Here is a 72,089-nt window from a genome sequence, read left to right on the forward strand (position 1 = left end):
CAAGGCATGTGGGATCTTAGCTCCCTGACCAGGGATTGAACCCACACCCCCTGCATTGGAAGGTGAAGTCTTAACCACTGGGCCACCAGGGAAGCCTCTTCAAAATCGTAATTTTGAAGAATTTTCATATCAGTGAAGAAGACACTTTAAAGACTGGGGTCTCAAATTATATATACCTGTAGTACTGAATTTTGAAGGAAAATAAACAAAATACACCAAAATGATTATTAAGTAAAGGATGATAAGTGATTTTCCTTATATTCATTTTGCTTCTCTGTATTTTCTGAATTTTGTACAATGAGCATATATTATTTAACTAATCATAAAATGTATATGTTTTTAAATAATAATTCAAAAATATTGACTAGGAATATGAAAAGCATCACAAGAAACCACCAATTGATCTATTAACCTCTATTGAATTAAATGTGAGAATAATTAGACTTTAAGTAATAGAGATGTTGAATAGGAGTAGAAAAAGAATGGGTGGTGGAGAAAGAAGAACATTAAAAGCATAAAAAATGTTAAATGCATAGGAAAGTATCTAATAGAGGCAACACCCTCTTAATCACAGCACATTTTTAAAGAGCATGTTTGGAGACAGAAAATTATAAACCACATCACAATTAGGTCTGTGGGACATAAAAGATCAAACAAAACATTCAGAATTCCCAATCGAGTAGTACTATGTGTTGACTGACAGGTTGTGGTGTAGGCAGGGATTTTACATCAATTATTCCAGAGATGACTAAGCCTTGTTACATTTTTCTCAATCTTGTTTTGCCTAAGAAAAATCTGTGTGTGTGTGTGTGTGTGTGTGTGTGTGTGTGTGTGTGTGTGTGTGTGTGTGTACCAATCTCTCCAGCTCCTCAGGTCTTCTCAACCTCATAGGCCTGCACATAGTGGGATGGGGAAATGACCCTGATTCACTCTCTAGCATACAGAATCAACAATGCTCCATTTTTCTCTTTTCTTTCCCATCTATTTTGTATGTCGTGGTCTTGGAGGAGAGAGAAAACCTAGTTCTTCTCGTGTGCATATTCTTCTCAATCATTTGTTTTTCTCACAACTGAGATGTTGTGTGAACTTTGAGTAGACGTTTTTGTTCCTTGGGGTTGGGGATATGATGAATAAAAGTAGATGGAAAAAGTGGATGAAAACTGTATGAAATCTTCTCTCACAGTGATGCAGATCCTTAATAAAATGATATATATGGTAATTCTCAGAGAAGAGCAAACACGTATAATTGGTTTATTTTGTAAAGTCTTATTAAACTGAAGACAACTTTTATTTATACACTAAACAGATTACCCATAGGAAATCTGGCTTTCAAATTTGACAGTTTTTTCAAAACTTTTCTTTTTTATTCTAACTCACCTGTGTAAGGACTCCAGCTAATCTACCTAGAAGATTGCAAGGTATTCCCTCTTCTTATTTTGCAGGCTGAGGTGTTCACTGAAAACCAGACATATACCACTTCTTTGCCATCTCTGTTGAAACTGTTCATGTTCTATCACAAGAGAGTGATCTATTTCCAGCTCAAATTTAAGTGTCACTGGGCATGATAGTCAACTGTCATGTTTGATGTCTTACTTGTTCTCTTATCACCAAAAAACCAGGACATAATGAATACTCAATAAATGTTTCTTGAGATCATTTTCATGATATTCCATTTTATTGAATTGACACTTCATGGATGGTCTCTTCTGAGGCTATATTATTTTGCTGGGAATGGATTGTCTGATCATCAGTTGCGATTATCATGATACAAAACTTCTACTAGATAAAATACCAAAAAAGTATATACATGTTTGTATTATCCATGTCACTACTCTCATCCTTTAATATGTAATTAAATTTACCTTTAAATTATTTTTTCAGGGATAGGGGAATTTCTATGAACTCAAATTTTAAAAGGAGATGAAAATTTATTTTCGAAAGTTTTCATATGTTAACATATACTGATTCCTCTCTCCCTCTCTCCTTCTCTCTCTCTTTAAAGACTAAGAAAGAAGATTCCCCAGTATTAATCATATGGCTGTCCTCTACTGGCATGGTGGGGATAAATATGACAACAAGCAATTTCTTTAAATGGACAGGACTTTCTTGGTAAAAGACTGATTTGGAATGTTCAAATGAGAAGTTTCAATACTGGATTCACATCTTGTCTGGAATGGCAGACTTCTGTGTAGACCTCTAGTAAGCTAAGATTTACTATGAAGAGGGCATCTTGCTCCTATTCATGTGGCACAATTAGCCACAAGCCAAAGCAGGCAGGTCCCTGACTTTGCTCTTCCAGTGCTGAAAGAGAAGTGTTTCATGGTTGAGCTGGCATAGTTTCCCATCTATTTTACCCAGAGAACATTTCAAAATTTTAATGCAAAACGCAGCTCAGTATTAGCATCAGTTAAAATTGGAGATAAAATTTTCTACCAAAATGACAGCATAAAGGCATGATTTGTTAAGTAATTAATAAATTATACCAGCTGCTTTTTGTCCCATGTAGCAGTCACATGCTATGTACAAAGAGATATATGTTAATGTAAAAATTTTTAAACAATAAAACATCATACAAACTTAAGTGACTATTATCACCATCATCATCATCATTATGACTGTATGGCATGTGAATAATCAAAGCAACTGCACTGCATCTCTGCCTATGTAGCTATTTTGTTCCTGAGGTTTGTGCCACCTGGGACTCTACCAGGTAATCAGGGGCAGGTCTCCTTTGCTCTTGCACCCCACACCCTTCTGAGCTTTGGCCCCTGTTCAGGACCTCACTGGAACAAGACACAAGACCCCTCTATATGGGGCTCACTGACACCTTCGCTCAGTTTTTTATTGTCCACAGAGCAGAGACTAGTTTTCTGGTCCCTAAGTGGGTAGAGTGGTCTTATTCATGATGTTCTCCAAGACTGTTAACTTTAAAATTTTGGAACTCGAAAGGCAGGGACAGATTTCCTTTCTTCCACTGTTTTCTTGTATCACATCCTTTTACTGAAGAATACGCAATGCCTACCTGCCGCCTGTATGGGGATGGAAAAAAATCAAGGGAAGAAAAGAGAAAATTGGGGGAAAACAACCCAAATTAGTATTTCAATAATAGTATCCTGTCACTGCTGTAATAAAAACTCCAGGATGCCATAAAATTGAGAGGATTTTGCCTATTATTCTGAGGTTAAAGGAATCTTCAGGGAGATTAGGGATTGGGTAATATATCCTCATAAATGGTTACTCTAAACCTACATAAATTTTTAATTTCAAGGAGGTCTTGATCTTTGTATTTGTTACTGGGTCTCATCTGGAGGCTCTAATCCATTCCAGGGGTTCCTAGAGGGTTTAGATTCAATTCAAGTTCTCCAGAGTTTCTCCAACATATCAACAATAATAGCCCCTATTAACATAGAAGCCAACTGGACATTGCAGTATAACCAGAACCCCATGACCCAACAGAAGCAACCGTTAAAACTGAGACTGTGGGGCTTCCCTGGTGGCGCAGTGGTTGAGAGTCCGCCTGCCGATGCAGGGGACATGGGTTCGTGCCCCGGTCCGGGAAGATCCGACATGCCGTGGAGCGGCTGGGCCCGTGAGCCATGGCCACTGAGCCTGCGCATCCGGAGCCTGTGCTCTGCAACGGGAGAGGCCACAACAGTGAGAGGCCTGCGTATCGCTGCATATAACTAATTCACCTCTCTCCTTATGCACCAGACCTGCCTTCCATATAAGGATATCCTCAGTTATCTACAGCAGCCCCTGGAACATATTAGATTCTCAAGAAATGCTTATTGGATTATTTTGGAAATAAACTTAATTTTTCATGTCTTCCCTAAATCAAATCTTTACTGTCTGCACAGCTGTACAGTAGTTTCTAGAAGTCTTTCTACAGTAATTTAGATTTGAAAACTTTGTGCTATTGGATTTTACTGGCATGGTCAACCAGTAAAAGTCTGCTGGTTCAGACGCTAGGATGTTTTCTGATTCCTGCAGGGGAGCAAAGTGATTCCCTGAATGTAGAATTGCACTATTATTCCAACTCCTTTTACTTATCCTGAGAGCAGCTCAAATCTAGATGTTAAAGGAAAGCCCCAAATTTCAAACACAAGAGTGACAAGAACTTCCATTTTCTTGACATTCTCCTGGTGGATTAGTGGCTGTTATTAGGTTGGATTTGACAGCATTGATTGATTGTCAATTTGATTTAAGAGCACAATGCCACCCCCCTTTCATTTTATTCTCGCCAAGGACCCTTTAAGATTTGACTCTTTTTTATTTTAATGCAGCCTTTATTTCACCCACCCCCATATCCCTCCTTCCTACTTACAGACTTGGAAAGGGGATAGTTTAATAATATGCCAGTTTGAGCGGAAGCCATTTTTTATTTTCTTTTTCCTGGGCTTTGTTGTTGGCCAGCCTTTAAAAACTCCTTTCTATGTTTCTCTATCAAATAGGAGCTAAGTGAAGCTCCTTCTGACTTAAATTATTCTTTGCAATACCTTTGCCTCATCCCAGTCCCTAGTGATGTTCTGATCCTTAGTCCATATTTGAGTTGAGTCCTGTAGCTTTCCAGTTCAGTGAAAGTGGCCTAGAACCAAGGTGAATCTCCAGAAGCCATTGAATCCAATCCAGGGCATGCAGAAAAGCTCAATTCTAGATGAATGGTGTCTTTTCTATTCTTTAAAATTTCAGAAAGATCTTCCAATGTTCTTCAAAGTTATGCTGTGTCTAAATGGAGTACTATGTTCCTCCTTATCTTTTATTTGAAAAATTTCAAACCTACAGAGGAAAAGAAAGTGTATGATGAATACTGTATACCCTTCACCTGGATTCACTGTCTATTTACATTATGCCGTATTTGCTTTCTCTCTCTCGTGTTCATTCTTTCTCGTGATGCATAAATTCTCTCTTATCTATCTATCTATCAATCTATCTATCTATCTACCTATCTATCATCTACCCATCTGTTTGTCTTTTCTGGTGAGCAATTTGAAAAGTCATTGCAAACATCATAATACTTTATCTCAGGAAGATTCCTACAAAATACTGTAGACATGTAAGCTGTTTCTCCAATGCCTGACAAACTTATGAAAAAGCAAACAAGAAACCACATATCAGTAGGTTTATATAGAAAAAAAAATTTTTCTTTTAGTGAATCACTCGTGTGCGTGTGTGCGTAGAGCAATAGTCTCTCTCTATTGATTTGGGAGCATATGGAAATAAATAACACTTGCATGAGATATACATGCATATAAAAAGAGTTATTTGACTTGTGAATAAAACATGCATGAAAGTTAAAAAAGCAGGGGCATACAAGAAATGCATTCCTGAGTTTTAAAATGCATCCCTTGCCAATTGATTCTGGACCCAAGAGAATTGAGCCAGAGTTGAGCTGGCACTTTGCCATGACGTGAAGAAAACTAGGGCTGTGATGAATTTTGACATGCCAGCACTTGCACTCTCCCAAGGGACTGCCATATACTGCTTTTGCTTCCTGAGGTAATAGGCACAAAACCTGCATTAAGTTATATTCTCTGTCCCAATCTTCCATACTAGAGAAATGGAGTTAAAACACATTGCAGCCCAGAAGGGAGGAGAGATAGCAAACGTGAGTCTGCTGTCTAAGAGATGTGTGTGGAAGGGAAACAGAATCTGGTCATCAGAAAGACAGCCTTTGCCCTTTGTCAGTGAAAGAATATGTTTTCGTTCTGAGAATCTGCTGGCAGCACAGTTCTTTTTTCAATAATTAATGGGTAACTAGAATTGTTTAACCCCCATAGCAGCCTGGGTCTCCAGGGCTTTTCAGGATCTGGAGCAATCACCATAAGAATAACTGAGAAGTCAGTGAAATGAAAAAAAAGCAAGGAAAATGTAGGGCAGATCTGCACCAGGAACATGACTCAGACAGGTCGTGTGTGTCTGACCTGATGAAACTGACAAGCACCATCTCAGTGACAGCCTGAGCTTCCCCTAAACCAGTGGGGCTTCCTAGGCACCTCCTTGGAGAAATCCTCTGGCTCACAAGGTAAACTGGGAAAAGGATGGCTAGGAATGTATTTGATAGAGATAGAGAAAGATGCAGAAGTAGCCTGTTGTACTAGACACCATGTTCTTACAGATGTGTCAAAGGAGCGCTTTAGTCTGCAGTCTGCAAACTGGGGTGTTTAGTTATTATTCTCTCTCTTTCTTCCTCTCACTCTCCTCCAACGCTTGGGCTGCTCAATTAAAAGTAAACTAAAAGGAAGGCCTCCAAAAGAAGTTTCATATAGTATTAGAATCTCAAAAACAAAAGCACACGCACAGACACTATCCTTTTGCTATAGCTCAGTTAAGCCACCTAGCACAGAACTTCATAGGTGGTAAATATTCATTTCCTCGATTCGTTCAAAACATGTCATCATCACCCACCACCACAAATGTTATTATATATAGTTCCTGCCTTGAATGGACTTAAAGTATATTTTGATACACATTTACGTAGACACAAATGTATATATGTATATATATATATATATATACATATATGTGAAAAAAAGACAACACATTAAATTTTAATGACTAGATCATTTGCCTGTTGCGCTCTTACTTGCACTTCAAAAGTGATTTCCGGGGCTTCCCTGGTGGCTCAGTGGTTGAGAGTCCGCCTGCCGATGCAGGGGACACGAGTTCGTGCCCCAGTCCGGGCAGATACCACATGCCACGGAGAGGCTAGGCCCGTGAGCCATGGCCGCTGAGCCTGCGCATCCGGAGCCTGTGCTCCGCAATGGGAGAGGCCACAACAGTGAGAGGCTCACATACCGCGAAAAAAAAAAAAAAAAACACCAAAACGAAACAGTTCATGTGCTATCAAAGATCAATCTTTTGAAACTTCCAAATCATCCACTCCAATCTGTTCAGCCTTTTGTCGGGGAGTAACCCTGTATGGCACGTTTTTCAGGTTTTCTCAGTTTTTCTTGTTTAATGTCTATGATTTCTTCATGAAGTCTTGCCCAAACTTTTGCATTCAAAAATTGTCTTCCATTTCTGAGTTCCAATAGAATGTTTTGTTTGATACTATTCATTCAACAGCTGTACTAGATTTCATTCTTTAAAAAAAATTTTTTATGAAGGACCTAATATAATTGCCCTTGCATAAAGAATAAATGGGAATAAAACACCATAACTGCACTTTCAGAAATCACTTTTGTGTGTGTGTGTGTGTGTGTGTGTGTGTGTGTGTGTGTTATGCAGACCTCTCACTGTTGTGGCCTCTCCCGTTGCGGAGCACAGGCTCCGGACGCGCAGGCTCAGCAGCCATGGCTCACGGGCCCAGCCGCTCCGTGGCATGCGGGATCTTCCCGGACCGGGGCACGAACCTGTGTCCCGGGCATCGGCAGGCGGACTCTCAACCACTGCGCCACCAGGGAAGCCCCATTTTGGTTTTTAATGAAGCTAAGAAAAGTTCTTGAGAGAGAGAGAAAGAAATATTAGAATGTTTTAGGAACTCAAATTGGGTGTCACTATGCAGAACAGATTAAGCAGAGGAGATAACAGAGCCAAGAAGCTTACAGATATAGACTAGGAAATAAGTGCTATAGAGAGAAAAGGAAGGAACACGAAGAAGGATATAGCAGCAGATAAAGTAATACATTTAGTGGACGATTAAGGAGCAAGACAGAAAAAGGAGTCAAAGATAGCTGAGAACCAGAAGGCTCTGAAGTATGGTGATAACATTAAGCCCTACAGGAAAATATAGTTAGAGCAAGATGGCCTTGGGCTAAAGAATATAAATTTGAGTTGCTTTTGTTGAACTGTTCAGTAAAAAATAAAGGATTCAGGGCTATTCAACATGGTAGTCAAGGCTGGAATGTATTTCTTAGAATCATGTATACAGGGTTGGTGATCCAAGCATCTCACATTGCATCCCTTTATCACTGGCTGCTTTCTCCCTTCTCTCCATGGTGTTGTACCTGTAATGGTCTCCGTTAGCAGCATGTTGGCTCATAGACTGTACAAATGATGAGACAAAGTAGTTTCTTCCACAGTTATACCTTCTTGTTCTGAAATGTGCAGTTGAATTTTTAAATGGGCGTTCACAGCTTCTCCTGCCGGCCTCTCAAGATCATATATCTTATTACTTTAATAAACATATCACAGGATAAGCTTTTCCAAACAAGTGCTGCTACTCTTAATAATGTCTGCTTGTGTCCCTTGTCATCATTTATTCAATTTTAAACTTCATAGTTTGGGCCAGCCTCCTTTCCCAGTTTGGCGTTTGGTGTTATGGATATCTTCTTGTTTAATTGAAAATGAAGGAATTTTTCCCCCCATATACAACTTTTTCCTTTTACTGCTGTTTGCCTATTTCAGGAGGGGGAAGTGAGTCAGAATGCTTGTTGAACTATGTTTGAACGGAAGATTTACTTCATTTTAACTTACCTAGAAGATATTAAACGGCATAAAACTGAGGTGTGAGAGGAATTTCTAGACCCTACTTCATAAATTTCTGTATTAAGAAATTGGTCTCCCTTGAGAGCTGAAAAAGAGGATCCAAAGCCCTTTTATATATCCAACCATATGAAACAGTCTGAGTATTCCCTGTTGATATCTAAATGAACAGATGTGTAACAGAAAAGTGTTGCTTTTTACTGGGACTTCGGTCACGTAGAAAACATTGGAAAGCTATCACAGCTATTTTTTGTGGTAGCAGGATTTCTCTTCTGTATCCTATAGCTGTTCCTATGGGATTTTTGAGAAGGAGGGCATATCTATTGCCATAGTCTAGAAAAACACTCTCTCTGTTCCAGTATGCAAATGTTCATAGCATCATATCTGGATTATTAAAGTGGCTCAATTCAGTATCTATTAATGAAAGGCCAGGAGGGTTAAAATATATTTTGGATGAGTTATAAACCCTTTCATGCCTTTTTTGAACAGTTGAATAAAATTTGTAATAATGAATGTGTTTATGAAAACCTGAAACTATTATCCTCTACTTAGATCAAGTTGAAACTTAAGAATTCAAAGGAAGCAGAAAGTTTTATAGTAAAAACTTGATAAATAAGAGAATGAGAGAATCAGCTGTTAGAATAAAAAAAATAACCAGGACTTTAATTAAATTGTTTTCATAAAGTAAGGTTATTATTTTCCCTGAGGACTTGCCTTTTCCACTATTTCATTTTACCTCCATGGTTTCCTTTTCGTGTTAAATGGAGGAACACTATAGCTTATATTTTTCTTTGGCAAAGACTACTTATTCTTTAATAAGGACAGATAGTGGTTTTTTTGTGGAGCTAATTGACTTTCTTGCTGTGCACATAGACTCTTAGATCTAAAGTAATGAGTTTTAGATAAATAATGGAAGTTTCTTAACTTTATAAAAGTTTCTTTCAAAAGATGCTGGTAATTAATCTGTTAGAGATCCAGTAAAGAAATTACTTATTAGAATTTTGTAAAACAAACATTTATTTGTAAGTCTTGTTTTAAACTCAAGTGCACTTCATGCAAGACATATGAGTGGTCCATAGGTGTTGTCCAGCACTTGAATGGACTCCATAATGAAACTGACAAACATATTAATACTCTTCATCTTAGTTTTGGATCCTGGAAAAAAGACCCATGTTCCAGAAAACAAAAACTATATGTGGTAGGTACAAAGAGTAAAATGAAGCTTAGAAATGTCAACTTGTCTACAATCACACAGCTAGTAAGTTTTGAAGTGTGTAGAAATAGAAGGGGAAGTAGCAGTTGGGTTAGCCAAGGAGCATGGGTTACAAAGGAATAATGGATTTTATACAAAGCTGGAAGTTACATTATCTGGAAGTCACTTCGGACAAGAGAAAGATGTTTATACAATATATTGAGACCAAGAATATCTTTTTCATCAACCTTACAAATCAGGCTTAATAGCAAGTTAAATTAAACATGTGTAATAAAGGCAATAAATTCTCCAAAAAAAGTATTGCTACTAGTGAGAATGTCTAACACAAACGCTGTCTAGGCTCTGAGAACAGCATCCACCTACCCCAACAGCAAAAATGAATAATATAAAGTAAAATAAAGTATATGATTGGGAGTAAATATCCACTTGAATGAATTTGCTAGAAAAGTATTTTGCTTAATTGCAACTTTAAAAAAATATGCTGTTTAATTGCAACATCAATAAAGAAAATTGTATAGATATTCTAAATAATTATTTGAAGAAGACTCACTTGAACACCTAAGTCCTAGGATGTTTACAACAAATTCACTACATTATGCATGCAGACCTTATACTTTTTAAGAGTATTGTATAATTTTAATACTAATTAAGAGTTTCTAAGATTGCTGTTAAAATAATTTTGTATTTCCTGTTCATACTACAGTTAAATATAGAAGGAAAAGAGCCTCAGGAACTTTGAGGTATTATAGCCCTTACACAAAGTGGATGATGTATATGTAAAGAAATCATGATGGATAGCACTTAAAATTGATATATAACTAATATAGAGTTAATTTTTTTCCTATCAGGTATCACCCATAAATTCAAGGTATGACTAATTTCATAATTTTACATGTAAAAAATTATTTTAAAGATCTGTTTATATCTGCTGACACTTTTATTGGCTTTTGAAGTTGTTCCAGTTGAAATTAGAGAATTTTACTTTAGCTTACAAAACATGCTTGGATACCATTATTATACATATTTTCTTATTTATAAATCCCAATTGTGTCCACACATTTCTTGATCTTAATAGTTCCATGTTCAAAGCTTTAAAAAGAGAATGTGTTTTCATTATAAACAACCCGCATGTCAAATACCATTTATGGGGGTCCTACAGGCTCAGAGACTCTTACCTCTACTGCGGTTCTAGAACAGAAAGACAATATATAGCCCTGTAGCTTTACACTTGCCAATAAGTCTCTCTACCTCTTATTCCAAGCCCTGACTGCACAGAAGAAAGCATCCAAGTATTCTCAAATATTACACTTATCTCCTACTGAGAAAACACTATATTCTACTACTTGTGATGAGAGTAGTTAATCATGAAATAAAGTGAGGTTTCTCTATAAATAAAATGACAGTTTAGTACAGAGAATAGAAGCAAATCAAGACACTAGTTCTTAGTGTTTCTCCAGGAAAGAACTACATCCACATTCACTTTAAAGTAGTACTCTATAATAATTATTTGGGGTCAAAAACGTTACCTTCTTCATGGACTTTTTAAAATCAGTTTTCTTAAGTACACCTGTGGTAGGCAAAAGTTGACACCCATTTCCTCCCCCCAACCAGACATGTGCCACCTAATCCCTAGAACCTGTTAATACAATGAGATATCACTTCCCATGATTATGTCATATTATTTAGCACATTTGACTTACAATAGGAGAATTCTCTATGGGCCTGACCTAATCATATGTGCCCTTAAAAGCAGAAAACAAAGGCAGCAAGGAAAGGAAGAAAGATTTGAAGCATGAGAAGGACTCAACTTGCTGCTGTTGGCTTTGAAGATGGAGAGAGCCATGTGGAAAGGAATATGGGCAGCCTCCTGGGGAAAAGATGGCCTCCCCTGCAGCCAGAATAGGACTGAGGACTTTGAAAGCAGATGGTCTATTCAAGAGGTGTTGAGACAATCACCTATCCATGTGGTATAAAAAATAAAATTAGATCCCTTGTTCCCACCATGAAGCTAAATGAATTCCAGAAATATTGAAAACCTAAATGACAAACAAAACTTTAAACTCTTAGATGGAAAAGTAGGACAATGCTTTTTTTTTTTTTTTAATAGGATGAATTTCTCGAAGAAAGAATAAAATCACATGAAGAAAAGAATGAATTTTAAAAGTCTGGTGTCATAAAAGACACCACAAACAATGTTTAAAACCAAGGATGTTAAAATATATTTGACACATATATAATGTACAAATATAATTTTCCAAAATACATAAATAACTCCTATAAATAAAAGTGGAAAAGATAGACAATCCAGTAAATAGGAACCTGGTTAGAGTGAAAACAAAAAGAAAAACATGAATAAACAGAAAAAGAAGACCTAATGGCCAAAAAAGCAGGAAAAGATAATTGACCTCACCAGCAATCACAAAAATGCAAGCTAAAACAACTAATTGTGTCATGCTTGCAACCAACAGATTTGCAAACATTAAAAGCTGAAAATAATAAAAATTGATGATTATGTGCATGTGTTACGAAGGGAGAAGGGTAGAATTCGACTTCTCATTCACTGATTATGGAGTTAAAAATTGGTACAAGCATTTTAAGATGAATTTTACAATATTTAGGAAGGTTGAATTACATGAGCCCAACAATTACACTTCTAGATGTTTTTCCCAGTTGACCTACAAAACAGGTCACAAAGTGACATCTACAAAAGATGTTCTATGCAGAATATTTGCATAATGAAAAACTGAAAATTATCTATTTATTTATAGGCTAAGAAATAAATAAAATATCGTATGTCAGTTTCAGAAGTACTATGCCAGAATGGCCTAATTAGATTTCTATGATTAAATGTGAAAAAAATTAAAAAAAAAAAATACAGTGAGATCAATATCTAGTCACAAAATATTCTCTATACTATTTATGAGTAATTTTATATAAAACTTTGGCTTTGAATTGATACAAAACAAGCTCAAGATCATGGCTGCCTCTTGGGATGGAAGAAATGTTTAAGCCTCAGAAAGATAAAAGTAATTTAATTACAGTGTAATGGCTTGCTTCTTTCTTGTATAGAAAGAAACATTTAAAGCAAATATGACAAAAGTTAACTCTTATTTTGGGTATTTGGTAGATGGCTATTTTAAAGAGGATACACTTGCAGGCAACTGGCTGCTGTTTTAATTCAATATATAGGCTGAATGTGAAGTTTCTCACATAATTTATTTCCCTCAGGCTTTTGAAAGATTAATTCCCAGTTCACAATACCTGGGATGATCAAGTAATATATGATGATTATAAAATAGCCCCAGTTTCTAATCAAATGTTCAGAGGATAGAGCCTGACTAAATATGGGGACAGGAAGAAAGTATGGACCCCTTGACAAGAGGACATGGTACATACAATACCCCCCTTACATCTCAAGACAAAATTCTGGAGAAATACCATGATTTTCCGTAAGAAAAAGAATGTATCATTGGAACATTCATCTCTAGTCAATATTCTCTGAAGCAGAAAACACATCAGCCACCTTCATGAAATTGGCAGGAACTCAACTATACTCTGGTAATTAGCTCAGGTTGAGCGAACACAATGGAGAGGATATAGAAAGGGTTTTTATTCCTCTCTAATCAGGGAATAGCCAAGGCCCCCTGTACAGGGAGAATCACGCTTTGTCAGATTTGTAGGTTCCTAAGCACAGGATACAAACCTTATGTCCTTGGGCAACGCTAAGCTCTTTATCTTATCTTTTCTTTCACTGACACTGGAGTGTCTTTGTCCCAATTGCTATTGCAATAATTATGAATGAAATTCGGTACAAAATGGTTGTGGAATTTCTGATTTATTAGATTCTAAAAGCATCCAATACTCTGTCATAATAGTGAATAGAGAAGAAATTAATTCTTTGCTGAATAGAATTGCTATTTAGCTGCTTTGTTTCTCTTTAAAGTATCACCCAAATTGGAGTAATTATCATTGGAAGTCAGGAACCTAAAGTGGCCCAAATTATTTTTCTTGTTCAATTCAGTAATTGTACTTGCATTAATAAGAGTATTTGTCTATAGAGCTCCAGACATTTCAGTTTGTTAGGAATTGTTTAAGCCAAATCAAATATTATTAATGTATGCACCAAAACAAAGGGGTAAAAGAGGCTTCAAACAAGAGAATTAGAGAAAGAAAAAAATAAATTAAAAAAAAGGCTTTTATAGATTATATCTTTGGGTGAAATGTTACAGGCATAATGGTTTTAATATTTTTGTTTTTAACCCTATCTTGACTTCATCTTCACTTTGAAAAATAACCTACATGAATTTTTCACTAGCCCTTAATGTTAGATGATTTCAGATATAATTTCTTTCAAATTGTGAAAGCAGACTATTTCCTTATATTAGCTAATGCATGTGAGTGTGACCCATAATCACGTTTGGCAGCTTGTTGGCTCATCTGCATAATGAAAAAAATTAACGTAATACCTTGAATTCTGAATTGTGTCCTTCCTCTTGTGCTGGGAAATTCTTTGCATCACCCTTTTATTACTTAACTGATCATACAAATTTCAAGGTGTATGTTTACAAATATTTTGTTGTGTTTCTCATGCTATTAGCATTCTGAAGCTTTTTCTTTCCAGGTTTCTATGGCAACAAGGGTATAGCACATTCATTAAAAAGAAGTTCTGTTTAATTGATCTACTAACGTATTGCTTAATAGTAACTGTTAAGCAGTCTTTTGTTTCCAGGTCATATTTAGGGTTCACCTATTTGCATAAAAACATTTCATTAGCTGAAACCAGTTATTAATAGTAATTTTCTTTCTTTAGTTTTAAATAACTAAACGCTCATTGAGGTTTTCTGAATAGCAAATATTTGTAGCTTCCAGAATACACTTGCTGTATGAGTTTGGCTTGCTTTGTTTCTGTGAGCAGCAAGAAAATTATAGAGCTTGAAAATTTTGATCCAAGAAGACAAAAATAAGGTGTCTCTTCTTTACAATTGAAAGTTAAATATTCAGGGATGCTAACTCTAGGCCACATCATATGTTTGATAACAGTGATAGTTATTTGTTACTTCCGGTGTTAAAATACTCTAGGCATGAATACAAAATTCATATTGGAGGCTTTTATGGTACTCAAGGGAAAATCTGACACTGCATATATATTTAAAGATCTATGAACATATTTTAGAATTAATGCTTGTAGGTGTAAAGACTTTTTAGTAAAAGGGAAGTGCTGTTTCATTTAGGTTGAGATAATAAAGTATCTTAATGCAAGCCCAAAGCACTTATAATTGATACTTATCTCCGAGTAAAGTGAGGTTAAATTGTGTCTGTACATAGCGTGTGTACCAGAGTTTGTAAATGTTATGCATTTTTGAGTGTTAGACAGTGACTTGGATATATGTATCCATATGTAGATATGTATTAGATGCTTACTCCAAATGTTAGTTCTAATCACTTTGATAAATAGACTCATTCTCAATTATATATATTAGTTATAATATTAAAGGATGTGATTCAAAAAATAAACTAGAAAACATAATAAAATGCCAAGTATACACCTCACTCACCAGATCTCTTTCTCAATATTATCAGTTCAATTTCTTTATGTGCACTTCCTTATAGTTTCAAAAAGTAATCTAAATCTTTTATATATTATCCTTGGAGTACTCTTGTCCAGCCAGTCTCTTGAATTATTTATATTCAAGGAATTATTTTAAAATCAGATCATGTGCCAATAAATACAGTATTAATATAGTTTACTAAACGCAGTTACATCATCTTTCCAAACTCTCAGAAAATATAAACACACACCTGCTCTTTCTCTATTGCTCTCTCTCCCTGCATCCTTGACCTCTGTGTGTCTTTGCAGATACATTAATAGCATTAACATTATGCTACTATTAAAAAGCTAGATGGTACAACAATGCTGCTTGACAGGATATTTTCACAATTCTTTTTGATGTCATTCAGTTAAGAAGGGATATCCTTTGAACCCTTATAAATTAAGTGGATATTCTCTATGGAGACTCTCAGATATCTGATAGATGTTTCTATTTTATAGGGTGAAGCATTAGTCTCAGCTCATACTCAAGTCAACTCACCAACAATCTTGCTAAGTAATAATCACATACATATCACACAGGTTTCAAAATTAGTTTAAAATTAAAAATATTTCTGAAATTCATGAGAGTTACATTTGCAATTTTTTAGTGTGTGAGGTCAGTAAATAAATTAGTGAAGAATGTAAAAGTTTTTCACTCGCCTTTATTAAAAATATTTTTATACACAGCCATTAAATTATAATTGTGCAAATGACAAAAAACTCAGTTACTGATTGTATTAGATAAACATAAAAATAGGGATTCTCTGTAAAGATGCACCTTGGGGAACATCATGACTGAGAAGAAGTTTAGCTTAAAATGACAACATGGGTGTAACTTAATGGAGCAAAAAAGAACAATATATCAGTATTATCTGGAATTTTCTTATTTATGGAAGATTAATAATACTCTTGGAAACATCCAAAATCTAAATTTGGACAACTATTTTTCCTAAGTTTACCATAAAACTAGAAGCAGGCTTTAACTCTAGAAGTTTCAAAAGTGAAATGACATCCTTTAAGTTTGTGTTAAAACCCTGAATAATTTCTGATCTTGAGATTTGAGTATTTCTTTTCCTTTTTTTAAAGCAAAATTATATTCAGTACATATTTATTTAAAACATGCTTTTGTTATGACAAATTAGTAATGTAAAATTTTACTAAGTAGACTTTAAATTTCAAAATTCTCAGGGAAAATTTAGAAAAAAAATAGATTAATCTGAAGTAATTCTGATCTTCTAATATATTTCCCATTAAAAATTCTTTCTATATTCTTTATTTGTGCTTCAACAAATATTTGTTCAGTCATTTATATGTGCCAGGCATTCATTGTTACAAGCATTTGGGATACAATGAGATATACACATGCACACACACACACACACACAGATGCCTCTTCCTTCATTGCTGTTATATTTTAGCAAGGAGAGATTGAAAGTGAATGATAGATATAATGAATACATATGTTAGAAGATGACAAGTGCTTAAAAAACTAAAAATAGAACTACCATATGACCCAGCAACCCCACTACTGGGCATATACCCTGAGAAAACCATAATTCAAAAGGAGTGATGGACCACAATGTTCATTGCAGCTCTATTTACAATAGCCAGGACATGGAAGCAACCTAAATGTCCATCGACAGATGAATGGATAAAGAAGATGTGACACATATATACAATGGAATATTACTTGGCCATAAAAAGAAATGAAATTGAGTTATATGTAGTGAGGTGGATGGCCCTAAAGTCTGTCATACAGAGTGAAGTAACTCAGAAAGAGAAAAACAAATACCGTATGCTAACACATATATATGGAATCTAAAAAAAAAAGTTCATGAAGAACCTAAGGGTAAGATGGGAATAAAGACACAGACCTACTAGAGAATGGACTTGAGGATATGGGGAGGTGGAAGGGTAAGCTGTGACAAAGTGAGAGAGTGGCATGGACGTATATACATTACCAAACGTAAAATAGATAGCTAGTGGGAAGCAGCCACATAGCACAGGGAGATCAGCTCGGTGCTTTGTGACCATCTAGAGGGGTGGGATAGGGAGGGTGGGAGGGAGATGCAAGAGGGAGGAGATATGGGGATATATGTATATGTATAGCTGATTCCCTTTGTTATAAAGCAGAAACAAACACACCATTGTGGAGCAATTATACTCAATAAAGATGTTAAATAAATAAATAAATACCATAAAAATAAAAGATAAGTGCTATAAAAAGTAAATAAAATGAAGAGAGTGCAGCTGGAGGACCAGGAGTGCCATAGATGAGGGAAGGAGAGGCTCAGAGCAGACTTCAAAGAAAGGTGAGATGTTATAACACAAAGGATGTATAGGAACTAGGCAAGTAGACGTTTGGATGTAGTAAGTTCCAGGCAAAGGGAACAGCTAGAGAAGAGGCCCTTGGGAGGGACTATCGGGGGCAGAATTTGTGAATAGTATGGAAGCTAGTGCAGCTGTAGCTGAGTGAGCTCAGGGAAGAGAGGAGCTAACGAGGTCAGAGAATGGGACTTTTCAGGTACAGTCTTGCAGCCTATTGTAAGAGTCCTGACATTTACTCTGATGAAATGGAGAGCCACTTTATCGCAGGTTCTTCCAGTGTAGATGTAATATGGTCTCACTTAATTTGTAAAAATGATCATTCTGGCTGCTCTCTTGAGAATAAACTCTAGGGAGGCTTTCAGGTTCCTATTGTTTTATAACAAATTGTCCCAAAACTTAGTGGCTTTAAGCCATTTTTTGTTGCCATAATTTTGTGGGTCAGAAATTCAGGACGGTTTCTGTTGGTTAGTTTCCACTTGGGGTTTCTCATGGCATTTGCATGCATAGAATGTCTGGGAAGGCACTCATGTGAAGGCTCAGCTAAGCAGGATATCAAAGAATGCCTCACTCACGTGTCTGGAAGATGATTCTGGCTGTTGGCGGGAGCTCAACTGACAACAAAAGCACTTCCATGTGGTCTTTCCAGAATGATGGTCTAAACTATTTATATGACATCTGGATTGACTCACAATAAGTGTCCCAAGAGAAGGGGACAAAGTAGCATCCTCATGGCTTTTATGACGTAGCTTCAGAAGACATATAGCATCAATTCCTCCATATTTTAGTGCTGAAAGCCCTCCCCAGCCCAAATAAGCTCAAGAGAGGAGCGAAGAGTTTTTAGCCATTACGTTAAACGCTCCAGCTGGCCCTGTGGCTACAAATTATTTACGTCCTCACAATATGTAAAATATGTTCACTCCTTGGAAGACCCTGCACTCCCAAATTCTTGTTGTATCACAGCATCAGGCTCAGGCTTGAAATCCAGGATCTTATCAACTAAATCTGGTCTGGATGCAGATGAGATTTCTCAGGTATAGTTCCTTGGATACAGCTCTTTGGGTATCATTCAAGTTGATCAGAAGACTTGTGAATAAAAAAACGTGTTATTTAACCTCTGCCTATGTACTCACATACAGGTTGGGACAGGTGGAGGATCAATATAACAGGCATTGCCATTGACTGTGGGGAAAGGAGAGGCATACTGCAATCACTGAGCGAAGTTTAATCCCTTTTCTTTCAATCATACCACTGGGCATAAAGTGAAGAATCTTGTGATAGTGTGTGCATGAGGTCCAGATATGACTTCTCTTAGTCCAGAAATCTACGAACAATAATGAAAAAGACAAGTTATCAGCTCCACTTAGTCCCCTCCCCTCCCACCACTACCACACACACGCAGCAAATATACAGCTGTGGAATAGGAACAAAAACACTGTCAGAAATGGGAAGAAAGAGAGCAACACAGTGGTCACTAATCTGAAATAATTTAAAAATCTCCCAGGCAGAAATTGTGAGAATGGCCATTGTTCTTCATGGTCCTTACCTTTAACCTTAAATAAGATCATTCTTTATTATCTTCCCAGACTACATATGGAATGGGTATTAGGAAATATGCTGTCCTTGGGAATTGAACACCTTTATTAGTCTGTTTCCCCATCATTTTCCCTTTGGCAATACCTTCTAAAAACTTATTCAGCTTCCTATGTATTTTATTTCATCCAATCCATGCACTAGTCACTTCCGCAACTTTTTTGAGACCTCTCTTCCTATCTATCTATCTGATCCATCTATGGATCAACTCTTTTTCTTTCTCTTTTTTTCCTCTCTCTCTCTGTCAGCTTCATTTTATTACTTTGACTGAATCAGTTGTCTGAAGAGAGTAAAGTCTTTTTTCCATAAGAAACTTTTTTCCCTGAGAATTTTTTTCCAACTGCAAGGATTCATTGTGAAGCACCTTAAGTTATTCAGCAATTGTAACAAGATGTGTACCATCAATTTTATCATTGCCACAAGACTAAGTTCTAATTGGCCTTTGTTACTCAAAGATGTTCTTAGTCTTATTCATTAAGGTTGAGAATAAATTCTGACTTGCAACTGCACAATTTTGGACTCTTGATATTCCCTTTTATATACACATGGAAAGCAGACAATTTTCTTTGACTTCCTCTCTTCCTTGTAGTACTTTCTCAAATGTAAGTAATAACAATAAACTCAAGCTATCAATATTTTATTTTCTGACATCTTTGACTAAAATGACAAGATATTTATGTCATTATTTGCCTTTCAAGTTATTATAACAATGTAACCAAATATTTCAACTTAGCATAAGATGAATGGTTAACTTAACAAGCCTCATATTTCCCTCCATCTCTTTCCCTACCCTAAAGCCATGCCACATATTTTAATTTTTTAAATGGTAGAACTCCACTTCTGAACAAATTTCTGTATGAGTCAGCAAGGACTAGATTATGCTTCAGTAGCAATCAGTTCAGAAAACTCAAAGGCTTAAAGTAACAAAGATTTATATCTCACTAACTCTACACGTCCCTTGAAGAGTAGCAGAGGCCTCTGTTCCATATTGGGCTTGCTCTCACTCTGAGACATGGTTTGATGGCCTAGAGTAATTGTTGGTCACAGTTTTATTTAGTTTTAAAAATAAAAGCAACATTCTGGGTCTCAAAGCTTCTGTCTTTAAATAATATGCATCACTTCTATTCATATTACTTTGGCCAAATCAAGTCATATAGCCACATTGAGTTCAAGTGAGTGAAATTCCCTAATATGTGCATAGTGATGACTTTTTTGACACAAATAGATGAAAGATATGACCCATGAAAGGAAGAATTGATAAATTGAATTTCATTTAAAAACTTCTGCTCTGCAAAAGACATTGTCAAGTGAATGAGAAGGCATACCATGGACTGGGAGAAAGCATCTGAGAAAGAAATATCTAATAAAGGACTGTTTCTTAAAATAGACAGAGACCTTTTAAAATTTAACCATAAGAAAATGAACAGCCTGATTTAAAATGGGCAAAAGACCTGAACAGACATCTCACTAAAGAAGTATACAGATAGCAAACAAGTATATGAAAAGATGCATGATATCATGTCATTAGGAAAATGCAAATTAAAAAAACAATGAGCTACTAATACAGGTCTATTAGAATGACCAAAATTCAGAACACTGACAGCACCAAATACAGGTAAGCATGTGGAGCCACAGGAACTTTCATTCATTGCTGGCGAGAGTGCAAAATGGTACAGGCATTTTAGAAGACAGTTTGACAGTTTCTTACGAAACTAAACATATTTTCACCATATAATCCCACTACAGATTTAAGACTCAGTTTTCTCCCTTGTGATAATAGGGAGGAACCACTTGCCTCTCTGCTGAAATCTTGACCCTATTCTCTCTGCCTTTGTTATTGTTCATTTATATGTTTGTTTTGTTTTGTTTTGCCTATTAAAAAATATCTTGCCAGTTTAGTGGTGTTCTGGGAAAGAGCAAGAGTAATAGATAGAATCTTATGAAATTGATTATTTTCACCATTTTTTATCTACAAAGAGATTTTTTCAATGTTGCACTTAAAAATTATGATCTCTTCAATCCCAGCTTTACAAAATTTCCAATTTTTTAAAATTATCATCAGTGAAAATATAATATTTTACACATTAGTTAAGAAAAAGCCATCATAATTAGCCATGATATGCAATATAGACTGTGTAATTAAAAACACAAATCATTCATATTCCTCTTTCAAGGCTATATTTTTTTAAATACCTGATTTTTCCCAGAGATATTGTTTATTTGCTTCATTTGTTTGATTTAAGTAATATACCTCCTGAATATTTAAATAAGCATCACTGTTGACAGGTTTTGACTAGCCCAATCACAACCAAAATTGAACCATAGTGGACTAAAACCAGACTTGCTTTGATTCTCCACATCTTTTCTCAGATATGCAGTAGTGAGACAAGTTTGAACATTCATAGTCTAATCCAGATATGGAGCAGCCAGACAAAATTTGAGAAATGTTGAAAATGACCTTCTATTCCTTCAAAATATAATTTGTTAATTTAATGATATTCATTGGGTAGTGTCTATCACTTGCAGGGCAAGGTGCTAGGCATGAAGGACACCACAACAAAGAAAGATTGGGTCCGTATTTTCAGGGAGATAAATAATCTACCCGTTTTACAAGTACTTACTTAATAACACTTGAACTCTGTCCTTTATTAATACAGGGAGAAATAACATATTTCATGACATTAACTTGCTTGACAAACAGAAGTAGAAAATCCTGTGCACTGTCCAAGCTGTTCCTTCCTTCGCATATGAGTCTTATATACATGCTATACATAATCAGAAGTGGGTAGAGGGAGACACAAGAGTGAGGAGATATGGGGATATGTGTATATGTATAGCTGATTCACTTTGTTATAAAGAGAAACTAACACAACATTGTAAAGCAATTATACTCCAATAAAGATATTAAACAAAAAATTTCTTTCTCCTAGCAATATTTTGTAGTTTTTTCTTTTTTACAGATGTTGCACCTATAGTTGGTTAAATCTGCTTGTAATTATTCCATGTTTTTGGCATTTAAAATTTTAATTTTCAACAGTTTTTATTAATATATAGAAATATAATTATTTTGTGTATATTTTATAATTTTGAACCTCTTTAAATTCACATATTAGTTCTAGTAACTCTTTATAAATTCCTTAGAATTGTCTACAAGCACAGTCTTACCATATGCAAATAAAAACATTCTGCTTTCAAAAAAAAAAGAAGTGGGTGGAGATTCAAATACTTGATTCTACTCCCCTGCACTACAATGCCTCAGCTCCTTCAATGGGCAGGCCTTAATTCTTGATTCTGGGGATGCTCCCATGTAACAAACACATCATTGTTGCTAGAAAAAAAAAAATTCTCCGGAGCTCTCTCTATATTCCTTTCCTCCTTATCACTTATTTCTGCTAAACTCCCACTTCTTTTATGCTCAGCTTCTTATATGAGTTATCATTTATTTATCATTTCCACCAACAGATAGGGCCTCAGCATAGAAGACAGGAGAGAAGGAAGACAATTTCTCTGTAATTTAGCCTCAGGGTGAACCTTTCACTGAACCAAGATTAGCTTCCCATTGGCAAATCTCTCTGGTGGTTTTGTGCTAAAGAAATTTATATGTTTTGATTAGCTTGTCTTTCATTACCAAACCTCTTCTCTTACACTGTAAATGTTAGGATGCAGGAAAGTGTACAAGATAGAAGAAAAACAAAATGTATACAACTTACACTTATGAAAAACATTCCAGAGGTAAAAGAGGGTGTTTTGAGGGTCTTTTTATAAGGGAAACTAATCTAATATAGGTGGTCAAGGAAGATCCCTGTGGAAGTGAGTTTTGTTCTTATCTTAAAGAAAGAGTAGGAGATGGGCCTGGTACATAAAAGTCAGGGAAGAGTTTGGCAAGCAGAGGTAACAGCATATTTCTACCCATAATGGGGGAGAGGTAGCAGGGTGGCTGGAATATGGTGATTTAGAAAAACAGCTAGTATAATAGGACAAAAACCAAAAAGGAAAAGTAAATAAGATGAGTTTCAAGGATAACACAAAATGAACAGTGCAAATATATGCGGGGTATGTTAGTGGGTTTGATCTTTATTGTAAGAATGACTAAGAGATCCATGGTGATTTTTATTGTGTTTTCTTTTTATTTTGATTGAGATGCAACTTAAATACTATAAATTTTCCAATTTTAAGTGTACAGTTTAATGAACTTTGATAAATGTATAAAACAATGGAACTATCACTAAAATCATGATGTAGAACATTTCCATCTCCCCCAAATTCCATTTTATAGTAATTTCATTTTTAGAATCTCATATAAATGGAATCCTATAGTATGTTGTCTTTTGTGCCTGGCTTAACTAACTTATCAAAATGTTTTTGAGATTCTTTAATGCTATTAAATGTATCATGACTTATTTATTATATTAATATCTGGATTAATAACAATTTGTTATTAATTATTCTCTAAGATTTATTTCATTTAATTTATTTAATTTTGAGTTCTTGGTCTGGAATTCAACTGAAATTACAAAATTGTTTCTACAGAAAATGCAATCCACTTAATGCAATCCACTTTATTCTGCTCCAATTTTATGATATAGATCCCAGAATGTATAAAATGCAACACATAAGAAGTCAACATCCCAAAACCAAATCTTTTGCTGAAATATTAAATAAAAATCAATGTAGTTCTTCAACAAGGATGTCAAATTTTTTTTTCAACTAAATACAAATTTCTTTTTTATGTGTTCTAATCCATTTTGCTATAACTTTGTCACCTAAATATATTCCAAAAGGTTTTCACAATTTATTCTTTAAAAGATTTTAAACAGCATGATCTATTGAAGGGCAGATCCAAAGAGAAACTTGATTATTTTCCTACCTAGAGGATTTACAGAATATTTTGTAAAAATATCATCTATATTAAATCTATATTTTTTATTCCAGATCATTGAAGCTGGACTTTTCATAATTACATTTTTGTATAGATGTGAATGAAGAAATAAATGGTTGTTGAACTGTGCTTTGAAAACATAATGACAATCATTAGTGATGAAATGATATCTGCTTGCACTCATTGACTGTGATTCTGCTGGTGAGAATGACCCTCTGTGTATGAAGGAGAAATGAAAAGCTAAAATATTTTATTGGTTTACTTAGTTGTTAATCAATATTAAATATAACAGTCAGAAAAATCCAGAAATTAAAAGTGCTTCTTCATTTGGGTTACAAAAGTTTCTTAACAACATATTTATTTATTATTGGGCACTTGTTTTAAAGAACTTTTCTGTTGCATTTCAAAGATGAATCAAAATTTATTTTCTGATGATGCTTATTGAGCACAATTATTTAACCCCTTTCCTCTCTTAAATCCTATTAAGATGACAGGATCAATATAAAAAATGAGAAGAAAACCATGTATTTCTGGAAAGTCAAAAACAGTGCCAAAGGCAAACCTGAATATTAAGGGATTTCTGGAAGATATAATGCAAATGGACTCTGACTAGTGGTGAAACTCCACAGAGCTCAGGGACTTAACAACCCTTACATAGGGAACAAAGAGATCTTCCAAATGAATGGATTTTCATAGGAAACAAAAACATAAAAATATTCCATGAGTGAAAAGCTGATGAGATAGTGATCAGTGATAAGTGATGGATTCACATGGAATTAAAGGACAGTGTAACAATTACACTAGTATCCATTTTCACAGGAGTTGCTATGGCATTTGCCTCAAGATGAAGTACAGTAATAGAGTTTTTAAGTGAATTGGGGCATGTGCTAAAGGCTGCAGATAGCAAAAAGGAAGGCAGAAAGAGCTCACACATTTAGAAGTCAAGCTACTTGTATATCTGACTCATTTGCACTGTCCCTAAAATTAGGGTACCTATAGTCATAATCACTATTTATCGATTGTGCTTAGCTTGTGCTGAGAAAATACTCTCCAGCTACCAATACTGATTAATCTAGACTTTTACTTAAAAATAGAAATAAATAATCAAGAATCAGGAAACATTAGAAGTTTTTTAATATCATTTAACAGTCTGAACAGAAGATATTTACTAGCCTGAACAGATAGAAATATCTTCAAGCAAATGGAGTTAAAAATAGACACCATAATAGTAGGTAAATTCAGAGAGATTCACAAAAATACAACACCTTTATAAGAACAATAATTAAAATCATAATAGCTGAAATCTCAAATAAAGAAAGAATCTGCAAGGAAACAGAGCAAATAAAAGGGACCAAATAATAAGAATTATAATAGAAATCATTAGTAAACTCAGAGTGGTACATTAAGGTATAACATTTAGAACACATGAAAAAGAATTTTGAAAATGATTGCTGAATTTAAAATCTCAATTGATAGGCTGAATAGGAGAATAGACATGACTGAAAATTATATTATTGAGCTGAAAAACATAGCCGAAAAAATTTTCCCAGAATCCAAGAATGAATGAAGATGAAAGAGAGGAAAGAAACGTAGAAAACACAAAAGCGAGAGGCAGGAAACCCAACAATGCCGTTATATTTATTCCAGAAAGAGATGACTAAAAGAAGATATAATCAAAGAAAGAATACAAAATTTCCCTGAAATACTCGATTGTTTAGGTAGCAAGGACCCATCCATTTCTTTATAGAAATATTTTAAATATCTTTAAATATTTTAAAATAAATAATTTACATATTTTAAAATAATTATTGATAAATCTAAAAAATAATACTGATCTTTAAAAATGTAGAAATACAAACAAACAAAACCTTGAGAGAGTGTCAGAGTCAGAGAGAAATAGAGAAATTACCCAGACAGGTTTTATTGTTGTTCTACATTATGTCCTTTTTTTTTTGAGCACTTGCCCTTCTACATGTGTTTGTTAATCAGAGTTCTGCATCCATTGAATTTGAGCACCCAGATAAATCTGTCTGGCCAAACAGCCCCAATCCTTTGAATAAAATTATTAGTCCACAGGTGGGTATTTGACCCAAGTGGGTTTCCACAAAGTCATTTTGAGGGATAGATTAGAGCTCTGGGAGAGAAACTGTCTCTCTTCTTCTTTGATTGAAAGGTACAAAGAACTGGGTGTCAAGTGCCATGATTAGAGTTCAGATGTGTGTTGCTCTTATCTGATTTTGCTGGACCTAATTCTTTGACTTTCCAACTTTCCTTGGCCATTTTTTCTGTATGATGTTTCTATGTTCCTCCAGGAAGATCACCTGGTACCAACCACATTCTGGTAGCCACACAGGAATGGTTTTGTTCTTTACTGAATGGAGGCTTTGGAGGCTCCTTGGTCACCATTGTTGGACAGAGGGGATGGAATGCCACTTGCTTAACAGATCAGGACTAATGTGGTAGCTGCTCCCATTCCCTCACGTCACTTAGGCTAGGGCGCAACATGTCAGAGCCTTATCTCCACCTTCTAGACCTCTTGCCTTTTACCTCAGGCTTCTTTTGATTCTGAAACTTAAAATGCCCTATAACCCACGCAACACCCACTCATGGATATGGGCTCACCAGGCTGTTCCCAGATGCAGGCTGAAGGCCAGAAGGAGAGAGCTACTACTGGCTTACTGGCTCTCCTGTGTCCTGTGACCCATACTGCTGTTGCTACTGCTAATTGGGAGGTTTCCCTATCAGTTGCCCAAAGTGGGGGACAGATGGTGCAACCCAGGAGGGTTGACATAACGTATAGGAAACTTTGACCAAGGCAGTGCACATGGCAGTTGTCTCTTCTTCTCCTAATGTCATGTCTGGAGATGCAGTTCATAAGGTCTCCCTCAAGAGAGAATCATCACAAGAGAACAACTATGTTTTTTGTAAAGTTTTATACAACTCTTTAGTATAGAACCCTTTTATTGCTATATTTTCTTCCCTCCCTTATTTCCTTTTTTCTTTATTCTTATTTTGTTGACTCTCTCCCCCCCCAAATAAAGCACTATCATGTGGAATCTTTTCTCAGACTCTGGATTCTAAAAAACCTGGGTTGAGATACTCTTGGATTTCAGTAATTCAGAACTAACAATAGTGATTTAAAAAACAAAACAAAACAACTGCAACACCAATAAAATAATAACAATAATAGGAATAATTAACATTTATTGAGTACGTCTTATGTATCAGACATTGCTTTAAATACCTTGCATATATTAACTCGTTTATTCTCACCCATGAGTTAGGAACTGTTGCTACCCCTGCTTGGCAGATGAGGAAAATGAGAAAGAAAAGAAGCTGAGACCAGGCAATGCTACAACGGCAGGGTGTATGTAGGAAAATACTACAAATGATTTGCCCAAAAGCATTAGTTCTCAATACCCTCTGGTGAATGATGATGAAACTAACTAGAGCTGGTTGGCAGTGTGCACATGCCCTGAAGAAAAAGGGGTCATGTAAGTGGATTGAAAGAGTTGCTTCCCCAAAAGTACAAGAGCACTCAGATAACCTTGCAGGGGGCATCCGTTCACATTCTAACTACACACAACTGAGAACATTATAGTCCTTAGACTTCACAAGTGAAATGAAGTCTACCACGAATCTCAAGTACAGTGGCAGGTTGCCAACTCAACAGTCCAGCACCACTAGCTCTCCACATGCTGGAGGAAGAGCTTCTGCTCTGGGGTAGTCCCTCTGCAGACCTGGCAATCCTGGAGGCTTTGGTCCAGCCAGAGATGGTGGAGTGTTGAAGTGCTACGTCGTCACTAACACCGGAGGAGCTGGTGCTTTAGAAATTCTTCTGCAGAACCTCCCCACCCCCAACCAAGTGCAAGGCCAAAGCAGCAGTTCTGCCTGTGCAATTCCCCCAAATGCAGATCCAGATCTCTGGCACTGGAAACCAAAGGCAGCATTCTGGTTTTGTGCCCTATTTACTGCCCCATAGACATTTCGGGGCCTGGCATAACAATCCTACTGTTGTGATTGTGAGGGTGATGGGAAAGGAGCAGATTTCCAACTCAGAACTTCACCTTTAAGGGAACAAGAGCTTCAAGCCATGGGTCTTGCCTTAGTTTGTTGATAGGAGTGAGCAGTAACCAGGACTGATTCAGGGGCACACAGGCACCCTTCTTTGTAATTCCTGAAAGCAAAACAAAACAAATTTTGAAAAGAACAAACTGATATTTCTGCATTTTTAAATGTAGGTGTTTATATGTAGGTAATAATGGCTTGAAGATTTAAAAGTCCAGAAATTTTCTGGCTTCAGACAAGTCTGGGCCAGTTGTTTAAACATTTTGCTGGGAATCTCAAAATCTTTCTCTCTCTCTCTCTCTCTCTCTCTCTCTGACTTTCACTCTCCCACTCATTCGCCAGATTTTCTCATTTCTCAAGTTGGTTTTGCTCTATGTTAAGTTCACATTTCAAAATTCAGAAGTCAACCCCAAGGTTCTAGAATAATGTAAGTAATTTAACATAGTTGCTAAAGTAATTTGTCTCTTAAGAATGAAGACTGGGAAAGCAGGAGCAGAAAACCACTCAGGAAAAAATTTATTCCTATACCCCTATCCATACACTCTTTGAGAAAATGAGTTGACTTTAGAGTTATTTGAATTTTAACTTAATTTTATTGTGTCTGCTTGTGTTTGCAAACACTCCTGAGAATCTTTCCATAACTCTTGCTTTCTGTCAAATTTACAGGTGAAATTAGTGTGAAAACTCTGAATTATAGGTTCTGATTGAATCAGCATGTAGCAAGCTAGCACTAATTGATTTGACTGTAGATTAGATTTGGAACGTTTTTCAGAAATGTGTTGCTATCCATGTAAACATAGCCTTAGTGTGAACTGACACTGTATGTCAAGGTCCAGCACACTTATAAAATACAGTCTGATCACGAAATAGGAAAGGAAGTTTTTGATAGATGAAACACCTAAATATATTCATGTTCTTCAAAAAATAAATCTCTAGATAGGTCATTAAAAACCATACTTCAAAATGGAAACTGACAAGCTGAGAAAAGGTAAGCGTGGCTTGATTGTTAAAGCTTGCTCTAGCTCTCAAACCATTAAAAATGGAATTTTGATCTGCTAACGAAAGTGACGTTTTGATTTTACTGTCTCTTCTCACCATCCTTCTTACATTGACAATTTGTAGTCAAAAAAGAACAAATCATGCAGATAATTTGAATATTGGCTTTTGTCTTCCCTTCTGTCTACCTTTTCTAAATAGATGAACTGACAAATGATGCCTTGGTTTATCTAATCTCAACAAATCTCTTTTTGCTCTGCTCAATAATATCACTTGACACCTTTCGCAAGCTCATCTGTGTTAGCATGAAGATTGTTCCTCTACACAGATTTTATATCATATGAATAAGTTATTTAGTGTGGAATTTAAACGTATAATTAAAATGAAACAATGTGTTAGCTTCTGCTAACCTTTAATAACTTCTAATAAAACAAATGGGCATTGTTGCAATATAATCATTTAAATGATATTTTTAAACTGTCCTTCTGTTTAACTTTCCTTTCTGTGACTTTTGCTGTTTTGCATAAAAGTTTGAATACAATCCTATGTAATGTCTTCTACCAGAATGTAAAATCTAAATAAGTATTTCTCTGTGTGCATGTGTGAGAACATATACTATGTTTTATGAAACTGATTTCTTCATAAGGTATTAGCAAAGTAAATTTTAAAATTTAAAAATCATATATCTGTGTATATAACATTTTAAATTATAATATATATATGCCACTTTATAAAGACCCTACTCCCCCTAAAAAGGTCAGCACAGTTAACTTTTATGGATATATGTTAGATAATAAAAAGTATATTCATCATTATATATGTATCTTTTATTTTCCATATTTATCATAATGTTCTGTAACCTGGATTTTTTCCCCTTTAGTAATGTTTCTTGAGAGTTATCTATAGTAACTTGGATATCTAAATTATCTTATTCCAGTAAATGGATGTAATCTAATTAATTTCACCATACACCTACAGTTAGTTGTTTAAATTGCTTCTAGAGTATTCTTTTTCTATTTCACATTAATGCTACAAGACCTACTTCTGAGTGTGTGTGTGTGTGTGCATGTCTCCACGTGTTTAATGATTTTCAGTTACTAATAAGAATATTATGCCACAGGCTGCTGACTCTTCTTCTCTAGTTCAACCTAGAAATCTCACAGAAGTAAAAGTATATTGATTTGAAGAACTAAAGTAAAGCTATGATAAATACTTAAGGAAGTGGACAGGGGAGAGTGGTTGTTAAGTCCCAAAGGAAGAGCGATGGCAGCCAGAGGCAGAGGCAGGCTTGGTGTCATAGTCAGCAGGAAATTGGATGGGGGAACATCTTAGTGACCTTTTCACTGTCGTATTTCCTATGTGGATAAGCCCCTACTACCTCACTACTTAAGAGAACAGTATCAGGCCAATACAGCCTTTACCAAGTAGGTAACATGTGAGTGAAGACCAGCTGCTTACTGAGTGTTCTTTCCTTTTCCCCTCCTTCCAAACTATAGCTTGGCAACCATAGTGAATGAGAAAACTCTTTCAACATAGAGCAGTGTCAGGCAGGGGTAACCAAGTTCCCTGAGGGACAGACTCACTTAGTGAGGAGAGAAGAAGCTTGTCAAACCCAGTTTATGACATTTTGGGAACATTTTCCCAAAATGCTTCACCTCCAAACCCATTAGATACTTCACAAGCTAGGGCTTGGTACTGCTACCATTTATAATCCTAGTCAAAATGACTGACATGTTCAGGGGAAATAATCTTACAGACAAAATAGTCAGACACAGAAGAGCACACCAAAATAAAAGAGAAACACAAAGCACTATATACTGTACTGGATAAACCAGAATTAACACAGCAGGTAAGTCAAGAATTGTTTAAAAACTATATCTGTGGAGCTACTGATATATTGAAGAAGAAATAGTCATTAAGAGGGTACACAGGTATAAAAATTATGATAGTTGAGATAAAGAACCTAATATGAGCTAAGTGGAAACAAGATAAGAGCCAAAGAGTGAGTTTTGGACCTGGAAGATAAAACTGTAGAAGGCAGTCAGGAAAGGCAAGATAGAAAATATAAACAAAATGTTAACAAATGTGGGGTATAGGAGTAGAAGTAGAAAAGTTATAATAGACCCAGAATAATAGAAAAATATAACAAAGAATCAGATAGAATGAAAAAATAATGACAGAATTTCAAAGAATTAAAAGATGAATATCTAATATTGATGAGATACAGTGTCAAGCAGAATAGATAGAAAAGTTCTCATGTAGACAGATTAGAGTGTAATACAAACACAAGAAAAAACAGGAGAAATTCTAAAATTTCTAGTAAGAAAGACATCACCTAGAAAGAAGACATAATTAGATTGATGGCAAACCTCTCAACAGCGATACTACAGACAAGAAGACTTGGGGGCTTATTTATAAAGTTTCTAAAGAAAAGACTTTTGGAGCTAGAATTTTATATATATAGCCAAATTTTCCTTTAAATATAATAAGGGCTCAACAATGTGAAGCCATGAAAGATTTAAAGTTTACTCCAAAAGTCTTCTTTTAAAATACCTTTACAAAAAGAACTGCCATAAGATGAGAAAAGCATCTACAGGAATGTTATGAGACATATGGAAAATTTATAAAGTGCCACCTGCTCCAAATAAGGTGGTCCATCAAATATATTCAGTCTATCCCATATGCAGAACTGCTCTAGCCCAATCTACCTAAAGCTGAAACCAGAGAAGACAGCTGTACTTCCTGTTGACCTGATGTAATCACTTTCAGCTTGGAGACTCCTGGGTCAGGTTTGGATCTCAGAAACGTAAATCATTGTCTCCCCTAAGGAATATTGCTACATCCTGTATTTTGGCTGGGCTGACTTCTTTCCGTGTTCTCTAAAAACCCTACTTGTTTTGTCAAAAAATGTTCGTGTTTAGATTTTACTTCCTTTAATCTGATATTCCTTAATTTTCAATAGCTAATTTTAAGCCATTTATATCTATGGTGAGTGATTACTAAAAATTTGAGCTTATTTCTGCCATATTATTTTGCATTTTATTTATTTATTTATTTTTTGTGGTATGCGGGCCTCTCGCTGTTGTGGCCTCTCCCGTTGTGGAGCACAGGCTCCGGACGCGCAGGCTCAGCGGCCATGGCTCACGGGCCTAGCCGCTCCACGGCATGTGGGATCTTCCCGAACCGGGGTACGAACCCGTGTCCCCTGCATCGGCAGGTGGACTCTCAACCACTGCGCCACCAGGGAAGCCCTGCATTTTATTTTAAGTGTACTTTCTTCTTGACATTTTAAAAAACCATTTTCTGCATTCTGTATGATTGAGGTTAAAATTTTTTTTTATTTTCTGATAATTTTAAATTACATATACTTGTTCTTTTCAAAAATACATGAGTTTATGTTTATAACAAGATTCCAGTGTTAATCACTATCTTCATCTTCATCCCTGGAAAACAGAAGGAAGGCATTCTGGAAGCCCAGCTTTGATCCCATTCCTGTCTGAGGCTCTTTCTAACCTGTTCCCTCTCAGGGTGAAAGCTAGCTCCCACCAAGTGGTCTGGCTTACTCTAGGACTTATTTAGATTTCCTCTCTATTTACAGTTTATAGAGATTTTTTCCTTAGTTTTGGAACATGCCTATACACTTTTTAATATTTTCAATGTTATATTCAATATATTCAATATTTTCTTTCATTTTTTTAATGTTTCCAGTTGAGGTAGGCAATTTCAGTATATGCAAACTATCACTTTCACATGAAATTTGAAGAATTAACATCTCTATATTTTTTCAATTTCCCTACCCCAGGATGGTATGACATCTGTATATTTAAGTATCATTTTTCTATAATACATTTTATACCTTTCTTAAATATATGACTCTAACTACATTTTTATTAAAATATTATAAAAAGTTAAATAAGAGTTTTTGCACAAGACTTAATAACTTTTTAAAAGGAACACATATTAAATAAAACCAAACTACATATATAAAAGATATATATATATTCACACATTATACTAAACACATTAAATTAGTTGCCTATAAATATAAATGGAAAGGATATGAGAGTTGGGATTGTAGATAAAGGAATAAAATACATAAGTAAAACAGGAGAAGGACCTTGAACAATGATGAAAATAAAATGGGAACTATGGAGACTGTTTATCTTAATTCTTCGCAACTGATGCTTAGCATACATTTATATTGAGTGTATGTGTGTAGCTAGCAAACTTATGTTATTCGTGTATTCAACTATGTAATTCACCAGTAGTATAACAAACAACATTGTATTTAAAGGACTCATTAACAAGAAGTGTTCTGAGGTGAGAGTTAGTATTTCTATGTTCATAATGACTTGTGATTATGGTTCTATTTCACATAATAAGATTCAAGGAACCTGAACTTGGTGTGGAATCTTGAGCTATCAATTCATTATTCATTTATTTCACTAAATCATGTTTTAAAAACCAACTTGTCAAAAGCCTAAGCAACTTACCCAGTGTTAATATCAATGGTCATTAAATAGAACTACAAAAGGAAAAATCTTAAATATTTTTGGGGTCCCTAAGTAATTACAAAGCCTCACCATTCTACAACTGAATAATATAAACAATGCACATTCTTTGTCCTGGAAAGAAAATCTCGGACTTTTCAGCAGTGTTCCATACGTCTCTATTTGTCTAGGTAACACATTTTTCCTTTAGTTTGAGTTCAAAAATCACAATGTCAGAAGTATCTTCTAGACATTCTTCTGATTTCCATAAGAAATTTGAAGATCACATTTATTTTTTCTCAGCTTAAGATTTTAAAAACAAACAATTTGTCCTCACTGTGTGAGTCACAGAAGTATGACATTTAAGTGTTTAGCAGTACAAATTACTTTTCCAGTAAGTACATATTGGTGGCATCAGCATACACATCCTAAATTTATTAACAAACAGGAGCAAGACCCAAATCACATTTTGTACTTCTAAAAAGAAGTACCTTGGATAATATGGAAGAAGGACATTTGTGAAAGAGAGACACTTGCTACATTGGGAGCCAAGAGAACTGCATTTTAGTTTAGCTGGGCTAGAAATTAACTTGTTAACCAAAGATAAATTTGTTTCTTTAACACTTCAATACAAGTGAAGGGACTTCAACATCCTTATTTGTAAAATAGAGTGACTGAGCTGGTTGCTTGCTAAGGAATAGTCTCTAGTTCTATTATTTCATGAGATTATACATTCAACTTACAAATCTTTGAGCTGTGAACATTTTACTGGAGATTTTCTTGCCAATGAAATATAGATGATAACTGGATTTCATTCTTAGCTCTAATATCCCTTAGCTCTAATACCTTAGATATTCATCTTCTCCAAGACTCTTTCTTCAAGAGTTAAAGATAATAATATCTAACTAGCAGAGACGATTTGAGCACCAACTGTAATAGTCTACACCATAACTATAAAGAACATATTGCATGTTTCTCGGCCCATAACATGTTCTCAATGTGTTATTAACAAATAATTATAATTTTATCATCCATATTCAACAAATGATAGAAAAGGTACTTTTTACAGTTCATTTTTGAAAAACAAGGTTAATTAATATATATGGCTTTTAGAATTATACAGCTGACCAGAAGTTGCGCATATTACTTAATTACAGCAACTGCTAGCTATCTCATAATTTCACATTGAGGATTATCAAGAGTAGAAATTTCATGGAACTAGAAGGAACAGGGATGGTCACATATGTATGGGTGATTCACAAATAAATTACTGTCAAATAGGAATAACAATAAACAAAACATAAACCAATACATTTTACTTTAGCTGACATTCTAGACTAGAAATCCACATAAGGAAATAAGGCAAATTGTCTTTCTCAAAGGGATCCAATGACATTTAGAAAAGTCTTCTCCAGTAGGATACTTATTTATCAGTAGATTTCTAACCCACTGAATTAGTTTATAGTTAAAGGAATATATTGCTATAAATTTTTCTCAAACGCACATGAATGCTCAATCATAAACTACAAAAAAAGAGAACAAATTCTTTCCAATATTAATATCAAAACTAATCCATTAATAATTTACATTTAGAATATACCTCAGAACGGCTTGTAGTAGCATAGGCTGAAAATGAACAGTTATATTTTTCTACAAATTGAATAAATGACCATAACTTGAAGAAATGTTTGAGTCTAGTTTATTCACTAATTATAAGCTAATGCAAACATCACATTCTTGATAGTCAGTTCAATTACCACTGACCACATCATTTATGGATGAACCAATATGAAAAAAATTAATACTGAAGAAAAGGAGAAAGCCAAGAAAGGCATACTGACAAAAAATATTCATAATTATAACTGCATGAACTAATTTAAAAGCAAAATGAGTTGCTTCAAAGAAAAAGTCTCTGTATAAATGTAATAAGATGTTTTATTAAGTAGCATTAATTATAAAAACAAGAAATATTATTACCTTAAATTATGGGAAAAATTAAGGAAAAATTTCAGGAAATTTTTGCAAATATACTAAAATATTACCCTGATCAAGGCATGACAAAGTCTTCTTAAAACAAGGCTTGATGAGATTCAGGGGTTGAAAAACTTTTTCCATTAAGGACTAGATAGTAAATATTTTTGGCTTTGTGGGTCATATTGTCACTGGGGTAACTACTCAATTCTGTAATAGGAACAGAGCCATGACAATTATAAATGAATGAGGATGGCTGTATTTCAATAAAGCTTTCTTCACAAAAAGAGGTAGGTTGAATATGGCTCAAGAGCTGTAGTTTGCTGACCTAGGATGTAACTGATTCTTCCTGGAGTAAAGTGAATGAATACAAGGATAACTAAAAGAATTTATTTTCCATTTACTATTCTCTCCTAATGTGGAAAAAGAAAAAAACATCGAGTTTTCTTCAACTTTTGTACTTTACATTAGGTGATTATATTATTTAATGGTTGAGGTTATGAAATGAGAACTATTATTAGCCTCTTTCTCAGTTTTTGAAAGGACTCATTCTTTTTAGTCATTCCTTTCTTTTTCTTTTGGAGGAAGCCACAAAAGGAATGGACAATGAGGAAAGAAGCAGTGGATTATGAAGCTCCAGTAGCAATGGAAGAGAATCCTGAATGGAAAGGAGTAAAATGAAAATGTATAGACAATAGTATGTACAGGTTAGTGAGAGAGAGAAAGCTACTAGAGAACAAGCATACAGTTTATTATTTCTTCCTTGGGTAGCTGAAACAGTAATGCAAAACCAAAAGGCTCTCGAGAAAATCATCTTCTCTAGGCCTTTGTCTTCAGACAAATGGATGTCTAGACCATTAACGACAGAGAGTTAAAAATTCCAAATCCCTCTGGAGATTTAACAAGTTTTGAAAGAAAACTGCAGAAGAAATGCATTTAAATATAAACCTTAGTGGTTTGAAAGAGTTAATGATCATCATATGATCTCAACATGTTACTAGGAATGACAGCTATACTTGACAAGTATACTAGGGAGAATTGGGCTCCCTAGTTGTCAGCTCTTCTTATGCTTTTATTTCTTTTTTCACATCTTAATTTTTTTTTCTTAAAAAACAATTCTCTATCCTTCATCATAATAGGTTTAAAATGTAATATAATTACTACAGCATAATGCAGTTTGATTAAAATATTTGCTAAGAAACTGCATTGCCATCTTTTCTCTACTGACATACACTAACATACTTCAAGGGAAATTGAAGTGTCTAAGATGGCTACTTTGAAACTGTAAAACAAAGATAAGCCAAGTCTACAATTAGCACTTCAGTAATTGTTTCAAACTAAGATACAAAAAAAGTAGATATAAAGTATAGGTGACTATGCTTGTCAAACAAATGAAATCATGCTTGTTTAAATTTAGGTGACTATATAATGTAGTGTTCAAACTGGGACAATTAATAATGATATCAAGACAACAGATTTAAACAGCACACATGGCCACTCTCCTTGAACTGAAGAAGATGATGATGCTGTACACGTTGGTGACCAACACATGCAACAGGAGAAAGATTATTCATTAAGGTAAGCAGTTGAAAATACAAACTTTGTTTGCTCCTAAATCATATATACAGATATATGTATAATCACATCTTCTAAAGTAAATACACATGGGTATTCAGTTAACTGCAGCTGTGTAGAAAATACATTATCTATGCAAATAATCAGTAACTTATGTACGTAATAAGGGACTTAAAAAGACTAATCTTATGCAAAGGGGTATAATTAATATTCAACATACCAGAATAAAAGATTTATTTATATTAGTTAATTTGAAGTACTCAATATGATAAGAATGTCATAGGAGAAATTTCTTTACTAGAAAGAGGAATGGACTAGAATAGAAATCTTTTCAATGCTAAGATTTTGTGATAATATGTTGCATCTGTTGCTATAAGAAGATTCACAAGTCTGGTCACAGCACCAGAGACTCTATTCCCCATGGGTTACAAGATGCGTTTCTGTGAGCAGAATTCATGGTAGTACTGTATCTCAGCCATATGTACGCCTTATGGCAGGACCACCTGTTGTGAGTCCTGGAGCAGAAACTTGAGTCTAACATTCTGCTTCATGCTCTACATTTTTTCACACCCACCCAATTCTTCTAGAAAGACATGCTGTCTATTAACAGTTATAAAACTCTTGCAAAAAGTACTAGCTTTAAGGACTGCATTGCAGTCCCTCAATTTCTGGTCACTATATACATCTTACACTTAATCCCTAATAACAGGTTTTTAAAAGTAAAGAAGCAACTAAATGTACAGACTTTATGGGCTCTCCAGTGACCACCTGGACAGGTTTATTGTACTTAGTATATCGACTCTGGATAAAGACCACGTAAGAGGAATATAATACTGGCAAATAGTATTCCCTAACAAGAAACTGGCCAATTCACTGGTGTTTGAATTTTGCCAAAACATCTTGAACTATTTTTTGAACATTTTAAGGCTGACAATTCTGAAAGATAGTTTTCCAAGTATTAGTCCACATGTATATTTCAATGGGGCTTTAATTCATAGGATTTTAATTAATTTACGTTCAAATCATCAAGATATTTCAAAAGAGCTTTTGGATATTCTTTAAAAGTTCAATATTATTTTCATTAGCTCTTTTTTGTATGAATCAGAAAACTGTGTTTCACCTTAGGTACAATTTCTAAAAGGGGTTTCAGTTGAGTTTTAGGTGAACTGAGATTTTAGAGAAGGTTCTTAACCTGCCACAATACCTCTAATATTAAAATATTATCAAATGAAAAAGTATTTATAAATCTAGCACAGTGCTGAGAATTATAGGGGCTGCATGTGCAGTACTTCTGCTCTGGGAACTTATAATGTAAATGGATAGACAAGGCCAAAGTTCATGAAGCATATACTAAAAACTTGTAGAATTCGTTTCTACAGATGTAGTTTTTGAATTCTCTATATCAGCATTACTTGTGTGTTTATTTAAAATGCAGGTTCCTTGGGAACTTACTCTGAGCTTTGGATTCTCATGTATATTGATATTTGATAACACATTTGCTAATTAGTGTAATGAAGATAAAATATTCTAGAAAATAAGAGGTAAGTTAAATGCTTAATGATGAGAATAATTTGGAAGATTTTGTGGAGAAGCCCAACTAGGGCTAACCAGCAGAAGATGGTTCTAAATATGCAGAAAAGAAGATAGATCACATTTTTTAGATTTAACCAAAACTGTGAACTATAACATGGTGTTAGGATTCACTAACTAGTGATAATGGTGAGACCAGCCTAACTAGAGTAGAGGATTCATGTTAGAAACTGCTAGAAATCATATAGAGAAGAGCCAAGTTCTAAAGGGAGGTCTGTGCCAGACAGAGGAGCTTAGAGCATGAACTACATAACAGAGGCCAGAATAATAAAATGGTATCTAGGATAATCAGTCCCATAGCTCTATGTAGGATGGCTTGAGGACAGAAACCCCAGTTTTAGGGACACAGCTGAGGTGATGTTTCAGTAATTCAGTTGGAAGATGATGATGACCTTGATCAGTCAGGACCAGCTACTTAATTTGTAGGTTTTAACTTATTCAAAACTTATAAATAATTTCAAGACGGTGACAGCAGAACTTTCTAAATGTAAGTGTTTTCTAAATGTGGGTCACTGAGTGTCCACACAAGGCACATACCCAGGAAGCAGGTCCTGTAAGTGGGTGCAATACAATGTTTCCACACAACGGAGCCCCTGAGAGCTAAATTCACCTTTCGAATAGGTTTTGTTTGTGGAAAAAAAATTGAAGTTTCAGTTTGAATAAAACATGAATTGCTCTTTTACATGGACTGGATTACTCATTACACTGGCTACTGGGGGCATTTTGCTGTGCAATCTTAGGATGGTGACAATGAATTGGAACCATAAAGGAGGGAAATCAAGAGCTCTTTTAAAGGAAGACATAATACTAGAGATAGGAGTTTGAGAAAAAGAAATTAAGAACACAAATGTACAGTTTTCTAGTCTGAGTGGCTTGATCAAAAAAATTATTTGGCAGAAAAAAATAGCAAGTTTGCTTCTATTCATTTTAGATTCAAAGACAGAGAGCTACATTCATTGAAAATATTATTGTAGTTAATTAGAGCCATGAGACCAAGGCCTGGTAAGAGATAAAGATTTTATATGTAGATATGATGATAACATCTACAAAGATGAGGTTGAGGTAAGAAAAGTAAATAATTTTTTTTCTACCAAAATTGAGAAATTAGATGCTTCAGTTTAAAAGGTGAATTCATACACAATCCATGTAGAGTAGGGCGCTTGGAAACAAGACCCTGATTGAGCTAACTTGTGGAGGATGTGAAAATTGTCTTGGCATCCTTCTTTATTGTATATCTGGGTGCCTGGCCTCTCTCTGGCACCAGGTAACACCCTCTACTCTCTACAGCATCTCCCCACCTAAAATGCACACACACCTCACTCTGACTGCCACCTCATTTCTGCAAATCCTTGCTGAGGCATTAGCTGCTAAAACTAAACATTGAAGTGTTAGCTGAAAAGGGACTGGTGTATGAACTTTCTCACCTTACATTTTGACAGAGGTCTCCTAAAAATCCAACATCCATTATTTGAACCCAAGGAATGGAACTTTAATGCTGCAGGTATTAATAAAGGGCATGGGATTCTCCCCCAAATTACCTCACAGAAGGGTGGGGTTTTTTTGTTCACAAGGCCAGTAAAGCCTGAAAGTGTCAATAACCCACATACCCATCACTGTCATGTTTGTCATCTTAAGCTCATAACTTGAAGACACAAGTTCTGTTGGTTTGAGAAGAAATAATTTGTGTTCATTCAACAAGTATTAGTCAAGTTGTTCTATGCTCCAGACGATGTGGTACTTCCCGGGGTCTCAAACAACAACTAATGGACATGAGCTTATATCCTATTAGAATAGACAAACAAGGAAAGAGGTCAACTTGATAGGCTGACAGAATATGCAGTGGCTACCATGGGACATTAAGGAGGGACAACTCCACACTGAGATGGAGATGAGGGGCAGGGGCCAATCAGAATGGGTTTCTAATAGGAGGCAGGGTTAAAATTGATATAATGTCAAATTTTCTATCCAGAACTCAATCAATGGAGAGATTTACTGCTGGAATTACCAATATATGGTTCCAAGACTACTCACTCAGATCATTAAGGCCAAATGAAACAGCACTAAGAACAAACACTATAGGTCTTCCATCTCCCGATTGCCTTTCCTTCTGCCTTTGACTCCCTCTTACCTAACTCAGACTATGCTATTTGTCTCATCCTTGGTTCATTTCTTTGGGAGTCGATTCCCCTAAATCATTTTACATACCAGTCTCTTCCTTTCAGTCAAATTCCCAGTGCTTGTTCATTCTAACCAATCCAACCATCTCTGATATCCCAGTCTACTAGGAATTTAAGACTTATTTATATTACTTGAATTTAATATAAGTACTATCACTATTTAATTGAATGCATGATTTATTAATTAGCATTTCATGAATCTAAAGGTAAAGATGGAGCATTCTAAATGTTTTAGTCCTACCTGTTTATTGTTATAACATTCTTTCTTTTAAGTAAAATTTAATCTTTATTCTTAAAGTTGGTCCACCTCTACTGATATTTCTTCAATTTTAACTTAATGATACGCGTTACAAAGGGCAAGTTGTTCAATCAGTTTTGCGTCATTATAAGAGGTAATACTTTCTGTGGGGTCACTCTATGCCAGGTACTATCTAAGCACATTATGGGTATTATCTAATTTGATACTTTCAGCAATCCTCTGAGGTTATCTCATTTATGTTCATTTTACAGATGAAGAAAATGAGGCATGACGAAGTTAAATTATTTAATTGCAGATACAGTAAATGTACAAGCTAGCTTTGAGCTCTGACAATCTGATTCCAGAGACCATGCTCTTAATCTCTACATTACAGTGCCTCCATGACACAGAGGATACAAATCATTCATAGGACAGAGAAACTATATCTTAAGGAAGCATACATGAATCAGCCAAAGACCTTGCACTCTTTTTCATTCAGAATGAATTCACTACTAAAATATATTCAATATAACGTTTATAACGTATTCTCAGTCACTTCTAAAATGTGATATCACATATCAATCAAGTATGGGAGTAATTTTTTAAAATATAAATTTTTTATAAAGACAAATTGTCACAAATGTTTTAGTGATACTTTGGAGATAGAATATTATAAATTTTACCTTGATGACATTTTTTTGCCAGAACAAAAGTAACATAAAGCTACAGTTCTATGTGGCAAGTTCTTAGTGACAATCATTTCCTACTGGTAATTAAGGCTTTAAATCAAAGGAAAGATAAAAGGCATCCATATGGCATCAATTTAAAAGTCATGAATGTGGTACAAAAGTAAAAACAACATTTGGAGCATTTGGAGGGGTTTATGTAATATTAAATTTTAAGGCAAGTTAATATGTACCTCTGTAGAAAAATAAACATCAGTAGACCCTCACATTCAGGCCATGGGTAAAAAAATCATTTATAAAAATTATTTTTAAACAATTATTTAAATCTTTACTCTGACACAATATGGCATGAGAAGTATGCTTTTAGAAGAGTCCAGCCATAAAAAACCTCCCATCATCCCAGATAGTCCTTACACTAAAAATAAAGTTATGGCTCTTATATACCTGCTTAGGTATCTCTCTTTAATGTAATTATATCTTTTTACTCAAAGCTATTTTTAGAGTGTAGTTTTAAAATAACCAGACCCACATTCACCCAGGTAGCATCCGAATACAGAAAATTTTATCACAAATTTTGAGTTTAAAATTCATATGCTGAAACTCTAATATGCTGGCATCTGGAAGTGGGACCTTTGGGAGGTAATTGGGTTTAGCTGAGGTCATGAGTGGGATTCCATGATGGGATTAGTGTCCTTATAAGGAGGGACTCAGCCACGTCTCGCCCTTTGTCAGCTATGTGAGAATGACCATCGGCAAACCAGGAAGAGGGCCGTCCCACAGCCTGAACATGCTGGTTCCCTGATCTCAGATTTCTAGCCTCCAGAACTGTGAGAAATAAGTATCTCTTGGTTAAGTCATCCATCCAGTCTATGGTGTTTTGTTAGAGCAGCCTGAGCAAACTAAAACAATTTACGTATTAGGTTTACCCCAGTACTCCTCGAAAGAAGATAATATAGTTTAAAATTTTTATTGAAGCATAGTTGATTTACAATATCTTGTTAGTTTCAGGTGTACAGCATAGTGATTCAGGTATATATATATATATATATATATATATATATATATTTCAGATTATTTTCCCTTATAGATTATTACAAAATATTGAGTATAGTTCCCTGTGCTATACTGTAGGTAAAAGAAGATAATATCACCTTCGTTCTTTCTTTCTCTACGCCTCATTTCCCAAATCTTTAGAATGGAGACCATAAAATCTCCTGATGAAGATTTGGTGAGAAAATTAAACAAATAAGTACATGTAAACTGCTTAGAACTGTGCCTAGCACAAAATAAGTAATAATTGTGTCACTTGGCTGTAATACCAGAAAAATGTAGAAATTTGGAGTAGTTTATGAGTTAGGGCTTTTTTTGTTTGTTTTTATTTTTGTTTTTGCCAAAAGCAACTAAAAAATAGGCAAATGGAGTGTTGCAATTTCCTAGTTTTCATGACCAGGGAATTCCCAGGAATAAAGTCCAGAATGATTCTGTTAAGCTATGCTGTTTTGGAACATTTTCAATTTTATGTTCACACCTTCATTTATAAGTAGTTTTGAATATTTATTATTTATTTTAGATTATGAACTCCTAAAGTTCAGAGTTTTACCTACGCAGCTTTACACAGAGTCCTATTCAGGACTCTGAATAGACTCATGAATATGTAATGTTTAAATACTACTTGAGAGCAAACACATCTATGTTTGTATATATCACAAGAAAGAAAGACACAATCTATAAGACCTACTTTTACAGTATTGATTTATGTTGACCTGGTAAAACAAATAGCAGGAAGAGTGACTAAATGAGAGTGCCTATAAAACCAGAAAGATTCTTTTTATTCAGAACACAAACTTTCCATAAAAAGGCATTCTGGAGCTTCAAGATCCTTTTACATAGGTATGGCAAGTTTTATAATGTATTAAAACATTTGAAGAGCACATCTTAGAAAGCATTTATTTCAACCCTAGTATATAGTCACTATCGATTTGACCAGAGAAAATATAAGCAGAGAAAAGATCCATTGGTATGCTTTACAATTTGATTCTTTAAGCTGTTTATGAGTCTTTTTAAACAAAACCTGGCTGTTCGGAAATGTGGGTAAATAAAGTCAAAGCTTGAAATGCTTTAAACCTTTTTGTTTTGATTTATTTTACCCCAATACTTTTTTTAATATTAGGGTGCAATTTACATGCAGTAAAATGCACAGATTTTAAGTGTACAGTTTGATAAATTGTAAGAAATGTGTACACCCATGTAACCATCCCTCCAGTCACTACAGATTCCTATCAGTCCTACTTCTTCGATGTCAGTAACAATCCCCCTTCTACCTGCCCCTGATAGCTACTTTCTGATACCTATTATGTAAATTAGTTTTACATATTCTAGAATTTCCTAAAAATGAAAATCAACAAATTGCACTATTTTGTGTCTGTATTCTTTCACTCAACACATTATTTTGGGGACTCACTCCTAGTATTGAGAATATGAGTAGCTCATTCTTCTTTATTGCTAAGTAGTATTCCATTTTATAAACATACCATGATTTGCTGATTAATTTTCCTGGATATTTGAGGGTTTTTTTCAGTACTAGGCTCTTATGAATAAAGGAACTATAAGCATTTATAATGTAGCCATATGTTTTAATTTTTATTGATTAAATATCAGTGGAATTGTTATGTCACAAGGTACCCGTACTTTTTACTTTATCAGAAACATGCAATTTTACAAAGTTATTGAATCATAAACTTCTAGTAGGAACATGTGAGAGTTTTTGGCATTCCACATCCACCCAACATTTAGTATTTTCAGTTTTAATTATAGCTACTCTAGTTGGTATGAAGGGGCATCTTATTATATTATTTCAGTCTTTTAACAGAATAAAACATGAAGTCTTTCCTTAAAGGATTGCTCTTTTTTTTTCTTTAATTCCTCTTGATAAGTCCCAGGCTAATGTGATATATTTTAAGTCTATGATTTCACTAATAAACAAATGTCACTATCTTGTATATTCCCATTCATCTTTTGAGTTGAAGTTTTCCATTCAGGCATTGTGTTTCAAGATTTTTTATTGCATTGGGAAATCTATAGAGAAATACTTTTCCACTTTGAAGCTACATTATTAATGCCTTCTAATTGTTTTAATTTAACATCTATTTTAAAATGGAGTTTTTTAATTACAAAATATAATTAGACATAGCAAATCTGATCCTCTAAATGTAGAGGTTGTAATTGAGCATGATATAACAAATAGCAAAGGTAGTACTATGACTGGGTTTGAGACTCATTTGTTGCAGAAAGTCACTGAGAAAAAGAGAGAAATACCTCTATTTGGGACAGGTCATAAATACCAATAAATAAACCCACAAAAAATCAATAAATTCACTATAAAAATGCCTAACCAGTAAATATGGTTGCAGCTTTAGTAAATGAAAATACAAGACCACCAGTTAAATTTGAATTTCAGTTAAATGACAAAAATTATTTTCAGTATAAGCATGTTCCATGAATATTTGGGTCATAGTTATACTAAATATCTGTTTGCTATTTATGCACATTTAACTAGATATCCTGCATTTTAGCTGGCAACCCTATCAGTAATATGTATATTATTGTATGTGTATACACACACACACACACACACACACACACACACACACCACACACGCACATATATAGAGCGAGAGAGAGAGAGAGAGAGAGGAGTGTTAAATTCCAGTTGTGGCTGTTTCTGTAATGTAGAAACTACTAGTAAAGATACTTTTTAAGTGACACTGATTCTTTTTTTAATGCACACAATATGGTAGATGAACTCTGAGGGACTCATGAACATATGTATTCATAAAGAAAAACACAAAAGCATCAGTTGGTGAATTAGCTTGCCACAGACTGGGTTGCTAAAACAACAGAAATTTGTTATCTCACATGTTTTGGAGACTAGAAATCCCAGATCAAAGTATAGGCAGGGCTGGGTCCTTCTGAGAGCTGTGAGGGAAGGCTCTTCCCAGGCCTCTCTCCTTGGCTTGCAGATGGCCATCTTCTCCCTATGCCTTCACATCTTCTTTCCTCTGTACATGCCTGTGTCCACATTTCCTCTTCCTATAAGGATACCAGTACAGGCTCTGGACGCACAGGCTCAGCGGCTATGGCTCACGGGCCCAGTCGCTCCGCGGCATGTGGGATTTTCCCGGACCGGGGTATGAACCCATGTCCCCTGCACTGGCAGGCGGACTCTCAACCACTGCGCCACCAGGGAAGCCTGTCAGTATGAGTTTTAAGAGCTAGTTACTCAGGACATTTAGCAGCTACTCTTAAATTTAAATTTGAAAATTTAAATTTACTTGAGATTTCAGTGGAGCCAAGATTCCCACTCTCTGTGAACTGTATCTCAGTGTAACGAATAGAAGAAAGCATGTGTGTCAGATGGCTACGCGTCTAGAGGTGTTATTTCAGCTTCTTCTCTAATATTCAATGATGACTTCAAATGTAGACCAAATGTGAAAAAAGAAAGAATAAATTTCCAATCATATGTTAAAATGTTTTTCAATCCAGAATGCCTAATGGATGCATTGAAATTCACTTTGAATAATGAAAGTGATTTTTTTTCTAAAATGCTCATTTAAAGTCTTGGTTTATAAAGCAAAGCTCTTCTTCAGGGGGCTAGTCTCTACCCTCTTTGGAACAATCATCCTGGTATTACACAGAATCCTGGTCCTGCTCATTAGGACACATTAAGAATCAAATCATTGTTTATCTCCTTATACTCTGTGAAAAAAATGTTAAAACAATTTGTTGCAGATTTAATAAGATTTCAACATTAATTACCTTGAATGTAAACTCTGTGTGTGTGTGTGTTTACAACTTAAAAGTTCTATCTTATACAATTTTCTGGTGTATCTATGTTTTTTATTCTACATGTAACTCACCTACAGCAATGCTCATCTAAAAATAAGAAAATGCTTCACAAAGCAGAATATAATTTACATCACAACGAAAAGAAAATATTACGAGGGAAAAGCAATTGTTCATATATCTCACAGATTCTCACGTTTTAAGTACAGAGTGGTGTAGATCGATTTTCCTAGAATCTTCAGTAAAATATATCCATCAAATTTGTTCTTGTGATAGCATGAAACATGGATTTTAATTTTTCCCCTTTTTCCATGATTTCTCGAATCAAGAAGTGAACTGAATAAATCTATAATGTTTCCAGCTGGTTTACCCATTATTCAACCTGAGAAAATGTACAGGATGGGAAACCATATAAATATGCCACATACCATATCAATGAAGCCTTCTTTGATGTTATCAGATGTTTGAATTTCTCTGCTATGCCTGAATACATCTATCACACTATCTAATTGCAATTAATTGTTTACATGTCTGTGGCCCCTCACTAAACTATGAGCCCACTCTTATTTACCAAAGCTTAACACAAACAGATAGCATTAACTAAGTAAAAAGTATGCTGAACAAATAAATGAATACATGAATTAAAATAATTATAGTAGTAACAGGTATAATTTACTGAGATCTTACTATGTGCCAGGTGCATGGTAATATGGATTATTTTGCTTTCTTTTCACAACAACCTATAACGGAGATATTATCATTACACATTTGACAGGTAAAAATAGCAAGACTTGAAGTGGTTAGTAAATGGCAGTACAAGGATTTGAACAGAAGTCTTTCTGTTCTCAGAGCCTGAGAGTTGGGATAGTGTGTTGGCTATAGCCTAGCCTGCTGGCCACACAGCCTAGGTTGGACCCCTAGCACTGCCTCCTCTCAGCTGCCTGGACTTGGGCAATTTATGGAATAGCAATAAGATTCAGTATTTTAACATTCTTGTGCCTTAGTCTCCCACCTGTAAATTAAAGACAGTAGCAATTAACTATTCATGAGATGGTGTTGAGTTATAAACAATTTATTACATTCAAAGCACTTAGAACCAAGCCCGGACCATAGTTAAGTACTATGTAAGTGTTAGCATTTTTATCACTATAGATTGCATTCATATTATACTATATAGCTAGCATTTCAACTTCATTGCTTAATTTACCACCTTGCTTTCAGTTCTTGAATACACTGCAAACCTGCTGTATCTGCTTTACTCTGCGGTCACACTGGTACAATGTTTACATGGGCCCTAGGCACTTTTTCTTGAGAAGATCAAATCCCTCTAATACAAAGGTCAGGTTAAAATTGGTCAGGCCCCTGCAGGTGTAACGAAGTACTACCTAAACAGAAGAGCTGAATGGAAGAGGTGGCCGAGTATTTCTAGGCAGAAACAGAATCAAAGAAGTGAATGGGCTAGGGCATCATATGTCATGCTATTACAAGGCCAATTTGTTAGTATAGTATATTTGGTGTAATGTTGGGTTTTGAGCAAAGAAAGGAAATGTAAAGTAACATTAGCTAATTTACTGCAAGCATTCTCTGCATTAGGTTTAAAGCAGATTTAAATAATAATAGGATGCAAAAAAAAAAAAGGAAATAGAGCTGCATTTCAATGACATTGAATAGCAGCTCTGTTTTTGGAAGGTCTTTATCTTTCAGTGGTTCCAGGTGTAAGATACATAGAAGGCGTACCTGAAGGACATTGCAAGAAACAATGGAAATTCTTAAACAGAGGGACTTCATGAACACTAGGATGATTTGTTGCCTTTCGATACACAATATCCATTCGTTAACTATGAAAAAGAATTAGTTCCACAAGTAATTAGTGAAATAACTCCCACTAATCTTGGTCTGTTAGCCCTACAATTTGCTCTTAATATTAAATAAAATATTAAAACGTGTGACTGTTTTTATATCATCGGCCTTAAAAAACCTCACTAAGTTATTTTAATCAATATACTTGTTTTAAGTAAAAGCCACTTAATCTCCTGACTTATACATTAACCTTCCATTAAGTATTAGTGAAGAAGTTAAATGCACCTTAGTCAATAATGGTAATGTGGGGACTGTTGTATTACCTATGGAGAAATGCGTATTCATATTATGTTAAAGTGGCTCTCCTTAACGATTAGCCATTATGTGTCAGGAAAGTGATAATGAATTTGAAATATTCCATGAGAAAATGAATTATAATGTTGAAACTGAGTTCTCTGCACTGTAATAATTTTGAAATGAGGTCATCTGCTTCTTCTGGTCAGTGCCTTTTAAGGCAATGATATTGAAGTGATGAAGCCACCCTGGATGACACTTTGACCTCACCTTGCTGTCTCACTTCTTGGTGGGTAATAAATGAGGCTGCTAATTGAAGCTGAGATGTATGAATCTATTGTATGGTAGTGTTTTAACAAGTGCTCATTTTGTGTAAATAATGTGCCAATATCTGTAAGATGCTTACAGTGAAGCAGAATTTCTTCAGTTTCCAAACCATATTACATATTTTTGTTTATACCTTTAAGAAAAATGTGTACTCTAAATAACATTTTTCCAGATATCTTCTTCCACTGTCGCAATTAAAAATGCAGATGCTTATTCATCATCATTTTCTGTATCCACATATTTTCTTCCATGTTTGTATTATTTGATGTAACAAATATGATCCCATGACTTAAGAAAAATAACTAGACATTGGGAAGTATCACAAATCAGTTCAAATAAATGGTTTATTGTTCTTGTCTTTGCCACCTGTGGATGTCCTTGCAGTACCTTAGGAAAGAGGATAATATTTTGAATATATATATATTCTATATATTTTTAACTTCTTAAGGAAAATCTGTAAACTCTAACTGGCCACTAAAAACGTGTTCAAACTTTCTGGAGGCAAGAATAGCCCTTTGATTTATTGCTGTTAGGGAAAAAAACAGAAATTAATGCCTAACCTGATCATTAATAAAATATTTTAAATCCTATGGTGCTATTTTATGCTTAACAAGCAATCTGTCTAAAACTGTCTGCAGGCTGATATTAACTCAATACTGGCTCTATTTTCCATGCTAATTGTTTCAAATCTCATTTCCTCCCTCTTGTAAAGTATCATTTCCATGCTTCTTGTATTATCAGTTAAATAAAAGTCATTACTTTTGCAGTTACATTATAAATGTTTTAGTCACTTGTTATATATTATAAGAATAACTCCAAAATTATTTTAATTAATTATTTTATTAATCATTTTAATTATTTTATTTTTGTCATATTATTTTATGAACATCTTGCTAACCTATAGAGAATTTATTCTGGACACCCCTAGTTCATAACCATCACTATTATAATTTTTATTCTACTTCAAGGTGAGTTACATTATTTTTTATTTAAATATACTCTTGTCAATAAAATACCCTGGAATACTCTCGAAATTTCACACTTGGAAATATTTTTGTCTATAAAAAGGAAATAAAGACAACAAGGACATGGAAATTGTATACATAGTATTCATAAATATTTTTATTCTATAGAGTTAGTCTGTATTATTCCATTGAACTAGTAAGAGCTATAGTTATTGAGTGCTAACCACGTTGCAGACAAAGTTTTAAGCACTTTCCATGTTTTAATTCTTTTTAGCCTCATAGCGTCCCTATTCATACCTACCCCTTTCTCTCCTGTAAATGGGGAAATGGAGTTACAGGGAAGTTAAGTAGGTTCCCCCCCTCAAAGATGCACAGTGATTTGGCCAGAATTTGGAGCTGGGCAATTGACTCAAGTCCACACTTAAACAAAACCATGTAATCCCTTGATATATTGTAATGAAATACTAAGGAGAAAGGTTTCATAATAATATCAAAGATTCTTCTTTAATATTTAGTTCTTTTTACAGAAGGACACATTTGAAAAGAGACAAAAGTATAGAAATAGAGAATCTTTGTGGGTAAATTCTTAGAGTCATCTTGCCCCACAAAATGGAGTAAGAAAAGCAGATAATTCATTCTGTAACATATAGTCTTTATCATAGAATTTTATTCAACATAATTTACCATTTTAGAATCTTGAGAAAAGTCAAACTGATGGAAAATTTTCTTTACTACATTCGTTCATGAGGATGCTCTGTGAACAACAAGATAACAGAAAATAAGATCAAGGTGGGCAAAAGTCAGGGTACATATTCAGGGGACTAAAATTCAAACTTCATTCTAACTTGATAGGGATCAAGTAATCAGTTATTACCTAGGAAACAATGGAGACAGGCTACCCCCAAAGATGTCAGCCTGTTTAAGTGAAAATGTCAGCTCTCTAACTCCTAGGCAGCACTTGGGGAAGGACGATAGAAACAGAAGCAAAACATTGCTCTCCCATGATGCCTCTGCACCTAGAATAACTGGACACATCCCAAGGAAAAGCAAATAATATGACCAATGAATGGAGAACCGTTCATGAAAGGATAGGTTTATCATACTAGGACTCCAAAGTATGGAGAAGGCAAGGATGCAGACGGGCTACCACCAGAACCTATAACATTATGAAAGGGGATCCAGTGTGACTTACATATCCTTTCCTGGGGAAAAGTAAAGTGAAGAGACATTTATATCAACTCAAAATAGCCAGTTGGAAAATAAAACGAACTAACAGTTTAAAGAGGCAGGTAGATGCAACTCTTCACCTTATGAAATAATGAGAAAAATGTATATGGATAGGATGACAGTTATTAACAGAAAGTAGGAGGACTTTAGTGATATAGTCTTAGTTCTTAAATGATCATGAATATCTATCTGGCTTTCTACAAATCAGCTGTATTACTTCCAGAGACAGAATATCAAGTTGAATGGGCCACATTTATTCAGTATGAAATTAACTATGCCCTTATGCTTCATGTCTTTTTTAGTTTTACCTCCATCCACAGTTCTGTGAGTTCAACCCCAGGAATTCTATTAGATTTTTCACAAACTTACAGTTGCTTTGATGAGGTGGATTACATATATGTAAAACATGATAAAATGATTAAATGATGGTGATAGAAAGATAAACAGATAAGACATAAATAATTATAAATGACAAAAGTGACCAATCAATTGATGAATATCAATCTTTTCTATGAGCAATGAATTTTATCTTTATTACCAATAAGATGAGCAAATTTATATATATTTATATATAATTGATTATCATCACCTGTCAAGTTTTGGAAAATTATGTAGTTTTCCTTTCTTTATTTCTCCTAATGAATATTTTTTTGATAACATATGCTAGCAAATTCTTCTAGCTACTTCCTGGTTGTAAGTTAAGTACTTTTGCAGGCTATATTGATTTTCTTTCAGGTCACTAGGGTACTATTTAACAAATGGAAATTCATTCCATAATATTCTAAATGGATTTAAGTATGATACATTGAATGATGATTTAAAGGTATGAAAACAATAACATCATGTTGACATATATGTGTATATATATATCCATCAGCATTCATACATATAAGAAGTATATCTGTTAATCAAAGGAAGATTCTACATAAAAGTATATCGGGCCGACTCTTTGTACTGTCTGTGTAGACCATTAATCTTGACACGTAATTTTCCTGTTAATAGCAGTTAGTGTGAAGTTACATAGTTTTACAATATTATTGAAATGATAAGACTATTTATGAAACACTAGTTTCACTCTTATCCTCCACAGTTTCTTCCACTGCTGCCCTCTGCTTTTATTATGCTCTCTGAGCCCAAATTTAATTTTAAAAATAATATTTCCTTGATTGTCACTGTCCTGTCAGACTACCCCCACCAGCTCCTTGTTTAACTGAAGCCTAGCTTGTTCTGAGGACCTTTCCCTACCATAGAGTCAGGATCTTCCTCATTTCTCAGTACGGCATCTTATATTTACTCTTCTTCCCTTATTTAAAACCTCCTCTCTTGTTTCACTATTAACTCCTCTGTATTATTCCCAGCCACTTACCCTCATTCACGACAGAGTGGAAACACAGCCACTGGTCTTTCTCTTATTGCAAAGCCTAGCATTGTGTGAGAACGATTGCTAAAAAGGGTACTCAAGCTCTAGGAGGGAAGAGATTTGGGGTTGGTTTCGTGAGACAGAAGCAGCTAAATCAGTAATTTAGGGAACATTTGTTAGAAAGATATAGAACTGTGAGGGACCTGTTAATACCCCCTCTGACTTTATCTCAAATTATTTAGGTAATAAATCATATGGTCTTTTCTCCATTGTTTTGATATGCCCATTTTGGCATTACTAGTTGAAGACAAGCCACAGCACCCAGGAATGCAAGACTGAGATTGAGCAAGTGCCCTTCACCCTGGTGCCGAAAGGCCTGGAGCCATGTACCAGGCTGCCGATTCCACTGCTCTCCCTGCTAGGCCATCACTGGACAGGGCTCCTCCTCTGCCTTCCACTGCCCTTCATCCTGGCTGGACTTATGCTCCAGTTTTTGACTTTCTGGACACCAGGTTCCTTCCTTCCTCTCAATCCCACGTTCACCATTGCATTACTTATTGATTTCCTTCACTTTGTTTCCTTCTGAAATCTTTTGATCCAACACCAGTTTCTAACTACTGTCTCCTATCTTTCCTGGTCTCCAACACTGGTCTCCAACACAACACTCATAGAATGCCCTTTTCTATGTTCATTGCTCCCTCCTTAGTGTTTTTCCTTTCTTATCAACCCTACACCATAGTCCTTCAAAGACAAGAACCAGTATGTTCAATATCCTCATCTTTGTATTCTCCAACTGCCCCATCAGACAAAGCCTCAAAGTTGGATCAATCACTCCTTTAGCCTTGCCATTTTCATACCCCAACTGCCTGCAGGTAGAGAAAATAGAATTTCAATTGAGCAAATATTTGCCAATTACTTACAGCGTGCAGATATTAGCTGACTTGAGCATTATTTTACAGCCCTTTTTTTTTTTTTTTTTTTTTTTTTTTTGCTGTACGTGGGCCTCTCACTGTTGTGGCCTCTCCCGTTGCGGAGCACAGGCTCCAGACGCGCGGGCTCAGCGGCCATGGCTCACGGGCCCAGCCGCTCCGCGGCATGTGGGATCTTCCCGGACCGGGCCATGAACCCGTGCCTCCTGCATCGGCAGATGGACTCTCAACCACTGCGCCACCAGGGAAGCCCACAGCCCTTTTTATTTTTAATCAATCTTTATTAAACTCTCTCTTCCATTCATCACAGAAACATCACCTTTCTTGAAGCCATCAAGATGTCTCAGCAAATGACCTTTCACCTTTCTTCACTGAGAAAAATCCAGGCCAGCAGGTATAAAAATATTTAACTTTTTCCCCATCTTTTTGTTCAAGGTTAATTCCTTTCAGGTATCTTTCAAGTTTCACCTTCTTCCCTCCACCCCCTACATCAACCTTTACTCGATCAGTTATTTCTTAGCTCTCTTCAACTTCTTTCTTGATACTGACTTTTTCTCATCAGAATATAATTATCTTTATAAATTTCACATAAAATGAATCCATTTTGTATCAAATGTTAATTGAGCACTTAATACATGCCAGGCTCTGGAACAAGTCCTTTACATATCTTATTTCATTTCATCCTCACAATAACTCAGAGATGTATAATATTATTGTCACTTTATAGATACTAAAATGGTCTTGTAGAAATAAACCACACTCACAAAGTAGTAAAACTGAAATTTGAGCCCATTTAATATTTATTTGATATTTATACCACTTATTTACTCTTTTCTCTCCTTGATGATTTCATCTGTCACTTACATAGGTGATGATTAGTTTTATGTGTCAACTTGGCTAGACTATAGTACTCAGTTATAGTACTAGTTATAGCTAGGCTCTAGTACTCACTCTAGGTGTTCTGGCGTGGTATTTTGTAGATGTGGTTAACATCTATGATCAGTCAACTTTAATAAAGGAGATTACTCTAGAAGATGTATGTGGGCCACATCCAAACAGTTGAAAGGCCGTAAGAGCAAAAACTGAGGTTTCCTGGAAGAGAGGAAATTTGACCTCAAGACTATAGTATCAACTCTTGTCTGAATTGCCAGCCTGCCAGACTGCCCTAAAGATGTTTGACTTGCCAGCCCCCATAACTGTGTGAGCCAATTCTTTAAAATAAATCGCACACACACACTCACACACTACTCACTGTTTGTTCTGTTTCTGTCTGCAGAACTCTGACTGGTTCGTATAGCAAAGACTTTCATCTATAGTTTCGGCCCTTACCTTTCTCCTGGTTCCATATCTAGATACTTAACTGTCTATTGTGCTTCTCCATACAGATGATCAAGTGGAGACTCAGGCTTATGTCCAAATTGCTTTCCTTTCCACTCCCTTCCCAGCCTGTTTCTCCTCCTGTGCTCCAATGTAGGTGAGTGGCTCCACCAGCTCAGCTGCCAAACCAGACACCCTGCCTTTCCCCAAATCACTCATGCAGAGTTTGGACAAATATTTCTTGTCTATTTTTAATCTGTTGTCAGCCCCTCAGTCAATTTGCCATTAACTTCACTCAAACCATCACCATTTTGGTCTACGTTTTGCCATGACTTGGTTTTTCTTAGAATAGTTTCTGTTTTTCTAATGAATCCGAACTAACACACTTCTCAAATTATTCTCAGTTTGAGACAGCTGCTCCTTCTATGTAATCTCATATCCCTCATGGCTTACATCTATCATAGTAACTATCACACTGGCTTACAATTGCAGCATTAAGAGCTACTTTTTTCCTAATACAGTAGTCCCCTCTTATCCATGGGGGATATGTTCCAAGGCCCCCAGTGGATGCTTGAAACCTCAGATAATACTGAACCTCATATATACTATGCTTTTTCCTATATGTACATACCTATAATAAAGTTTAATTTAATAATTAGGCAAAGTAAGAGATTAACAGAAACAATAATAAAATAGAATAATTATAACTATACACTATAATGAAAGTTATATGAATGTGGTCTCTCTCTCCCTTACAATATCTTATTGTGCAAATTTAACATCTTTTTCTTCCTAACTACGCACTTATCACGCATTGTGGCCGTAACTTTTCCAGTTGGAGGTGTGACAGCAAAACTAGCATGAATTTCTTTACCCTTCTTCACAATTTCACAAATAGAAGATTCATTCTCACCATAGATCTTAGCAACCTCCCCATACGATTTTTTCTTCTTTCCTTATTAAGTCTAGAACTTTCACCTTTTCATTTAAAGGAAGCACTTTATGGCTTCTCTTGGGCATAACAAAATTGCCAGCATCACTACTCTTGTGCTTTAGGGCCATTATTAAGTAAAATAAAAGTAGTTACCAGAACACAAGTACTTACCAGAACAATACTGGGACAGTAGATCTGATAACCCAGATGGCTACTAAGTGGCTAGCATGACTAGCAGGGGATTTCTGAGACAGCTGAACAAAAAGATGATTTACGTATTGGGTGGGATGGAGCAGGAAAGCACAAAATTTCCTCATGCTACTCAGAAGGGCACACAGTTTAAAACTTATGAATTGTTTATTTCTGGAATTTTCTATTTAATATTTTTGGGGCAGGTTGACTGCCGGTAACTGAAAACTTGGAAAGCAAAACTACCAATAAGGGGGGACGACTATATACGGTAAGCTTCGTGTTTTGTTCCTCTTTGTATCGCCAACGCCTGGTAGAGTGCCTGGTATATAGAAGGCACCAAAAAATAAAAGTAAGCAATGAAAGAATATTATTTAATATTTAAATGAAAATTGCAGAACAGATTATACATTTCAGTGAGTTTCTGTGTTAAACACAGCTAGCTGCCCTCCAAATACTCATTCTCCTCTATTATTTAGTCATTGCTGGGAAGTGATTGGCCAGACAAACATTGTATTTTGAAGCTTCCTTCTCTTATAGATGTGGAAATATGACTAATTTTTCCAATGAATTGAGGTATTTTTAGCAATGGGTAAGATTCCTCTACACTCTTTTTCTCCTTTTTTTCATTAAATGTAGGCCCTGGGTCATGGCAGAGCTGCCTGTTAGAGGGAGCCTAGGTCTCTGAGTCACCACATGGACCTCACTACATATTATGTGAGCAACAATCAAACTTAAGTGCTTGTTATGACACTGAAATTTTAAAGGACTATTTATCACAGCAGCTATTTTTTTCTAATTAAGATAGTGTTCAACCTAAATTTTTAAAATCGTAAATTTAGAATATGTGATTCAATGGTATTCAGGATATTGAATCATCTCCAAGTTATGAGCCTTTATAGTATGCATGTTATGATCTCAGTCAACTTTACCTAAATTCAAGTTTAGAAGGTTGAAAAGTCACTGATTTTGGTGAGAGCATTTGGATATATTCTTACTTTTTCTCCACACCATGTGGCAGTGTTAGTTTTTGAGATCTAACACAGAGAGTTCAGCCAATGTCAAAAAACAGTTTAAAATTCAAATTTTGTCATTTTCAAAAGTTAACTTATTTCTAATGCAATAATAGTTATCATGATTGGCTACCCCCAGCAATGTCATTTTTAAAGTTCGATTTGGAAATTTATTCTGAGGGAATTTATTTAAATCTTTTCTTTAGTTTAAGGGACACTCCTTTATTGAGTTGTAATCAAAAGCTAAAAATGAATTTCACAAATTGAAGTAAAAATTACAAACTATTTAGAATGAGTAATTTATTGGAAAGATCATTTAACTTCCTTTAACTGTCATATATTTTTCATATCTGTGGAATATAAAAGGCAGAAGACCAAAAAATGCTATCAACATAGTTCATATGTATAAAAGTTTATAAAAATCTATATGCACATACCATCAGTACTCATAAGTTATGTTAATGATACATGGTTCCAGGGAATATTCAAGCCAAATAAAAAGATTTAGGAAAAGATGTTGGTGGATCAGGATGTTCTACTTTTGGTATGAAGAATTTGTACCATAATCCAGTGAATACCTGGTGAATCATTCAATCTTATCTTTAAACAAATTTTAAAAGAATGTCAAGAAAAATAAGAAATCTTATATGTCTGTTTCTTTGACTGAGTCAAAGACAATTTTTTTCCAAATCAAGATGCTTGGATTTCTACAACAGAGTTCAAGGTAGTTTTTAGTGAAGAGGTACCTGGAAAGATTGTATATGTTTTACTAGAACTACCCACAATCCATGTTCAGGAAAGGCTCTTGAGAATAGCGTGCCAGAAACTTCTCGTTCTACAAACATCTTACTTTTCTCCTAATCGCTTTGTGGTTGAAGCCAGAGTGGCAGCTCTGACGGACATAGGCAGCTAACTAATGTATTGATGTAGAATAGACCAGTGATCCTGTGCTTTACCTCTCTTCTATTGAATTGAAAAGATAAATGCATGTAAATCCCTTAAAACTGTTCTGGCAGAGTAAGCATTCAATACTGGAAGAGGCCATATATCATAAAGTTTAAGTGCACATGCTCTGGAGCCAGACTGCCTGGGTGTGAGTCCCAGTTCTACCACATCTCCCCATGTGACTCTGAGCAAGTACTTAACCTCTTTGTGCCTCACGTTATTTCTTCTTTTTCATCTGTGAAGTGAGGATAATAATCAAGCTACTTCATAGGGTAGTTGTGAGGATTAAAATACTAAATACATGTTAAATGTTTAGAGCAGCACCTGTCCCATTACAAGGGCTCAATAAATATTAGCGATTCTCACTTAGTATGAACACGGTGCTTAATAAATGTTAGCCTTTTCCTCCTATCCCAAAGAGAAGTCATATAATTAATTATCAGTGTAAACTGTTGGTTTCTTTTATACTATTTAATACACTTAAATGCCATTTTTCCCTTGGATACTTCACATTGGTCTTTTTTTAAATCACAATTTAAATTATTGTTATTTTTCTATACATAAAAGATTTCCTAAACCTCCATACATTTAAAAGAAATCATTCCTATTTAGAATCTTAAAAAAATTTAGTTAGATTTACTTTTGAAATTGTATTACATTTTTTTTTTCCTTGCGTTATGTGGGCCTCTCACTGTTGTGGCCTCTCCCATTGCGGAGCACAGGCTCCGGACGCGCAGGTTCAGCAGCCATGGCTCACAGGCCCAGCCGCTCCGCGGCATGTGGGATCCTCCCAGGCCAGGGCACGAACCCGTGTCCCCTGCATTGGCAGGCAGACTCTCAAGCACTGTGCCACCAGGGAAGCCCCGAAATTGTATTACATTTTTAAAGCAGATTATTTCTGCTTAAGGATGATGATCTAGAGAATTCATTTTGAGCCTTTAGGGTATAAACAAAGACACTATTCAAGTTTCATAAATTCTTTTAACATACCAGATGTAAAATCAATTAGCTGTAGTAGAAATATGGTCTCATATTTTAAGGACTGCAGCATTCTAATTGCTTGGACTGCAGTTTTTTGGGTTTTTTTTTAACAGTAATATAAGGGGATTTGGACTTAAACATTCTTCATTTCTAGAATGTTCCTGGTTGACTTTTGAAAGTACCCTAACATAAATGAACTAAGAATCTCCTTTGGAAATTTTAAAACAGAAAAACACATCTGTAATTTCAAAAAGACATCTCAGAAAGGTCCCTCACCCCATAATAAATAAAAAGCCATCAACAGGATTAATCTATGATCCCTAAATATTTGTTATGAGTGTTCACAATTGGAAATGCCTATACTAGAGATGCTCTAAAATTTATGATTTAAAAAAAAAATTAGCAGACTGAGATTGTTCAGTTAGATTAAATATTGCCTAAGAAAAGAGAAAATAATACTCCTAAAAATACAGTCGCAGGCAGTAATATGAGATAACAGACAGTAGCTCACTGAGTGGCAAATTAGTGACTTTAGAAGGGAAAGGTCAGCTGGTTATACTGGACTTAGTTTCACTTACCTAGTCTGTGTAAACCTCAGTCACATTATCAGAAAAATAAAGTATGGACAAATTGCTTGACTCAAGTGAGTAGCTCACAACTAACATCTATTAGCAAAGACTGTTCTATTGGGCAAGTATGTTAACACTAGCTTTTTGTCAGCTCCTCACTGCCCTTTTCCAAATCAAGTACTTGCTGATTTTCAGACAAAACTAAAAATACTTTCTACCAAAGACACTTGTAACCATGTCTCTAATCTAGATCAAAAGCAGAACAGTTCTTTTTCTTGCTCAAACTTGATATATTTGGCAATCACTTACCTGAAGACTTTGAGGCCAGATATGTTTAGAAATTTGGGGTTTTCTATATTTTAGACATAAAATGTGTTTCATATCTACTATACTTCAGAATCCTCTCAGCAAAGTGTGAAAAAGGATATTGTAATTAAAAGCAGTACTATATCTTTAGCATATAGACAGATAGATAGATAGACATCCACACTAACTAGACTAAATAAATAACATAAAATAGGGCTTCCCTGGTGGCGCAGTGGTTGAGAGTACGCATGCCGAGGCAGGGGACAAGGGTTCGTGAAGATCCCATATGCCGCAGAGCGGCTGGGCCTGTGAGCCACGGCCGCTGAGCCTGCGCGTCCGGAGCCTGTGCTCCACACGGGAGAGGCCACAACAGTGAGAGGCCCGCGAACTGCAAAAAAAAACCCAAAAACATACCGTAAAATTACCTATTATAATACATTATTATTGATTAATAATACAAAAATAATAAACTAAAAGTGATTCCTAATAATAAGTTACAGTTACTGAATCCAAATTTTATAAATTATTAACAGAATAATGAGAGTGTAGTTTGTATTATAGTAACCACTGATAATAGTTATAAACTCTGGACAAAATATGTTTTATAAAAATTCTAGAAAGACCCTGGAAATCAACCAGCAGTAAATAGAAACTGGAGGTAATACAGTCGTTAAAAGTAGAGGATCAACTAGGTGAGATGCACAATTATACATTTTTTGGCACTAGGGATACTTGCTAGTTCATATATGCATACAGAAAGAGTCTGAGGAAACAGAGGTGGAATTTGAAGTAGCCGTGATGGGTAGAAAATGGAAATGGTGATGTCAGAAAAAAGCCAGAAAGAGGAAGGGATTTGCAAAACTTCTCTCTTCAAATTCAAAGCTAATATACCTGAATGATCTATACATGAGGTGAGACACCAAGAACCAGATAAAATAATAGCTGGAAACCTGAATGAGTTGAAAAGAAATTTCAAAAATCTGTTGAAAAGACAGAGCTTAGATTTAAAGTTTCACTAAGTTAGACTTTACATTGAACTCTGGAGGCACAGAAGTAAGAAATAAAGTCCAAATTCCAAGAAAAAGGAATTTGGCCTAAGAATAAAGGCACAATTGAAACAGACACTCTCTAGTAAAGCCTAAAGCAAGCCTTCATGTTATTAAGGCAATCTGCCAATAATTTAATGGCCTTTTCCAAAGAAAGATAATAGAATTCACAGTTTCTGTAACATATTCACAATGTTCAGTATATAATCAAAAACTACTAGACATAGGAAAAAAACAGGAAAATTTAAGCTATAGACCAGAGTGGAGCAGGGTGAGAAGTAGAGATAGGAGCAGTCTGAGAGACAACAAAGATATTGAAATTATCAGACAAGATAACTGAGATGCTGAGATTAGAAGACAAGATTTTATAATAACTAAGATGAATATATTAAAGAACCTACAGGAAAAGATGGATATTATGGGTGTAGAAACTGAATTTCAGGGCAGATATGGAAACTATAAAACAGAACCAAATGAAAATCTTAGAACACAAACATGTAATATTGCAACTGAAAAATTCTTTAGGTGGGCTTTATACACACACAAAGAATCAATGACCTAGTAATACAGATCTATAGAGATTATACAAGTGAAAGCACAAAGACAATAGAAGACTGAAAAGGAAAATAGAGCTTTAATGATCTGTCAGATTGAATCAGGAGTCCTAATGCATGTGGAAATGGAGTCCAAACTATGACAATGTCACTTAGAATACACTAGAAGGGAAAAATAAAAGTGCTATTAACACACCAGTGTGGTCAACAAAAATGTCTTTCATGCATTTATTAAAAAATTTTTATTGAGTACCTATTGTGTACAACTACTCTAGACTTTGGAGATGCAGTGGTGAGCAAGAAAGACAAAGTTTCTGATTTCACGAAACTTACATCTAGCTATAGCAAACAAACACTGAACTAATTGATGACTTTTACATAGTAGTTTCAGAGTATGGTGTAGATGGAGTAGGTTGAAGAGGAATTTCAAAATGAGAAAATACAAATAGTTACAGGAGAAAAATCTTTTCAAGATTAGTTTGCAAAGCAAACAAAAAAGTGAAGATATTATTGAGGAAGCCTGTGAAGCCAAGGTAACATTTTCTAAGGTTGGAAGGTACAAAAAAGGTGGGTATGCTACTGGGAATGATCCAGTGTGGAGAGAAAGAAATCGATGGTGCAAAACAAAAGAAAAATGTGCAGGAACAAAGCTGTTGGGAAGGTGAGAGCAGTTGATATCTCAGAGTGTGGTGAAGGTAATTGCTTTGGATCGGAGTTGACACAAGTCATCCACTAACCATTGTAACAGGATAGAAGGCAGAGATTTTGGCAAATTTGGGTAGGTTGGTGGGTATAGTATGGTTGGAAAAACTAGATGAATTTCATTTTATTATTTCTACTGATCCTAAGGGCCAGGAATGTAAGCCCCTGGTTTAATTTCAAGAGGATTCCATGGTATGCTCATTAGGTGTCAGTCATACTTCTTCTTTTCTGGGTTCAAACCCAGGAAGAATAGAAACAAGAAGCCAAATAGGAAAAGAAGTATCAGCTTTATTCTTTCTGGCAGTAGAAAATCAGGGAAATTGTAGAGTATGTACGGTTAGATATTTGGATCTAGAGCTCAAAGAGAAGCCTGAGATGGAGACAAAGATTTCATAGTTAGTGGTTAAAACTTTGAACTAAATGAGATCATCTAGGGAAAAGCTATAGTGTGAAAAAAGTAGAGAACTGACAATGAAACCCTAGCGAAAACTCCTATTTGAAATGCAAGGAGAAAAAGATGAGCTTCCTAAGAAGTAACTAGAACACAGGAACTCAGAATTCAACCTCCTTGGTTATGGTGTCAAATACCAAAGAAAAATTAACTAAGGTAATAAGAGAGGAGGATATGGACATAAAGATTTTAGTGACCTGGATCTAAAGCTGGATTCTAATAGATTGAGGACTGAAAGGGAGAGAGAAAATGTAGTGATATTGAGGTTCATCTACTATTTCAAGAATTTTGGCTGTAATAGGGAAGAAGGGGAAATGAGAATAATTGGAGTGGACTTTTCGTTGCATAGGTTTTATATATATATGTGTATATATATATATATATATATATATATATATTTTTTTTTTTTTTTTTTTTTTTTTTTTTTTTTTGCGGTACACGGGCCTCTCACTGCTGTGGCCTCTCCTGTTGCGGAGCACAGGCTCCAGACGCACAGGCTCAGTGGCCATGGCTCACGGGCCCGGCCACTCCACAGCATGTGGGATCTTCCCAGACCGGGGCACGAACCCATGTCCCCTGCATCGGCAGGCGGACTCTCAACCACTGTGCCACCAGGGAAGCCCAGGTTTTATATATTTTTAATGGTAGAAATTTAATCCAGTTTATTTAACAAGAGCAATAAAATGTCGTAAGGAGAATTTACAGACCTAGGAAAGAGGAACATCAACGAAACAAGTACCCCAAAGATAAAGAGGAATGGTGGCCATAAGAGAAGATGGCAGAATGAGTCTCAGACAGGTCAGTGTACATAACTTGGCAGGTATTGATAAAGGAAACTCTCACCTGAAATTCTCAGTTTTCTTAGTAAAATAGGAAACAATGAAGAACTGAACAGATTAATAGAAGGAAAATAAAGTCAATTGAGGTTGATTTCTCCAAATGGCTTACCCAAGCCTATGAAACTGTTGCAATGAATACATGAAAAACTGTTGTAGGAACTGACAGTGACTAGCTTCAAAAAGGGAAGTTGGAGAGGACAAGAGAACTGTTTTCAAAAAAGCAACTGTCTGCATACTTGAATATTTATTGTTTCAAGTATCATATATATTAAAAGTTAGTTTAGATAGAAACAATGGCCTATAGAACAATGGGTAATATATCACAGAATAAAAATTTGGACTCAAGATTAGGAAAATATTTTCTGACAAACAGAATTGTCTGGGGATATATTGCAGGGGATGTAGTGAGGTTCCAGTTATTAAAGATATTCCAGCTGAAGATGGAAAAATACAAGGCTGCATGTATAGGGTGGAAGATGGGGCAAGATAGCTATGAAATTCCTTTCTACCATTTGATTTTTTTATTCTACAATTACAATATAATTTCCCTCTTATTTGGTGTAGTTCATATTAGAGATTGAAATTTAAACTGTATTTTTATCTTAAAACAACTGCAGTATCACCATGCACCTCAGACAGAAGGTTTGGTCACAGGTATGTCATACATTTGAATTAAGGAATTTTGATGCCTTTCAATTTTTTTTAAATCATTTACTCACCAGATGCACACATTCACACACACACACACACACACACACACACACACACACACATATTAAAGCAATTATTTTAACCTATTTGACACATACACCTCTCTCTGAAGAGACTATCATATTACTGATAAAATCAGAAACAGCTCTTTGGCCTTGTTTTACTTTGGGAAAATCTTAAAATAGAGTATTATCTGTACCACCTAACATCTTTAGTCTGAACTCACCAGGAAGGCATGGACTCAGAGTTCTATTTTTAAAGCTTGTAAATACATATTGAGAAAAGAATAGAAATGAAGAAATCTCTACTTTCTTTTTCAATTTTTTTTTCATTTAAATTACTCGTCTGAGAAAAAAAAAAATCACTGCTATGCTTGGCATTTCTGCTTTCTGATCCATAAAAGGAAATTGCGTTGAATTTTTTTCCAGACTGAAGTATAACAAATCTATAGCTGTTTTTCTTCTTCTGTTTACCTCTCTTTTATGACAAGAATGAAGATAATGACTACAATATATGCAACGCTTAAATGTTGTCAGATATTCGTCATATTTATATTCCTTACCGACTCCACTGTCCGTAGTGATTTAATACTACATTAAAGTCAAACCTGCGAGGACATCATCAACAGCTCTTGTTTAAAGGGCATTGTGAAGGAGAGCCTTTAATCTGATTGATGAAATAAATGGAAAGTAATCTATCCTCTATTCAACAGCTTGTTGATGATATGAAAGAATTCCTACTCAAGCAAGCAAGGCTTTAGAGAGAAAGACCTCTTTCATCCTGTCAGCTTCTCATTTTTAGAAAAAAGTTAAGTTTTTCATCATGGTTCAGGGGAGTCCTTGTAAAACGTTCATTGAAAATTTAAGAGCAATTACAGTGTCAGACAGCTAGAAAAATTGCTTTTACTGAGTGAGAGTTCTCTGACAGATGCATTGTGGGAGAATTGATTCTTTCTAAAGGATAAGTGAATTGTCATTGTTAGGCTCTTCTCGTGACATCTAGCTAGATGTCATCTGCTTTGTAACAGAAGATTTGAATCAGACAACTGTACTCAACACTAGACAGTGTCTAGATTAGTTCTGCAAAGAAATAAGGCTTTGCTCTGCATGGCATCAACTGAGCTTTTAAAGATTACAGAGGAGCAAGGGTTTCAAAAAAAAAGTTAGAAAAATCAAAAACAAAGCTTTATAGCCACTTCAGAAAGCCTGGATGATTAACCTGTAAGGAAGTCTGTCAAATCCTTGTGGAAACCATATAGAGAAAAGATCAATAAGATACCTACTGGCTCCATTAGCTTGATGTAAAAAAGGGAGAGGGAAGCTGCTCTTCCACAGAGAAACTACATTATTCCAGGGATTATGCGGGATCAGTTCATTTTGCAGAGAAGAAGAAGAGAAAATGACTGAAGATTCTTGGTGGGCCAGGACTGGAGAGAAAGGGCTTGTCAGGTAATATAACTGGTGATAAGAAAGTGGCTTATTGACTGGGAGGTGTCTCTAATTAGATGTTCATTTGCATAGGGGAAGTTGCCAGTTCTAATCTGGAGTGAGACTGGAGGAGAGAGACTCAGAAAAACGGCTGTCACTCAATCGGCTGCAAGCTAAATCTAACATAATTAGAGAACTGAGTACTTGCTCATTATTTACACTGACTTTTAGAGTGAAGGACTATACTTGCTGTGGATAAATATGCATTTAAATCAGTAAAATAACTCTCATCCTAAATTTTCACAATCTCATGCACGTTAACCATTGAATTAGGACTAAAATATTCAGCTATGTACACGTGGATAAAAATATTAAGTATGACTTGCTGTTATAAAAGAAAAAAGTTCCAATGTTTTTAGAAAGATTATTTCCAGAGTGAATTTATTTTTATTTATTATTTTATATTTATGGTTTATTATCAATTTTATATTTAAATACATTTATTTTAACATTTATTTTTAACAAATACTTTTTCACAAAATTAGCTTTTGAATATTTTCAATTAAACTAATATGGACAATACTATTGGGTAGGTAAACCATGGATAATTTATTTTGGATGAGATGGTTGGTGTTAGCCAAAATATATCTGATTATTCATAGAATGGTTCAAAATTCTTGAATTTTTGTAATTGTGTTTCTCGTTCCCAGTAGCAATTGTGCACTTAATGTTCAATGACTTTAAAATAATATTTTTAGAAATTTACCTCAGCTTTAGCAAAATAGCAAGAGATTAACTCTATCCCCTTGCTTTAACTTTTAATTTATCTTAAGATTTTTTTTTAAGCCATTAAAACATTCTTAACAATCTGGTGAAGCACAAACTGTCAGCATAACCTTTGCAAGAAAAGCTTTGTCGTCCCAAAACAGTGGGCTGCATCTGTATTCCTGTTCCGAGCATTCTTGCCATTTATGTTTCCCTGGAGCCCTTTATCAATGTTTATTTGAGTCCTCAAATGAATTGATAATGATTTCAATAGGGCAAACTCTCATTCTGCTAGTAGAGTGCAGTTAAAATTAAACAACACACAAATCTGACTGCTTTCATTTCTGGTATTTTCCTTTTAACATCTCTAACCATTTGTTTCACTCAGGTTGGCAAAGTGCATTTAAGTAGTTTACTAACAACTGAATTATTTCATGTGTCTCTACCCTAAGCAGTAATACATTATTCAGTGCATTGCATATGTGGGGAACAGTATGTTATCCAGTCAATGGTGTTATGATTCAAAATGTTTGGCATGATCAAAATCACACTAGCTTTAAAAAAGCTTACTTGACTTCATAGAATTTTGTAAGTGTAAATCTGACTGTGAGCTAATGCAGTTAAACTGAATGCCATGAACAAACAAATGTTACATCTATCAGATATTTAGAAACTAATAAGCAAAAAAAAAAATCTTTTTTTCAGCTTTCCTAACGAGCATTCCTATAGGGTGCTTGTGTAACCAGGTGGCTTACAGTTAGCAAATGGCAGAGGTAAACTAAATTTAATATTTTACAATATATTACAAAAGATAAGCCAATTCAAAAGTGTATAAATAGAAACATACAATTCTTGTACATAAAATTTGTTTTCAACTTATTAGAAAACATCACTAGATATTCCCAGTTCCAAAGTAAAGGCACTTGAAAGGGGGTAGAGCTGTGCTTGGTCATGTGATCTAAGTGCTCCTTAATTCAACAATGTGAAATAAGGAACAAACATAGTCAAGAGGCATTTACTCATCAACAATCAAGCAATTTCAGGTACTCGTGAGAAAGCAAATGAGTGAACTTGTGAAATCTATTTTATCAGTAGTCTTAGGAATCCATAAAAAATACATCATGGTCATGCGTTCTGTTAAATAACATCGTTACTTTCCAGTGAAAAATCTATTTCACTTCCATTTTATTTACTAGCTCATTTTACCCAAAATTATTTCTGGCAAAAATTGACAGTAATAAAGGAATAATATTTCTCCTTTCAGAGGCATTTAAACACACATAGATGAATAGAATTCTTGAGCTTTAAACAATTTATGAGAAAAAAATCAAATTTTTTCATAGACAAAAAAATGAATAGGAAATAATGATTTTAATAGGTACATTTAAATTTCAGAAAAACATAAAATTATTTTTAATCTATCACCCTTAATATACAGAAAGAAGCAATAAGTAACAGTTGATGATTTCCTCCCTTATAAGTCCAAAGTCCTATATTACAGTAGTCACCATTGAGATTAGATGTGTGGCATCTCACCATTGGTACTGACAACCTACTTTATAATATTGGGGAGAATTCTGCAATTTCTGAGAAGAAAATCCCTAATAACTACCGTGAGATTTTTATGGTGACTCCATATTTATAAAGAAACAAAATAAACTCTATGTAATATTTATGGTGGGAATGAATGGCTTTCCTCTAGCATTCAGCTGCCTTAGCTGAATATGAAATAAGTCATCTGTATCTATGTTTGTGTAACTTTACCATCTGTAGCAAAGTATATTATCTAGTGTCACATTATGAAAGTCTCAGTGGAACAGGCTTTTTACTTCCCAATATATATAGAAGAATTACTTTAATCTTTTTCCTCTATGAGAAAAGATAAATGTTATCTGCTGTATATACCTGATGAAACACTTATCTATTCTGACAATTAATGAATCCATTTTAAGCACATGTTATACTATCCATCTTTTGTGGTTCAAAAATGGATGACAGTGTGATTATGTCTTCATGAGATAAGTAAATGTGTGTATTCTTAGATCATCTGGCTTTTAAAATACCGGCAAAGTAAAACTGTGGCAAATTAGTTGTTTTTCTTAATTTGGACTCCAAATATGTAGTTCTGTCTATATTATTGAATGAGGGTATATCATAGCTGATAATTTTAGAAAGATTGAATTGCACTGGAGTTGAATATACTAATGATTTAATATTTTATATGTTTATATATTTTGTAAAATGTGTAACATAAAGCATTTCCCTGGGCAGGGTTGATGTAGGTATGAGCAAAAGATATAGTTGACTATTTACTCATCTGGGAATAAAATGTTGAGAATAGAAGACACATGGACCTCCTCGGAGTGCCACTCATGCCATTGGTTCTAATGAGCAGTGAATTAGAACGATCAGCATTTCTAACAACCTGGCCTTCCACCCTAAGTGCAGCTAAAACTGCACCGTTTGCCAGCACAGCCATGACCTCAGTTCTGAAGAGGTCTGAGAAACACTTACAGTGTGTTTAAAAGAAATTTTTATTCTTAAACTTAGAAAAATTTAAGATACCATTTTATAGTCCTATATTTTACTTCACTTAGAAGGGTCTAAGAAACCTGTTTTGTATATTTAAGATAATAAAGCCCCCAAAAGCATTTTTCTAGCATACTCTATCCCCATCCCATCCATTTAAGCATTGTCCTATCTAAAATCTTGAAAGCTCTTCCCTAAGTCCATAGAGAAACTTTGCCTCCGTATCATGTTGCCCTGTGCTTGAAGTTGAAAAAATACTAACTTCTGTAAAGCATTATAATAATGTTCCAAAATATAATAAAAGTGGATAGTGTAAGAAGTGAACGTATTTCAGACTAAAAATTGTACCAAGAACTGGACATCAAGGTTTGAATACGTTGGAATTAAAAATTTTTTTTTTCTTTTTCTCATATTTCTCAGTGTGTAATCTGGAGATTTCTAGTGACTTAGCCACACCCAGGATATAATACACATGTCTACAGGAACTGACAGAACAGCTTTCACATAAATCTGTGGAAAGCAAAGACAAAAGGCAAAATACGCCCAGGTTGTCGATTTGTCTTTGATATATTATGGAAGTTGCAATGTCTTTTCATTGGAATATATTTTATGTGGGAGCAGGAGAGAAGAGGACTTAATACGCTCCAAGACTCACTAAATGTCTCTTTCAAGTTGCTTATGTTGAGCTCACTCACTTTTTTAAAAAAAAAATTTAAGTAATATAATGGATTCCTTCCCTTTGAATCAATTAGTTGTTTTAGCAACATATAGGCAGTAGAGTGAGAAAAAGTTAGAGTAAAAGCAGTTTAAACGTTGAGCTTTCTCTACTTGAGCAGTTTTGTTATCATCTTCTGTTGTAATGGTGTGCTACCATTGGGATTTGCTTTCCCAAAGCGACTAAAGAATTAGAGAGATAGAAGGAAGAGAACTGGTTACAGTGGTGATAACAGACTATCTCTATGGGTTATATTTAAAGCTGTGATGGCACTAAATTCTTCCCTTAAAAATACGTTGTTCTTTGTGATATGTCTTCCAGACTTTAAGTCTGACAAATAGTGTGTAATATCAAAAATTCCTTATATGATCATGAATTAACTTTTTTCAGTGAAAATTAGTCTCTAATTAAAAAGATTTTTGCCATAGTTTTAAATTATGCATGCTATCTTATTAGAGGATGTCAAACATTTTAAAATGCTGGTCAAAGAAAGCTTAGGTTATGCAATGTTTCCCAAAGTCATATGACTTAGAGACTTTATTCAAAGAATGTCTACTTGGACAATATTTCAATGAAACACATGTTGGAAAATGCTATCCTATTACAGCAGTAGATGACAAGGTCTATATCTTGCAAGAGACATATTGTACATACAGAAAGCAACTTGGGAAAAAACCAGAGCTTTAGACCACAGTGCAGATGGTTCTAAATTTCAGAGAAAATGAAGTTTTCCTAAGGACTTGACCTTGCTATGGAAAACATTCTAGAAGTTAGTTCTGAAAAAACTGACCAGCATGGTTTAAATTCTATATTTCATGAATAGCAAGAATTCATAGAAATACTCTTTTTCTCCCTTCTTCCGTTTCTCTTCATCATGCATTTGGCAACATATATTTTAAAATAGTCTCTTTGCTTCAAATCATTCCCTCATCAAAAGCTGTCCCACCTGCATCATATTAAATTTTGAAGATACCACATATTTTAAGACAACATATAAACGAGGATTAAAATAAATAGTGTGGATCATAAGATCTCTAAGGAAAATAGAAATCACTATGTCCTAGAGTGCTTTGAAAAGGTCCCTAGGAGAAGTGGGACTTGAGTGAAGCCATTACACAAATGTCAAAGTAAAGGAATGTCATGGTCAGGAATATGCATGAGGAAATCTTCTCTAAAGATTCTAAGTATATAAACTAAAATGATATGGTAATGTGACCACCGTGTGGTTTTTGGTGTTAATTTTCAATATTTGCTCACTAAAGCGTTGATGAAAATCTGAGCTAACTATGGATGAGGAAGCTGTCTCTATCCTGCCCATTCCCTGTCCTTTTCTGCATTTAACACTGAGTCTCCTTCCTGTTCTCCTTTATCAAAGAAGGTCGTAATACGTTCCTATTATACAGACCCTTAACTTGTGTCAGGAGCACAATGCCCAATGGAAAGGATTCTTGTCTCTAAGTCTACAAATGCCTATGCTTGGACTTGAACTATGTTTCTATGGCCTTGCCCATATCTGTCCCCAGAATTTTGCAAAAGAGGTATGACGATCTATGTCGGACCCAATTTATTCAGAGAGATTTATAGAGTTGCCTTGGCTCTTTGGAGCAGAATACTATCTTGACTGGCTCATACTTTAAAGAATTTCTATTAGTCTGTTTATTTATTGTGTCACACTTTCAAATGCTACTCACCCTTAACTCCACCCAGTTTAACACCCTGCGATTTTGTTGATGAATGAGTTCACTTTTACCTATATATTGTTTTATAATCACAGCATTGCTTTGTCAACTATTGGCAATTGAACTGTGTTTAAATGAACCACGTAAATTAAGGAGGTAAATAGTTCCCTGGGATTTAATCAATCTATTAATTAAGACTTGAGTAATCTTCGTCTTAAATCCCTAAATTTCCCATCCTTTTTTTTTGCTATGCTTTTCATTTTCTGTACATATTCACACACACACACACACACACACACACACACACGCACACACACTACTTGCTATCGAGACTTCAGCCTTCAGAAACCCTCTGGTTTCCAGAATTAGTCTGACATGAAGACAACCTAAGAAGAGTCTTAATGGGTCAAGTGGTCTTAATGTATCTAATAATTACAAGAGTTTTTCCAAAATGGTGGAAAAATAGAGGCTGAATTTTGATCCTTATTCTTATGGAATAATGTGGGACCCATTGCATTAGGTGGTGAAATCCACAACTCATATACAAAAGCTACATGGTAGACAGAAGTTTCAAGAAGGGAGGAAAGTGATCATTTGATATGGTAAGCGATGGAGGTGAGAAACAGTGGTGGCAGCTCTGAACACAAGGAAAATGATTTATAATAAGGCTAGTGGCTGCAAGAACAGCAACTGTTTCTTATTCCAACCAGTGCCAGGCAGCAAACTGCAGACACTCTGACAATGGAAAGTGTTAAAAAGATAAAGGATAGAGCAGCTTGGCACTTGAGTAGATAACTGGATGCTGGAGGAGAAGCAGCCAATTGCAACCTGATACATATCCCTTAAAGGACTTCAACG

This window comes from Delphinus delphis, chromosome 3 (assembly GCF_949987515.2).
Source record: "Delphinus delphis chromosome 3, mDelDel1.2, whole genome shotgun sequence".
Classification (NCBI taxonomy): Eukaryota; Metazoa; Chordata; class Mammalia; order Artiodactyla; family Delphinidae; genus Delphinus; species Delphinus delphis.